The sequence below is a fragment of the Benincasa hispida genome, chromosome 4 (assembly GCF_027475165.1).
Source record: "Benincasa hispida cultivar pf3 chromosome 4, pf3_genome.v1.1, whole genome shotgun sequence".
NCBI lineage: Eukaryota > Viridiplantae > Streptophyta > Magnoliopsida > Cucurbitales > Cucurbitaceae > Benincasa > Benincasa hispida.
Genome location: NC_143481.1, coordinates 45,638,246 through 45,710,334, shown reverse-complemented (window position 1 = coordinate 45,710,334; position 72,089 = coordinate 45,638,246). Strand labels below are relative to the sequence as shown.

Genomic DNA, 72,089 nt, shown 5'->3' with positions numbered 1-72,089 from the left:
GATGCCCATCTACAAATTCAAAGGATTCATTGATGTTCCTTTATCTTTTTTAAGTTTACAAGTCAAGTGCGGCTTCACTTCATCTTCACAAGTCAAGTGCGGCTTCACTTCATCTTCACAAGTCAAGTGCGGCTTCACTTCATCTTCACAAGTCAAGTGCGGCTTCACTTCATCTTCACAAGTCAAGTGCGGCTTCACTTCATCTTCACAAGTCAAGTGCGGCTTCACTTCATCTTCACAAGTCAAGTGCGGCTTCACTTCATCTTCACAAGTCAAGTGCGGCTTCACTTCATCTTCACAAGTCAAGTGCGGCTTCACTTCATCTTCACAAGTCAAGTGCGGCTCCACTTCATCTTCACAAGTCAAGTGCGGCTCCACTTCATCTTCACAAGTCAAGTGCGGCTACTTCATCTTCACAAGTCAAGTGCGGCTCACTTCATCTTCACAAGTCAAGTGCGGCTTCATCACAGTCAGTCAAGTGCGGCTCCACTTCATCTTCACAAGTCAAGTGCGGCTCACTTCATCTTCACAAGTCAAGTGCGGCTCACTTCATCTTCACAAGTCAAGTGCGGCTCCACTTCATCTTCACAAGTCAAGTGCGGCTCACTTCATCTTCACAAGTCAAGTGCGGCTCCACTTCATCTTCACAAGTCAAGTGCGGCTCCACTTCATCTTCACAAGTCAAGTGCGGCTCCACTTCATCTTCACAAGTCAAGTGCGGCTCCACTTCATCTTCACAAGTCAAGTGCGGCTCCACTTCATCTTCACAAGTCAAGTGCGGCTCCACTTCATCTTCACAAGTCAAGTGCGGCTCCACTTCATCTTCACAAGTCAAGTGCGGCTCCACTTCATCTTCACAAGTCAAGTGCGGCTCCACTTCATCTTCACAAGTCAAGTGCGACTTCACTTCATCTTCACAAGTCAAGTGCGACTTCACTTCATCTTCACAAGTCAAGTGCGACTTCACTTCATCTTCACAAGTCAAGTGCGACTTCGATCAAGTTTGGTGCACTTCACGTCTCCAAAATTCAAGTGCCGCTTCGCTTCATCACCAAATTTCAAGTGCGACTTCGCTCAAGTTCGGTGCACTCCACCTCTAAAGTCTTGTGTAGTTGGTTTCGATTCATGCTCACAATAGCTCATCCTCAAACTTTGTTCGATGTTACCACTTCATTTACTTCACCACCCTAATACCTTAACTCCTATAAAAAAAAAAAAAAAAAAAAAAGTGAGGGCAAATTGTTAAAAAATGGTAAATTAAAAAAACTAAGCATAAAAAAGAAGTGGGCAAAATTGCAAAAAAAAAATGTTAGATCCATTTCATTGTCTAAATTTCACTTGTTTCTAAAGGAGAAGAAACAAAAAGTCGAAACAAATCGTTAAAATAAAAAAAGAAAAAAAAAACCCCAAAAAAATAAAAGAAACAAAAAAGTAAAACAAAAATAAAAGGGTAAAGAAAAAAAACATTTGAATGAAAAAAAGAAAATAAAAGAGGAAAACAAGAAGATAAAAGAAAAAAAGAATTTAAAAAATAAAGAAAAATAGGGGAAAGAAAAGAAAAAGAATAAAAAAGAATTTATTAAAAAAAAGAAATGAAAAGAGTAATATGAACAAAAAAAAAAAGTGAAACAAGAACAACAAAAAACACGTAAGAAAAAAAGTGTAAAAAGAAAATTCCGACTGAAAGGAACTTAAGAAGGAAAAGGAAACAAAAAAAAATACAAAAAACTTTGGTTAAAAGATAAAACCAAACTTTTATTTAAAAAAAAAAAAAAAAAAACCTAATTTTTTCTTTTCTTCTACACATCAGCCACTCCCTAAAATTTTTCTCACTTCCCATTAAATCTCCCTATACTATGTCACTCCCTCTCAAGCTCATGTCAGCCCTATCTTTTTCTTAAGTGAATCCACACGAATCAAATCGTCACTATCTGCGGCAGGTGGCTTCAATCTTCACCGTGCTAGACAATAGTGACGTTGCAAACAATGGTGGTAAAAGAATTTGCAAGAAAAAAATGTTGAAAGTGAAGGAAAACAAGGAAGAAGAATGAAAGATTAAGAAAAGAAAAAGGGTTTTCATAAAAGGACGAAATTAAAAAAGAAAAAAAAAGACTCTATTCTCTTCCTCTCTCACACATCATCTCAGCACCATGAGAAACTGACAGTAAAAAAATTCATTAGAAGCAAAAATCGATGTCGTCAGTGACCACACATCAAGTGTAACTTAATGCTGATGGGTCCCGAAGGAGATGATCAACCACAGAAGCCTTAAAAAATGTGAGAAAAAAGAAAGGTTGAAAGCATGCTAAAGAAATTAGAAAAAAAAAAAAAAAAAAAAGAAGATCGGTCAGAAGAGAGTGCTTTATTTCCATCGACTTGGCGAAGCAAAACAAAAAGCATAAAAAAAAAAGTTGAAATAATAAAAAGCTTTTAAAGAAGTTTTTAGATGCAATGGAGGTGATTCACTCAATGTGAATTCTACAAGGTTTCTAAGTTCAATTTATAGATGAATAATCAAAGGTGGTTAAGATTTAAAAGCCAAGTTTGGAAGAAATTTAGATTTTAGATTGGACTAAATACATAGCATTTGAGAAGATCTAACCAATTTTGAGTTAAATTGATTTTTTTGGGGGGATTTATCCAATTTAACAAGAAGAAGGTAGTTTTATTGTAGGCAAGTTTGAAGACTCATATTCAACTTCACTAAATAATAATAATAATAATAATTTAGGCCGTAATAAGATTCGAATCCTTATTTATCCAAATCTCAAGTTCAAAGTCTTAGATTATCCAAACTTCAAATCAAAATTAGTTTAAGATTGTAATTCTATCCCAATCAAATTTTAGATTTCTAAAATTTAAATTTGGGGATATTCCAAATTTTATTTCAATTTCTAGTTCTTATCCTTAGATCCAAATCAAATTGTGGATAAGATCTAAAACTTCTCTCAAATTAAAATTTTGTCATCTTCCAAATTTTATTCAAAGTCATTAACTTTAAGATTAAATTGTGGATAAAATCTCAAATTTGTACATCTTCCAAAATTTATATAAAACTCATCCAAATTTAGGTTCTTATCCCTATTTCCAAATCAAATTGTGGAAATATCTAAAATTCATCCCAAATTAAAATTTTGTCATATTCCAATTATTATTCCAAATTCAAGTAGTCCAAACTTGTGTTTTTATCTCCAATCAAAATAAATTATGGATAAGAAAAGAAATCTCAATTGATCTTTTATTAAAATTCGAGCATATCCCAAATTTGATCTCAAATCCAAATCAAATTAGAGTAAAATCTCAAATTAAATTTTGGCCATATTCTAAATTTTATCCCAAATTCAAGTTAAATTTATGTACTAAATTCATAGTTTGACTGACACATCAATTGAGGTCAAATTAAAAACAGATATATTTGGATTTCTATTCAAACTTTATATTTTTCAAGATTCATCCACCAATATATGTGCATAAGTCTCGAAAGCGGCATTTGTTGAATGAGAAATTTTGGACCAATCACAAACTGCCACGTCATTCATTAGATTAATGACGAAATTTCAAATCATCAAATTTGGGACCAATAGGAGGTGACATATGTCCCAATTTTAAGTTGAAGACAAATTTTGATGACGCTGCGTGGTTTTATCGTGACCGTTGAATTGGATAAAATTAACTTGGTCCAATTTAATATTATTATTATTTGGGTTAAAGGCTCTAAACCCAAAAATATATGTTGAACTTGACCCAGATGTCAAATCCAAATCCAACTAATTGGACTCAAGAGTCATACTCATGGATCAACCAAGCTTGAATCCGACTAATTGGATTCAAGAGCTAGGCCCATGGTTCAACCAAGCCCAAGCCCACGATGCCCACCTGAGAACTTTATAAATAGATAAGCTCTCTTTATTTGTAGGGGTCTGCAAATTCTACATCCAAAGAGCCTAAAGAGAATTCAACTCCTGAAGCTACACTCCTAGAAGACAGAAGACCCTTGAAGACACAAAGACTCTTCTAAGATTTCTACTTCAAGAATGTTTGGTGCCTTTCTTAGAGAATTAGAGAATCGAACCACATCATTATCAAGCCCAAAAGTCGATCGTCAAAAAAGATCAACAAGCTGAAGACTAATCGTCCAAGAAGATCAACAAGCCCAAAGGCTCATCTAAGAAGATCATCAAGTCCAAAGGTCGTCCAAGAAGATCAACAAGTTCAAAGGCCGATCGTACAAAAAGATTATCAAACCCAAAGACTGATCATATAAGAAGATCATCAGACCCAAAGGCTGATCATACAAGAAGATCATCAGACCCAAAGGCTGATCATACAAGAAGATCATCAGAACCAAAGGCTGATAATACAAGAAGATCATCAGAACCAAAGGCTGATCATACAAGAAGATCATCAGACCCAAAGGCTGATCATAGATCATCAGACCCAAAGGCTGATCATACAAGAAGATCATCAGACCCAAAGGCTGATCATACAAGAAGATCATCAAACCCAAAGGCTGATCATACAAGAAGATCATCAAACCCAAAGGCTAATCATACAAGAAGATCATCAAACCCAAAGATCATAGATCATCAAACCCAAAGGCTGATCATCCACAAACCCAAAGGCTGATCATCCAAGAAGATCAACAAGCTCGAAGGTCGATCATTCAAGAAGATCAAGCTATAGTGAAAGTATCAAAATATTATTTATTAGAGATTGCATTCACTTTCCACAAAATTAATATAAATACAAAGTTCAAGTTCCACAAAATAAATTTCTCTCGTGCGAACAATACCATTTTTTTTTAAATGACTTATTTTAAAATTAAATCCTTGAAAAGTTAAACCAAATACACCATTTTTCTCACTATCTATGATCCGTTTCAGAGTCACATCAACGGGGGAATCAATTTGTAGAATTTGTAAAATTATGTTTAATGATGATTGTACATTTTGTTAATTTTTATTTTTAAAAGTTCAAAATTATTGATTATTAAAAAATATTCATAGTCTTACAAAACTATCATGAAGGAAGAAATATTTTAACATTCTGAAGAAAAATTAGGACCTGAAATTATATGGTGGTAACCTAAAATTGAATCTGATTCTAGGTTACAATTTGTTGATTCAAGTCCAAATTTGTAAAAAATTTCCAAGAGTCAATTTTGAAATGTTTATTGTTTATTTAAAATCAGAATAATATTTCAAATTTGAAAAGTATAAGGACATTTTCTTTTTTTAAAAAAATGTTTTTATAAATTAGCGATGGTACTCTACAAAATGTTCACGTCCCAAACAATTTATATTAATGTGATAGTGATGCACTAGTAGTCTTATATTAGTAATGGAGGTGAGATGAGAAGAAGAGGGGTGCTCTTTGCATCCACCAAGATGATGTCAACAATTAATTAGTCATTTAAGACCTATTTGAATCATAAATATTATTTAATAGATATAAATATTAAATATATGAAATTTAAATACCTAAATTTTAAATGTAGATAATTAATGTCTGTGTTTGGAAGACAGAATAGTTAATGTCTTGAAATTAAAAATATATGTTTGATTTACCAATTTTGTTTATAGAAAACAAAATTAATCCATTACTAAATTAAAGGTAAGAAAACAATATTCATAAACTAAATTTAGCATGACTTAATATATTATTATATTAATTATTTATTTAGTCACTTAAAAATACAAATAAATGAATATTTTTATATTAACATTAATTAGACATTTATTTAATTAATTAATTTAATTAAATAAATATATTAATTAGAAAATTAAAAATTAATAATAACTTTTTATACTAAATAGCTAAGATAACATAAAATACTTTATAAATAATATAATTATATTTAACAATTAATTTTAAAAAATAATAATAAACTACTATTAATTTATTAATGAATCAGGCTATATTTTAACTGTTCATCTCCCATGTATAAAAATCCCACATGTATGGAGGGTATTAGAAAACCCATGTTAGGTGGGTTTTAAAGTTCTCTAATTAATAATATCCTAAAAGTGAAATCTTATGAAACAAATAAGAATATTTAATATCTGTTTGAAATCCATTAACAAAAACTGTAAAACAAACGGGCTCTTAAAAGAGAATTAATGTCATAGAATAAAGTATGTGTACGAGGTGTTGGGTGGGTAGACGAGCACACGCATAATCGAAAAGCTCCATTTAGGATTGCAATTATAAAAAATAATTGCAGGGAAATCTTAAACATAAGGAAAAGTATCTTTTTGGTCTTTAGATTTTGGTTCTAGTTTCTATTTAGTTCATAGGTTTCAAAATGTTATATATTAAGCCCCTAAGTTTTGAGTTTGACTTCAATTTAGTCCATAAGTTTAAAAATGCTACCATTTTACCCTTGACATTAGAGTTTTGCTCCAATTTAGTCCCTATATTTCAAGATTTACACTTTTGATGTCACACCTCATCCCGAGCTTACTTTTTCGCTCGAAAGGAGACATAAGAACTGCATATATTACCCTTTTGTGATATAATAACTTGTAGACATACAAGTTATTGTAGCATTTTACTTAAAATAATGAGGGTAGATAGGCAGATCATGCATCAATAATGCTAGGAATTCATGCTAAAAATACTACTTACGCTGAAGTGCACACAAAAACACTAATGACCGCATATCATGAGTTAATGTGTGTTAAAATGCATATTTTGAAGTTATCGCAGGAGTTGATCGCATGCGCTGATCATGATGAAGAAACGTTGATTGCATGCACTTATCATGATGAAGAAACGTTGATCGCATGCCTCAAGATCTCTGATCCTGTGCCAACGAATCTCCTGCTGCAACTTCAAAATGATGACCATGATAGCAGCGTTGACATTGAAGAAACTTGTTTTACAGAGAACCTTTGAGCGGAAGCGAATCGTCCAAATCTTATTTCGATTGAACATAAACATTTATAGTAAAACATACAGATTATGCACTTTAACATAAATTACAACATGCTTTCTAATAAAGAAAAAAGGTTCAAAGATTATATCTCTAAAGAACTCTTCTTCAAGTAAATCCCTCTTACTGTCACAAACACCACGGACTATCATGAACACTTCAAACAACAACAAGATCTCGAACCAAAGAGGATACAACCACTTGGTGACTTTGGTATTCTCGGGGTGAGAACCCAGGAATGATAGCCTTTGACTATTTTGGTTAGGAGGGAGTTTGTGGTTTGAGGAGGAAGACGATTGAAGGACGAACTTCTCTACCGCATAGTAAAGTGATTCAACCGTGTAGACTAAGACTCTATCGCATAGGCTCTCTAAGTTGATTGTGTAGTCTTTCAATCGTGTAACACCGATTAATGAAAAAAATAAAATCATATTTTATTTATCTCAAAAGCCACAAAACCACTTAACTTCCTACTAAGGTGGTTAGAGAGAAAAAATGGATAATTATAAAATATAATTAATAATATAAATAAATATGATAACCAACTTATCATATTATATTTATAATCTATAGTTTTAATATTGCATCATATACAATATATACACCATAGTTCTTTTTCTCTATTTTATGACATTTAATGTAAATCATATTTATATTAAATTTAACAACTATGAATCTTATTCATAGAAAAAATATTTGAATCATATTCAAATATTACTTCCTTCAATTATTCAATAATGTATCAAATACATTATGTCAATTATATCATATATAATTGAATCAATTTAATTATATCCCTCTTATTAATTTGAACATTTCAAACTAACCCAAATACTGATTCTCAACTAAATCCTTTTAAGCTACCAAGGGACCTTATTGACCTGTAGTTTGAAGCTTCAACGGTACGTGAATAATTAATTAAACTCTTTAATTATTGATCATTATAGGCCTTTTATTTAGAATTATGATGGCTGTTAAGTAGAATATGCGGCGATTATGTTAGGAATTCATGAGAAAACGAGTTTGCGTCAATCGGCATTAAGAATCTCGGCTAACCCACTATTATGCATTCAATTATCTATCTTTATAGCTAACGCAGGAATCGGACACATACGCAGAAGTCGGGCTATCGCAAAGATGACCGCATGCAGGGAATCTCTCCATCGCAAAGGCGAATGCATACGTTCAACGCATGTATGTTAAGGCCATCAACCGCATGTGTCCATCGCATAGAAGTTGCAGCTGTCAAGCAAATGCGGTCATCACAGAGAGATTGCGACCGCATAATGATAACCATAATAGAGGGATGAACGCAAGGTTGGTGGAATGCAGGCATGAATGCATACCTCGAGAGAATCAAAAGATGATGTTGACAATTCACCTACCACACCGTTAGCAGCAAAGATTCAGAAAAGAACCATCACACCACAAATGTCAGATTCAGAGCAGGTCCATTAATGCTATCGGTGATCGAGCTCTATAAATAGAAGCCGTTGAACAGAATTTCAGATCATCCAGGGTTTTCCGCCTGAGGCTTCCTGCCTTAGGGCAGATCCTTGTGATCCAGACTAAAGTGTGAGAAGATAGCTTGAGAGTTCTTCATCCCCTTCAATCATTCTGAGTGACGACCGGAGCCTTTGCCAGAGTTTGAGCTCGAGAGAGTCTGCTCCACTGCCCATCCATGGCACCACTGGCAGCCTTGACACACATCTGTTGGGTGCAAGACATTGCTTCCAGCTAGCCCCCCATTTCTCTTCTTTCCTTATATTGTATTACTTTTTGGCTTAAGGAATTAATACATTTTGTGATCAATGCATTTCTATATTTTCCTTCAATTCCATCTCCATCTTCATTTACTTAGCATCCTTAAATTTCATTGCATCACTAAGTGAGATTGCTAGAGTATCGCATACTTAATCATACGGATTAGGAATATGAAGCATGTAGCAAACCACCGGGAGGTGTGCGTTGTGCAAGTGTTGTGAGAAAACCTTATTTGCTTAGTGTCAAGTTGTAGCAACGCTTGTCTATAAACAGATGCAATTCTTGTCTATGAGTAGAATCAGCAGCAACTAACTGCCCGGGAGGATAAGTGGTTGGTCGCATTAAGCAATGTAAGCAAGTGTTCACTAGGGATAGGAATAATTTTACGTCAGCCAGGTTTATGCGATTACCTTGTCTTATGAGCGCATCATTCATCATTTAGGCATACTCGGGAGAGTAGTCTAAAAACCAAATCTAAGTCTTGGGAGAGCGGATTGGATCGCATAAGCAAGAATGGGAAACTTAGGAATAAGCTTCGTTTCCTACTACATAGCGTATGTACCCTTTAAGTAGGATATGGTGGTATGCGGTCATCTCGTTTAAGTGTGAGAGCACGTGGCGGGTTGTAGAGGCTTAGAAATAGGCTTCTCAACACGATCGCATATACATCACATGCGTCTATGTAAAGTGTGTATAGCATGATCGCATAGCTTGCGTTGGCTGGGGTTACCCTTGCGATCAAGCTTAGGGTTGCGATGAAGACATCCTTACCATTTTATCGATTTTTTCATACATTTTACTACACGTCAACAGTTGTCATGTCTCTACCTCTCAGTCATATTTCCACCGCTTAATCTGTTAGTTAGGAGTAGGAGTATTTTATAGCTTATAACCCCCTTCATTCTTTTATTTATCCGTCGCAAACATATTACTGCATAGCATTTTGCTACAAGTCCCTGAGTTCGACCTCGGATCACCCGAGAAACTTGCGTTCTCGTTATACTTGGCGAGAACGCAAGAAAACTTGTGACAGGAACGCATGGTCATTGCATATGAGATTAACGCATACATTTCATTCCAACGCATGACCACCTACGCATGAGATCCAACGCATAACCTAAGACATGCATCGCATAATTGTGTTACTTAATTTTAGTCGTCAAGTTTTTGGCGCCGTTGCCAGGGACTTGGCAGCTAATAGTTTGTTGAGTTTTGTGCTTTCGCAGGAAACCCTTTTACCTTGGGAAGTATTGTAGCTTGTGCGACCAAGTTACAAACAATATTGATGTGTAGGCGATGTACCGAAAACTAGTATTGACCCCAAGATAGAAGGGCAATCAGTCGCATGAGCTAAAGGTAGTTCCAAGCGCATGGTGAACAACCTATGCCCAACAATTGCCAGAAGTTCTCATGGTCAGGGCCAACCTCTTAACCTAAATACTTGAGAGAAATCTCTTGCATGGGAGACTCCTTGCGATGACATCACTCCAATTTCTCCAGGGACGTCTTCTACTCTATCTTTACCTTGCTTTTCTAGTTTAGTTTATTTTTATTGTTATTTTGGATATGCGGCTGCTTTCTTGGATGTGGTGCATTTACTCCTTGTAGGTGCAACAATAATTCTCCTCGGTGCGCAGTACAACGAAAGAATTCCCTCAATCCTTCAATGCATGGCTTCGATCGCATGAAGTTTAAAGCATGGTCGCAACTGTATTCTACTCAAGGTCCTTTTCTTGTTATCTTTTATGCATTATCCTTTTGAAATTCTTTGTGTCTGATTTCCTTCCTTTGCGATGCATCTATGATAGTACGTATAATTCACTACATCCGCTAACTAAGCATCACAAGGATCTCCTTACTTTTAATAGCTTCTTCAAATTTTGATAGTCTAAACTTTATTATGTGCAAACCTCTGTTTAAACATCTGTTACTGCATTCCTGTTGAGTTTGTCTTTAGCTTTGCGGCGAGAACGCTGCCAACCTCTAAGTTTGGGGGTGGCAGCGATCTCGGAGAATTGCGTTCACTACATTGCGATTATTTCCTTCAAAAACAAAAATTGAGAATAACAACTCCACTGTAAATGCAATGGGGAAACCCATGTTGACAAGATTTAAGTTGTGAAAGGCACTTACCCGTAGTTGCATGTCCGCATGACATCCGTGGAGGCAAGCCAAGACGAAAGTAAGTCATCAGGATCAACGCATAAGCGCAACTCTTCTGTCTGACGCAAGCTAAATTAAACAAGACAAGAGTTGAGTTGAATATGGCACGCAACCGAAGTTGGCTGTCCGCATGACACACGTGGGGGCAAGCCAAAATGAAGAGTGTAACCAGGTTCAACGCCGCATTCTAATAAGAAATCGCAAAGCTTTGAATTTTTTTGAACGAACACATTCTTAAAAGCTAAACAAAAAGTTGTGGGGAATGAATAAAAAGTTTTTTAGCAAAGGCTTGCCGGAATTAAGCTTAGAAAAGATCTCTTTGGAGAAGTAGCCGAAATGGAGGAGAGCATTGCTGCCATGATTAAAGGAATGAGTAAATTATATTCTGAGAGGTTGATCATCGCAAAAGAAAGTCAGAAAGTGAATATTGAATTTCTAGTAGTATAACGCATGCTTGAGGACAAGCATGATTCTAAGTTTGGGGGTGTGATGATGGGTAGAAATGGACGTCATTATAGGCCTTTTATTTAGAATTATGAAAGCTGTTAAGTAGAATATGCAGCGATTATGTTAGGAATTCATGAGAAAACGAGTTTGCGTCGATCGGTATTAAGAATCTCGACTAACCCACTATTATGCATTCAATTGTCTATCTTTGTAGCTAACGCAGGAAGCGGACGCAAACGCAGAAGCTGGGCTATCGCAAAGACGACCGCATGCGGGAAATCTCTCCATCATAGAGGCGAACACATATGTTCAGTGTATGGATAATGCGGCCATTAACCGCATGCGTCCATCGCATAGAAGTTGCGGCCATCAAGCGAATACGGTCTCACAGAGAAGTTGCAGCCGTCAAGCGAATGCGGTCATCGCAAAGAGATTGCGGCCGCATAATGATAACCATAATAGAGGGATGAACACAAGATTGGTGGAATGCAAGCATCTTGGGAGAATCAAAAGATGATTTTGACATTTCACCTACCACGTCGTTAGCAGCAGAGATTCAGAAAATGACCATCGCGTCGCGAATGTCAGATTCAGAGCAGGTCCATTAATGTTGTCGGCGTTCAAACTCTATAAATAGAAGTCGTTAAGCAGAATTTCAGATCATCCAGGGTCTTCCACCTGAGGCTTCCTATCTTAGGGTAGATCCCTATGATCCAAACAAAAGCGTGAGAAGATAGCTCGAGATTTCTTCATCCCCTTAAATCATTTCGAGTGACGACTGGAGCCTTCACCGGAGTTTGAGCTCGAGAGAGTCTGCTCCACCGCCCATCCATGGCACCACCGGCAGCCTTGACACACATCTGCTGGGAGTAAGACATTGCTCCCAACTGGCCCTCCATTTCTCTTATTTCCTTGTATTGTATTACTTTTTGGCTTAAGAAATTAATACATTTTGTGATCAATGCATTTCTATATTTTCCTTCGATTCCATCTCCATCTTCATTTACTTAGCATCCTTAACTTTCATTGCATCACTAAGTGAGATTGCTAGAGTATCGCATACTTAATCATGCGGATTAAGAATATGAAGCATGTACCAAACCACCAGGAGGTGTGCGTTGTGCGAGTGTTGTGAGAAAACCTTATTTGCTTAGTGTGAAGTTGTAGCAACATTTGTCTATAAGTGGACGCAATGCTTTTCTATGAATAGAATCAGCAACAAGTAACTACTCGGGAGGGTAAGTGGTTGGTCGCATTAAGCAATGTAAGCAAGTGTTCACTAGGGATAGGAATAATCTTAAGTCAGCCAGGTTTATGCGATTACCTTGTCTTATGAGCGCATCATTCATCATTTATGCATATTTGAAAGAGTAGTCTAAAATCCAAATCTAAGTCTCGGGAGAGCGGATTGGATCACATAAGCAAGAATGGGGAACTTAGGAATAAGCTCTGTTTGCTACTACACAACGTATGCACCCTTTAAGTAGGATATGGTGGTATGTGGTCATCTCATTATGTGTGAGAGCACGTGAACAAGTTATAGAGGCTTAGAAATAGGCTTCTCGACACTATTGCATATACATCGCATGCAACTACGTCAAGTGTGTATAGCATGATCGAATAGCTTGTGTTGGCTGGGGTTGCCCTTGCGATCAAGCTTAGGGTTGCGATGAATACATCCTCACCATTTTATCTATTTTTCCATGCATTTTACTATGCATCAACAGTTGTCGTGTCTCTACCTCTCAGTCATATCATCCTCACCATTTTATCTATTTTTCCATGCATTTTATTATGCGTCAACAGTTGCCATGTCTCTACCTCTCAGTCATATTTCCACCGCTTAATCTGTTAGTTAGGAGTAGGAGTAGTTTATAGCTCATAACCCCCTTCATTCTTTTATTTATCCGTCGTAAACACATTACCGCATAGCATTTAGCTACAAGTCCCTGAGTTCGACCTCGGATCATCCAAGAAATTTGCGTTCTCGTTATACTTTGCGAGAGCGCAAGAAAACTTGTGACAGAAACACATGGTCATTGCATATGAGATTAACGCATACATTTCATTCCAACGCATGACCACCGATGCATGAGAGCCAACGCATAACCTAAGACATGCATCACATAATTGCGTTACTTAATTTTAGTCATCAATTACACTATTCACCATCAATTAACTGTTATGCACTCCACTAAAAACCTATAGTTGCACTCTTCACATTACTGATATATTTATGTGTCCATTGGATATAACCAATCAACAGTATGATGACCCTTCACAAATTGCTCGTAAGTATAGTTAGACCAAATTACCATTTTACCCTTTATAGTTACATCTAACTCTATAATTACCACTGGTCCCTCTAATGAATAATAGATCATAGTCCCACTATGACTAAACCCCTCTCTGGCCAAGAGAGGGTATGGCACTAAATTGTTTAAGATCCGAAATCAGCATTTAAGAAAACAATTTATTTACTTACCCTTGCTTTGGGGAAGGAGTGAATTCCATCTTGTGTAGCTGAGTTCCCATCTCCCCAATTAGACGAATCTCCAAAATGGTAGGCATGTTGAGTCGGCAATCTGATCACTCTCACCCATACAAATCAGAGGACCGCCCTCTTAGGCAAGAGTTCACAAATCACTCAGAATTAAGGTCATGTTACCTAGGGTCATCCTAGTGAAATGAAAGTCTCTATTATGAATGACGTTATATAACGGGACTAAGCATTTCGTTATCCGGTCTTATATAAACTTCTTTATATAGAATATCCCGCTTGCATGTCTAATACATGAATGATTAGGATCAGATCATTTGTAGCATTTTACAACATTTGTAACACATACAAAGTGGGCCATACTCGTAGTGTCACTAGGATAAGGTACCCAGCCTTATCCATACACTATGGACCATTTTGGTTATCACTTAAACATGATCTACATGTATGTCTCCACATACATGTTTAAGTTACAACAATAACCTTGGATGTTAGTTTATTGGTTTGTGGTTAATGTAACTAAAATATCATATATCTCATAGACAACGTGAATAAAATATCAAATATCATTAATCACAGAAATGTTTGTTCATACAAAGTTTACAAACTATAGGACCCTACGAGATTTAAGGCATCAGCCCCAACAGACATCCTCACCTACCTTGTCACGTACGGTGACTATTCATTATGGGATCCTCGAGGTCATCAGAGGATGGCTTTATAAATAGAATCATGACATCAATAGGCAAAGTATCCAGGAACTCTACTTTAGGCAGAAACTTTTGATCACAGGCGAGGGCACATTCAAGAGTTCCTCTGAGAGTTCCCAACTTCCATAGATCACCTCCGATTGACGACTGGAACTATACCAGAGCAAGAGTCTGAGAGGGCCTTCTCCACTTCACGTTACCATTCCATCACCAGCAGCCTTGACACACATCTGTTGGAAGCAAGAGATCGCTGAAAACTAACCATCCATCTTTCTATCTTATCTATGCTATTGTATTACATTTTGGCTTAAGACATTAATATATCTTGTAATCAACGCATCCATCTCTATATCATCATGTCTACCTTCACTATCTTCCTTTCTTGACCATCACTTTCTCATTTACCGTGCGTTGCTAATCTTTAGAAGGTAAGGGGGATGGTTAATGCTTTGAACTAAGTTGAACCTTTAAAGGTAAATCTTGCTTGCTTAGTGTATAATTATTTGAATGCTTGCTGTTGATCACTCATTGAGTCAAGCAGCTATGACCAACTACCCGAAAGGGTAAGTAGTTGTGGAACTCACTAAGCAACGTAAAAAATGTTTCTAGAGAGAGATATAACCTTATGCTCAATGTATCATCGATCATGCATCATAGAGATATGACAAATGTGACTAACCACCGAGAGGGGTGCAACAAACGAATGATGCGAGCTAGGATTCTGCTTAAAGCTGTGACATTGTTTTTCCCTAAACCTTACTTTTTCCAAGCACTTTTATTACGCGTTAAAGTTGTTGTTTCACTAAAGACTCTCATAATTATTCTTCAAATGTTTACTGCCTATTTAGCCAGTTTAGTCGCATTAATTGGTCATCACATAGTAGGCCACATGTTTCATACTTTTTTTTTATTTTAATCATTTAGATTCTACCTCAAACACATTACTTTGCAAATGTCTTTAGTTGCAAGTCCCTATGTTCGACCTTGGATCATCTCGAGAAACTTGTGATGGCAAGAGAATAAGAAAACTTGTGATCGACGCATACTCACTGCATTTCGACGCAGAACGTTAATAACATAAATACACTTTAGTGTAGACCAAAATCAATGCATATCTTTCAACGCAACAAGTTTTTGGACAGGAGTGCATGATCAACTACATTAACACACATTCATATTAATGCATAACCATATTTAATGCATATCATATAATCTTTCAACATGATACCTACTGTCCATTTCAACCCGTATTACTTAACAACTTATAACCCAAGACAATTAACAACAACTCTTTAGCCTGATTTATTTTATTTCAAACTAGTATTATGTTTATACAATTCCAGATCTAACTTAGAAAAGTTAACTCTTAAGTTACAAAACTCATAATAGCAAACTTTAATCTAGGAGCGTGGTTGTAGTGTGGCAGACCTTGATCTTAAGCAGCATCCCGGAACTCCTTTCTTTTGCTACCTGTGGAGAGGGAGGGAAGGACAAAACATTTGGAAAGCATGAGCTAGGAAGCCCAATGAGTGGTATCCTTTATATGAACATAGGTTTTGCTTTTGAAATTCTTTTTCAAAACAATTTGATGAAAATCAAATCAGAATATCAAAATATTCAGTACACTATCAACACACGAGCATCAATCGAGAAAACATATCAAGTAGTGAGATGAAATGATCACAATAGAATCTGTAACAAAATCTAGAGAAAACCAGTTCCTAGTGTCCAAATCAATCCAAAGTCAAATTTCGAGTAAACAATACCAGTACCTAATACAACCCGTCTAATTTGCACATGTCGATAAAATCTTATTAGACGTGCTCGAGATACGCTATCATTTCCAGGGTACAATTACAGATTCTCGTGTTTGAAATCTCATTCCCTCGACCATATTTCAAACATGCATTTCCAATCAAATCTAAAGGTACACTCAACATAAAACATGCTTTTAAAGCAAATCATGGATAAAATATTTGGAAAACAAATCAACAGGAAGCCAATGATTTCTAAATTAAAGTCTGAGAAATCACATTTAAAGATCATGCCAAGTTTTCAAATCATACATATAAATAGTACCACATATGTACTTTAATTCAACCAAAACATTGAAAATAAAACTACTCACAGTTCGCCAACAGTGTTTTCCCCCATTTTGTTCAAGCTTTTGGTTTTCTGGTTCATTCTTGGATCCTTGACCAACTTCAAATGATATGAAACTTGGCCTTTGAACACTTTTGAACAGTTGTGGGCATAGGGGAGGGCTTCCTTAGGTAGTTTGGTGCATGACAGCTCTTCTAGACACCTTGACTGCTCTGCTCAATGCATGGACATCAAGTTCAGCGTATGGCCAGATGCTCAATGCATACACCTCCCTTCGAAACCCTAATCGTCTCAAACTCTCTCCTTTTTTAGTCATTTTTTAGGAATCTTCGAGTTGTGAGGTGAAATGAGACCTCCTTGGGGTATTTATAGGTAACCAAATCTGTCCTTCTCTTCCTTTGTATGCTCTCGACGCATGACACCTCATGTGCATGGGAAATCTAAGTGTCAACACCATACAAGGCCGAACACAACACTTCTTGACACCTCCTACATGCATGCAAGACTTAAGTGTCTTCACCATGCATAGGCCAATGCATAGCTCTCCTTTGAGGCGGCACTTCAACACTTTGCATGCTCCCCCATGTGTCCACCTCCTTCTTAGTTCAGCCAAGACTTCATTTGGGTGAGCCACATACCTCACCTTGCTGTCAATTCGACCTTGCTCCCCAAGTAACTCAAGTCAATGCATGGTACCTCACCAACAACCTTGTATGCATCCAACATCTCCCTCTTATGCGTCCACCAAGTGTTAATGCATGTTCCTCTTTTTGACTTGTGCTTCCCATTTTCTTGAGGTTATACTCTTAAAGTGACCCTTCAAATATACCTTATGTCCAACCCTACCCCCTTTCCACAAGTATGCGTTCACCATTCCTTTCTAAGGTTTCTTGGTGTAGCTTCTTCCTGAATGGTTGTCTCATGCTCTCATCTTGCTCTTCATAGGCCCTAAATGAAATCCACATGGTCCTCTTATGCATCTAACTCTTCCTCAACTCATTCTTCCTTGGTTTTCCTCTTCTTCTCTTAGCATAGCTTCCTCCTTTGAGTTTATAGTATAACTATGCGTCCAACTTTTCCTATCTTCACCTCAAGGTATGCATCTAACTATGTCTGTCTTCACCTCAAGGTATGCGTTTATCTATCTTCCCTTAGGGTTTCACAACTTGTGTCATACGCTGTCCAACACTTAGCTAAATTTTCACCTCGAACCTCCCTCATGCATTTACTATGCTTGTGCTATGCTTTCAATCACTCTTGGTTGTTCATAGTTTAACGCATGGTTCATTCAACACTTAACCAACTCTTCCTCTATGCTTTCACTTTGTCCCTCAACTCAATGCATGGCTCCTCATTCTCATAGCCTAGTGTTTTATGCTCGTAGCATAGCTTCTCGTGCTCATAGTAGAGTTACTCATGCTCATGGCATAACTTCTTCATCTCATATCATATTTTCTTCTTTCTCAAAGCATAGTTTCCAACGCCTCCTATGCATCCAAAATTTTCCAAAGTTTCCCTTAGGATGCATCTATCATGTGAGTATACTTAGGGTCTTTACTCAACTATGCTATGAGTTGTACTTCCTTAATGTAAACCAGGTACTCCAATGATCATGAGTATGCGTCAGTGCTGAATGCCTTAGGGCATCTAAGTCATATAAAGATAAGAATGTGCCTCAGAATATATGAATAGCACAGTACTGAAGGACTAGATCTGAAGGTACTGAAGCTAAATCCTAGATATGAGTTCTAATGATAGGATCCAGTCTATATGCATGTAGGAAAAGCAGTACTAAGAAAAAGGTGATGGACAGAGGCAACACTGAAGGAACTCGTATGAGGAGAACCTTGAACGGAAGAGGATCGTCTAAATTCCATTAATTATTGAATACAAAGTTTACAGTAAACAGACAATAAGATGTGCATTTAAAGTCTAAATTATAGCATGTTTTACAAGAAAAGGTTTCAAAAAACATCACCTTTGTAGAACCTTTTCTTCACAATTTTCCCTCGAACAATCACAAACAACTTGAAGACCTTCTTCAAGATTAATCTCGAACCAAAAACCTGGACACTACCACAATGAAACCTTGGTATTCTCAAGGTGAGAACCCATGAGTGGTGGGCTCTAACTATTTTGGTTAAGAGGGAAAGTTTAAGGTGGAGGAGGAAGAAGATTGAGAACTATATTAAGAACACAAAATACACAGAACGTTTCTGTAATTTCTTTCGCTCAATCGTTCAACAACAACAGTAGAAAAAAAAGAAGAAAACGATTTTCTTTTAATCTTCTTGCCATAAAGAATAACCACATCTACTAATGTGGGTGGAGAGAAAAGATTAACTCCCTTCCTTATTATCAAAATAATAATAATAATAATAATAATATAAATACGATAACTAACTTATCATATTATATATATATATATAATACTATATTATTATATGTTATATCAAATATACATATAACCTATAGTTTTAATATTACATCACATACAATATAAATTATAGTTTCTTTTCTTTTTTATATGGCATTTAATATAAATCATATTTATATTAAATTTAACAACTACGAATCCCATTCATTGAAAATATATTTGAATCTCATTCAAATATTTATTTCCTCTCATTAAGCTATAATGTATCAAATACATTATGACAATTATATCACATATAATTGAATCAATTTAATTATATCATATATAATTAAATCCCTCTATTAATTTGAACAATTCAAATTAATCCAAAAACTGATTCTCAACTAAATCCTATTGAGCTACCAAGGGGACCTCATGGACCTGTAGCTTGAAGCTCCAACAGTACATGAATAATTAATTAAACTCTTTAATTACATTATTCACCATCCGTTAATTGTCAGGCACTCCATTAAAGACTGATAGTTGCACTCTTCGCACTACATGTATATTTTTGTGTCAATTGGATATAACCAATCACTTGTACGATGACCCTTTACAAATTGCTCATAAGTACAGCTGGGCCAAATTACCGTTTTGTCCCTGTAGTTACATCTAACTCATTAAGTACCACTGATCCCTCTAATGAACAATATATCATAGTCCAACTATGGCTAAACCCCTCTCGGGCCAGGAGAGGGTGTGGCGCCACATTGTTCAAGACCCAGAATCAGTCTTTAAGGGAGCAATTTATCTACTTACCCCTGCCTCAGGGAAGAAGTGAATTCCATTTTGTGTAGCTGTGTTCTCAGCTCCACAATCAGACAAATCCCTAAAAGGGTAGATTTTTTGAGTCGGCGATCTGGCCACTCTCACCCATACAAATCAAAGGACCGCCCTCATAGGCAGGAGTTCACAACTTACTCAGGATTCAGGTCATGTTACCTATGGTCATCCTGGTGAAATGTAAGTCTCTATTACGAACGATGTTATATAATGAGACTAAACATTTCGTGATTCGGTCTTATACAAACACCTTTGTATAGAATATCCCCGCTCGCATGTCTAATATATGAATGATCAAGATCATATCATTTGTAGTACTTTACAACAATTGTAACACCTACAAAGTAGACCATACTTGTAGTGTCACCAGGATAAGGTACCCAATCTTATCCATCTACTACAGACCATTTAGGTTATCACCTAAACATGATCCACCCATATGTCTCTACATACATGTTTAAGTTATAAATATAACCTTGGATGTTAGTTTATTGGTTTGTGGTTAATGCAACTAAAATATCAAATATTTTATAGATAATGTGAATTAAAATATCATATATTTTATTAAATACAAAATGAATTTGTTCAACAATGTTTACAAACTATAGAACCGTACGAGATTTAGGGTTTCAACCCTAACAGACACACCTTATCCTAGGAAACCATGAGAAAGACTAGGTAAGGTGATGGACAAAGGTGACACACCTTAACCTAGTATAGTATGGGGAAAACTAGGTGGAAGGTAGTGGACAAAGGTGACACACCTCAACCTAGAGTAATACGGAGAGTTGGACAAGAGGACTCATTATAAAATCCGAACCCTAATTACTTCAAGTGAGAGTAAGTAATGTGATGTCTTCTAATGAGCTAAATGAAGCCATTGTAAGCAAGAAGAAATAGGCTCTTGGGTAGCTAAGTGTAAAAGTAGGTCAAAACTTGGCTAGGCTAAGGAAGGTCATGCTTGATGATGGAATGCATAATAAGCATATGAATGAGACCATGCCATCTAATGAGGTATGGTGCTGAAGTAATATTGTGAGTAAAGTTAGCAAAAGGAAATTTGCTAAATCCTAGCCCTTCATCACCAATAATGGGCCAGGTGGCACAAGAGGGTTCATGCTGGATTTTAGGCAGTAATATAAGTAGGAAGGTCGAGTTTATTACGTCGGTCTGGACAAACTGGCTATTTGTCTCATTTCAATGGCATTCGAAAGCTCTGTGTGTCTATTTTCTGTGGCTGGGCTGCTGGAAGGAAAACTCACCGAAATAAAGCTGGAGGGGCAAAATAAAGACAAAAGGTTCGTTTCTCGGGTGAATCTAGGCCATCAGTGAAGAATTGAAGCTCCAGGACGAATTACGAAGTGTTTTGAGCTAAACATTTGAGGAAATATTGTTAACTCAGTTATAAACAACCTTGTAGAATGAAACTTTTTAAGATGAAGCCTGAAAATCGAGTTATATAATTTTGAAGTTTGAACTGGAAATTGTTGAACAAGCAGGCAGCTGCTTGAATTGAGGCCAATGATGAATTTTTGAATCTCTAGATTAAACGAAGAGAAATTTTCAGCTGAAATTTTGAGGTAATATTGTTAACTCAATTCTAAACATGTTTATAGAAGGAAGTTTCTTCAAAAGAGGGCTGGATTTTGAGTTATGAATTTTTGAAGTTGTAACAGAGAAGTTGTGCATAAGCAGACAGCTACTTGGGAAGAACAAGCAAACAGCTCATATGGAGAAAGAGGATCTCACTCTAGAAAGGAATCTCGCTAGAAATTGGGTTGAATCTCGCTGGTAAGGTTAGTATTGCTAGGATGACAGTTTGCCAAGAAAAGCTTGATCTCGCTCATGAGGATCTCGCTGATCTCGTTCATGAGGAGGATCCCGCTAGTAAAGTTGTCTTTGTTGATGAAAGTTCCTTTAGTAAATGAACTATTTGAGGTATTTTGCTAAGAATTATGAGTAGTTTAACCGGGAATTATGTTTTTTCAGACCAAGAAGAGCTAGGAGAGGCGTATAACTCGTTAAGAAGCCAACGAACTATGAGTGACTATGTGATGACTTACTGTTTTAATGATTTAGAAACTATGATTTCTTGAAGATATTTCCCATGCTAAGTGTTTAAATGGATTGCCAAGCAACATATTTGTGAAACTGTTTCTCATGTTAAGTAAAGCATGTTTTCCATAGAATTGACATGATTTGGATATGTTATCTTGTCCAAATACTATCAGTATGTTTAAGTAACTCCATTTTTATGATGAACCAATATGATGGATGAACTAGTATGATGATTTGAGCACTAAGCTTTAGTGTTCAACTAAATGTTTATGACGAATATTGAAGGACAATGAGAAGGTATCCTTTCAACTAAATGTTTATGACTAGTTATATGATGGATACTGAAGGACAATGAGAAGGTATCCTTTCAACTAAATGTTTATGACTAGTTATATGACGGATACTAAAGGACAATGAGAAGGTATCCTTTCAACTAAATGTTTATGACTAGTTATATGACGAATACTGAAGGACAATGAGAAGGTATCCTAGTCAAGTACCTAAGATATGACGGTACTCAGTTATAACCATGTGCACGTAGGTAATATGACATCAAGGGATTGAGCAAAAGGGTTCTCCCCAACCAAGGTTGAGATTGAGGGTTAGATCTAATAGTTCACTCAAGGGCAGTCATATCTTCTCCTAGGCTAAAAGGATAGTTTGGAATTGCTAATGCTTATGAATGTTTATCAATGCATGATGTTACTAATGTATGAGTTTTCCAAGTATGTTTTCCATATCTAATGCACGCTAATAGTTTTTACAAGCTAGTTCAAGATGATTTAAGTCAACTTATTTTACAAAGTATGAAGCATGTGTTAGGGTTAAAGCTAAGGATGAATGAAGCTTGATGTACTATGTTTTAAATACCTAAGATTATCAAAGTACATGTGTTGGTATTCCTAAACATAATGAAAAGGGATACTGAAGGTAAGGAAGGTATTTGAATAAATGTACCTAAGGTGTTGACGGTACATAGAAAACTCCATGTGCCGTAGATAGTTCCGAATAAGAGGCCGAAGTATGGGTCTCCAAGGCTATATACTAGCAAAGGGGAGGCCGAAGTATGGGTCTCTTGGCCGGTAACAGACGTTGGGAGCTAGAGTGATGTATGCTCATTCTCAACTAAGGAATAATGATGTTTAATGGTGGTTTAAAGGTTTTATGTATACGTTTGCTTGGTATACTTTAGTTTCAGTATTATGGTTTCAAGCTTCCGGTTTTGAGCATGAGATTTATATTTTTATTAAGTCACTCACTGGGCTTCTAGCTCACGGTTTCAAATGTTTTCCTTTTCAGGTAGCGGTCAGTTCCCAAAAGACTTTTCTGTTGTTGCTCTGCCACTCAAAGAAACCAGTTGAAGAAGTGTAATTGAAAACCTGTATTAGTTAGTACACATGTGTCTATCTAGTGACTAGTATTAAAGATGGGGCTCACTAAGTTGTAATATTCATGTATGAACAATGCTGTGAAACCCTGCAATGTAAATGTGTTAAGTTCCGAGTTAATATGTTGGTATATTAAAGATATGTATGTATTCAGAGTTTGAGTAAAAGTTAACAGGTTTGTTAGGCAGTAAGTGCCAGCAAAAGGGTTGGTAACTGCTGCAGTCAACATTCCATCCAGATTAAGAGGGTAATCTGGAGTGGGGTGTGACACTCATTCTCTCAGTTAAGTAGTAATGCAGTTAAGTATAATGGAAAGTTGGACAAAAGGGTTCACTCTCAGGGAAGAGGCCAAGTATTGGGAGTTGAGCAAAAAGGACACTCTCAAACTGAGGAATACCAGCCATGTACATATATGATTTGTTATATTATAATGTTTAATGTGAATGTTGTTTACCTAAGTTTATGTTTCCAGTTAAAGCTTTTAGTTTTACTATTAGTTTTATGCATGATACTTATGTTTTAAAAGTTAGTCACTCACTATGCTTCTAGCTCACGTTTTCAAAATGTTCCCCCCTCCCCTCCTCCAGGTAGCGGTCACTCCTCAGAAGACATTTTTGCTGCTACTCTGCCACCCAAAGACACAGGTTGAAGGAAGCTTGATTGATGACTCTGTAATTGTTAGTACACATGTGTCTGTCATATGTGGACTAGTATGTATGTTGGGCTCACTAAGTTGTAATGTACATAAGTGTATGTATGAATAGTGTTATGAAACCCTGTAATGTAAATGTGTTAAGTTTCGAGTTGAGCTGTTCAGTATGTTGATTAAAATGTATGTATACCAGGATTTAAGACAATTTGAACAGGTTAGTTAGGCAGTAAGTGTCAGCAAAAGAGTTGGTAACTGCTACCGTCACATCTTCTTCCAGGTTAAGAGGGTAATTTGGGAGGGGTTGTGACACTTAACTATGCTATGACTTCACTTACTATGCTATGACTTTATCAACTTTGCTATAAACTATACTATGACTTATTCACCTATGCTATGACTTACTTCCTCAACTACGCTATGAGTTGAATCCTTCTATTAACACTTAGCCAAATTTCTCCATTCCTTTCTACACTATGAATTCAACTCTTATTCTCATAGTATAGTTTGGATACTTAACCAAAATTTTGACTCCAATCTACAATGCCTTTAACACTTAGAAATTTTCCTAAGTACTATTACTTCCTCCAAGGTATAGTTTAGATGCTTAGCCAAAATTTTTCCTTCCAAGGCTTCAAGTTTAAGTTCATCTCTTAACATAAAGAATTCTATTAGAGCTTAGGTGTTACAAATCCATCCCTCTAAAGAAATTTCGTCCTCGAAATTCCTTAAGACCTACTCCTGGTTAAGGTTTACAATAACCTCTTTTGCAAAACTTCATAACCTTCATTACCACTATTCACACACCTCCACGCTTCTGCTGCACCACTCTGTTATTAGCTTTCGTAACTTATCCATAATTGGACTTTAAGTTCTCTAATTTCTTTCTCCCTTTGATTGACCCACGCTTCAGTAACAGCTGGATCTTTAGTTCCTTTGGAAGTAGTAGCACCTAGAACTTCCAATTGCTCTACTTTTTACCTTTTTCCGAGTCTAATGGTACTCTTCCTAGCCTTTTTGACTAGTCGTTGAACCAAACTATCTACAAATTATTTTTCGAACTCAACCCCTAATCGAGAATGACTTTAACTCATTTTTACCTTCCTCGGTGGATCTCTAGGTACCGTTGTGAGTTCCAGCTCAGGTTGCCTATGCCTGCTAGGTTAGCCACTTCTACTGTTTGACTGATTTCTAGGTTTCTCTCAAACCTATGGACTCTACTTTCTACCTTATACTCCTCAGGTTTCCTTGAATCTTCTAAACTCTTGTCAAAATCCTCAGGTTCCTCAGAACCTTTTGCTCTAATACCAACTTGTCACGCCTCCTTTCGGGCGAAAGAGGTAAGCTCGGGAGGGGGTGTGACATTTGACATCATTTTCTTCACTAAATACTCACTTTCCATCTTGAAAGTTAATTTACGTTAACAAATTAAAAATAGTTAAAAAGAATTATTAAATAAATTTTACTATTTTATCACTTTTAAAATTTCACTTTATAATTATGTTTAATTAATCAATGGAAATTGACGTCAATGATTGAAATGATTATTTAATGAAAAATTGATGTGAAAAAATGCAAAATCTTGAAATCTAGGGACCAAATTGAAACAAAACTCAAATTTCAATGATAAAATTGTAATATTTTGAAACTTAAAGACTAAACTAAAACAAAACTCAAAAAAATGCAAAATCCTGAAATCCAGAGACCAAATTGAAACAAAACTCAAATTTCAAGGATAAAATTGTAACATTTTGAAACTTAAAGACGAAAGTAAACAAAACTCAAAACTTAAAGACTAAATGTATAATATTTTAAAACCTAGGGACCAAATAAAAACTAAAGCTAAAACCTAGCGAAAAAACTGATATTATTTCCAATTATTTATTAATCTACCATAATCACTTTTAAATTTTAACTAACTATAAAAGCTTATAAGACATGAGCTTTTAGATTAAGCTTTTCTGAAAATTTGCAACCTCCTTAATCGTTTAAATAAATATGTTGTAATAATATACTTCCACTAATATATTTTGTCACATTCATTTTCAAAATTTAAAACATCCTAACTAGTTTTTCTAATTTAAAATTAAAATTTACCAAAAACTATTTTACTTATTTCACAACTGGTTTTTCTAAAAGCACTACTGTCACCAATTATTTTAAAAGTATAACAATCCCAAACAAAGCCTAAATAGGCATACATGCTTGCAAAGTCGAGGTTATAATACAAATACTATGTTAGTTGAACTATGCTCATTTTAACGTTGGTTAATATAAGAATTGGTTTTTTTAGTATAATTAACTCTAAAACACGTGCGATACACGTGGATAAAAATTTTTAGAACATCAATTTTGTTCATGAAATGTCAAGAACAAATGAACTTAGATTTTATTAAGGTTAAATAAAATATCTAACATGAGAATTAAAATAAAATAATTAACTGCCAAAACTATATATGTCTTATTTTAGATTAATTCACAACAATATAAAATGAGTTGCATGTTTTTTTTTTCTGGATATTTGGAACACTTGAAATATAAATTTTGATGATTACTGGTTTTGCTAGTATGTTTGTGTGATTCAACCTAATTTATTTTCTTCCTACAAAAGTAGCACAACTCTTATTATTAGAGTAAATTTGAGAAAAAATTAAGATAAAATGTTAGAGATATGTATATACTAATACATTTATTTTAGATCTTTTGAATCTATCGAATTTGATTATGTTGTTCTCTATTGTTGTTATGGATAGTTCTCCTAACATAATGAATAAGAAGTGTTACATTCAAACATATGAAAACCAAATAAATATTTTGGCTCAAACATATAAATAAAATATTTAAGATTTTAATAAATTAAAAATCTAATAAAAAATCTAACTAAAAATAATAAAATAACAATAATATAAAATTTCACGAACTAACAAAGACTACATGCTCAACATTACCATTATAATTTTAAAATGTGACAAATTTATGAATCTTTCTTATAGTTGAAAAGGAAGATACTCATTAGAATTGTGCGTTTCCAAAAGGGAAAAAAAATAAAATAGACTAAATAATTTAAAAGACAAATTTATGAATCTTTCTTATGGTTGAAAAGGAAGATACTCATTATAATTGTGTGCTTTCAAAAGAAAAAAAAATTAAAATAGACTAAATAATTTGCCAATTAATAGAAGATCCATTTGTCAACTTGAAAATTAAAAAGTTTCTTATAATTTCTCATAAATAACGGAACATACATTAATGAATAAGATTATGGCATCTTTTACGTTGCATGTCTTCAACAGTGTTGTTGACCAATTCGTAACTGTTATATTTATGAATACAAAATAATCGTCATTGTTAATACTCCCACTTGAATCTTATTCTTTACTTTCACATCTCTTATTTGTCCTCTTTTCCTCATTCAAACTCATTTTCATTTCTTTTCAAAAGATTCAATTCTTGTTTATTTTTGCTTCTTTTTTTTTTCAAGTAAATTCTATTTCGTATATTAAATATTTGACTAATTTAGTGAAGACCCATTTAGCAAATTGAAAAAAAAAACTTATCGTAATTTCTCTCAATCGTCTTTTTAAAATTCATATAAAAATACAAAAAAAAAAAATTGTTGAAATTGGTCATTAGCTTGCTTGCAAAAGAGATGTTTTTTTTTTAGTACAAATTAGATTGGAGAATTTGAACCATGGGGATGAATGTTAGAGAAGAGATGTTTAATTTGCTGGAATTATTTGTTTTTATAAAGATGTAGTTTTTCCAAAAGTTTCAAAAAGAAGGAGATGGAAGAAATAGTAATCATTAACAAATTTCACATAAAAAATGAATGTAAAATTAAATGAAAAAATATTAATAAATTTATAAATAATACTTACCTAAAATTTGAAATTGCATCTCCTTCCCCTTCACATTAATTCATTTTGTAGAGACCAAATCAAATTCATAAATAATATTTTATTTTTCAGTCGGTTTTACTAAACATCCTCCTTGTGAGAGCCTTGGGTGTTAGTGACAATAGAAACCCATTGAAAAAAAAGCAACTAATGCAACCAAGATATGAAGGAGGATCAATACCAACATGAAAACTATTACATCGATTACAGTTGAACTAAGGGCAAAAATGAAAGATAAAAATTCTGCCTTTATTGACCATCTTAATATAGTATAGATATAAATATAGATAAGGGATGATGGAAGATTAAAAGCTTAGACCTGGAGAGAAAAATATTACATCGATTACAAGCTGATATGACATAATAGTTAGATCACAAAACCTAATAGAAAAATAACAAAAGAAAAAAAAAATCTAATTAAGGAATCAAAGTTTATTCCTGAGAATCAGTTTAGAAAAAGAAAAAGAGAATATATTATCTCACAACATAACTGCCAATAAGGGAAGAAGGAACAAACAGTGATGCGAAGAAAAACATAAAGAAATTGGGGCGTTTTAGAAGCGTCTGAATGGCCTCTAGCAATTCAAATGCACCAAATTCCTCGCAATTTTCTCTTTGGACGCCGACCCTTGCCCGCCATCTTCTACACTCACCAAGAATATCCCAAGCATATCTCCCTACAATTTCACGAATTATTATGTTAATCTCTTTCATTTCGTTTAATGAGAGCGAAACCCCCAAATTATCAAAAATTTCTAATGCTAGCTTCTCATTATTGGGCACAAATCCCCATCCTGTTACGGATTTCGATCTCTTCTTTTTCACGTATAAAACGGGAAGTCGATTTCTACAGCGATCCAGTTTTTGTCGTCGATTTAGTTTCTTCGGATTGTTTCTATGGAGACTCCTCTTACTTCGTCTCGTATTATCATTGCTTATGACGCTACCAAGGATCGCACTGAACACGAGCTTCAGCTTACTCTTAGGAACTTGTGGATGAGAGGCGACATTCTTCGTGGAGGCGATACGCTTATTGTGCTTGGAATTCTTCATAAAGTGCCTCATCCGAGTAAGTTTTAGCTCGATTTTTGAAGTTGTTGTTATCAGATTATACAGCTTTCTTCTGAGTTTTTTCTGCGTTTTTGTGATAGTGGGATACCAATTGAAAGCCTGTCCCGATTCCATTTTTGGAACGAGTGTTCGTGCAATGGAGGAAGAAGTTTCAAAGAAAGCTGATGCATATATCGCCATGCTTCAGAAAAGTGCAGAGACGTGTGAAGAAGGAGGGGTAATGCTTCCTCTAACTCCTCATCATCCTTCATATTTTTACCATCAAGGCCCTCTTTGTTTAAAAGATAGGTTATAACCGTTTGTATTTGATCTACATATTATCTTAGTCTGAAAATGTTAAACACGCAAACTAAGAGAGAAATAGCTTGACTAGGAAATAGTAAATACAATAACAAATTAAGAGAGATTTGAAATAATGATACTGTACTTAACTTAAATATGAGTTATAATAGTTGAAAATACCAAAAATATAGAGCAAACTATAATAATCATGCTCCACCAACTTAACACACCCTTTGTTTTTTTTTTTTTATTTTAATTGAGTTTCAACTTTTACGATCTGAGAAAATAATTAGGTTAAATTACACATTAAGTGTGTGGGGATCAAAACATAGATTTTTTTAAGTGGTTATTGATGTTTTAACGGTTGAATTGTGTTTGAATTCACACATTTAGTTATATATAGACTTTCACTATAGTATCCAAAGTATGTTATAAGTTCATTGATATGAACTCTCAATTTTACATCTAAAGTATTGAACTTTTAATTTTGTATGTCATAAATTTCTAATCTACTTCTAAAAAAAAAAAAAAAATAGTTTTGATATTTTTTAAAGTTTGAAGATGGACACAACAATAAAACTTTATGGATCTATTAAATACTTTTCTATGTAGATAGACCTACTAGGTTTACAATTTTCTAGTAACTAAACTTATAAGTTATAATGTAAGCAAATAAATATAAACATAGAAAATGGTCATTATAAATTTATAATATCAATCTCAATGTCAGAGGTTGGATCTACATCCCACATATTTGTCAAAAGAAAAATGGAAAAAAAAAAAAAAAAAAAAAGAGATTATCATAAACAACAAATAATTAGGACCTGTTTGGTAGGCAATTCGAGTTATGTTTTATGTTTTTAAATTCACTAAGTTCAACGAGTATGGGTTTGGTAGGCAATTTGAATTTTATTTTTAAAATTTATTTTCAGATTCTGTAATACAAATCGTGTAAATTCTGAAAATAATATTTTTATATTTTTAGTGAATTCGAATTTTGAATTTAAAATTTCAAAATGCAGAATTATATTAAAAAAGATAAAACAATAACAAATGAATTTTTAATTTAGTCTTTCTCTCTCTTTTTCTTTTTTTGAAAATGTAGTCATTTATTTTTAATTGATTAATAAAATATTAAATAACGTTTCGATTAATCATCAATGTAATACTTTTTGTTTATAGATAATGAATTGTTTGTATAAAAGAAATTTCCATGAATAAAGCTAGCAAAATGAACACAAATATTTAATTCCTAAAAATTCATTCCCTAGCTTCTAAATAACCAAAATATAATCTTGGTTAAAAATCATTTTTAATCCTTAAACTTTCGTAAAAGTAACAATTTAATCTTTAAACTTTGGTTTGTAACGTTTTAGTCTCTGAAATTTCAATTTTGTAACAATTTAATCCTTGAACTTATACTTTAAAATATTCAATTTTAAATTCAATTTTGTAACGATTTTAAAATATAACCAAATATTCAATTTTGTAACGATTTTAAATTCATAGTCCTTATACTTTAAAATTTGTAACAATTTTGTCTCTATTATAGCAATTAATGTTAAGATTTAATAATATTTCTTGCATAAATAAACCGATAAACTAATTGGAGACTCGATATTTATATAAAATACAAAGGCTACATCATAAAATAATAAATAAAAAAAATGACATCTAGTTTTGATAAATTTATTTACGTTAGAGGCTAAATTATTACAAATTTAAAACTACAAGGACTAAATTGTTATATATTAAAATTTAAGGATTAAATTTTTACAAACTTAAAAGTACAAGGACTAAATCGTTAAAAACAAAAATTTATGGACTAAATTGTTACTTTTATAAAAAGTAGGTATCAAAAATGTATTTTAACCTATAATCTTCTATACGTTGAAATTCTAGATATTTAATATTTATACCGACAATTAAGTCTCAACCCAAATGAGCCTTAGGTGTGTCTATACACTTTTCTTGAGAGAAAAAAAAAGTGTCAAATTAAAATTTTATTTATATATTAATTCCTAGTTTTCTATCCAGCCTTTTCTGATCTTAGAATTATTTTTTTCCAATTATTTCGTTTTATTTGTCCTTCACATGATCATGGTATCAGTTTTAAGTGTTAACAAAATCGCAGGTTTCAGAATAGAGAAAATGTTTTGATAGGAATTCTTATACTAATATTTGAATAAAAATCTCATTGGATAACTATTTTGATTTTTGATTTTTTGTTTTTGAAAAAAAATATTTTAAAAGACAGAACTGCTAAAAATATTTACAACTAATAGAAAAATATTAAAGTCTATCTGTGATAGACCGTGATAGACTATTATCCTATTGTCTAGTCTATCACGGTCTATCATGGATAGACTTTGATATTTTTCTATTATTTGTAAATATTTTGATTCATTTTCCTATATTTGAAAAACCGTCCATTTTGAAAATTATATTTGTTTCCTCACAATTTTTGCTCCTTTGGCTTATTTTAAAAATTGACAATAAAAAATGAAAATAATAGGTAAAAGTTGGGTTTATGAACTTAATCCTAAAAAATAGAAAATTAAAAATAAAATGCAAACAGAGCAATCAAGGCATTTACTTATTTCCTTAAGGTTGAAGGCTCAAACCATCAACCCCTAGTTGATCGGAGATTTTAGCAATTAAGGGTGGGTTTAAAATACATTTTCAAGTATTTAATTTAAAAAATATGTCATTTTGGAAGAAATTAGAGTATTTTACAACCACTCAAAATAATTTTTCAAGTATATTTTAATCCATTTTTATCAAAAGTGTTTTAACATACGTTTTTCGAAAAACACTTTTTTTCCTCATGTCAATTCAAACGGGCTCTAACTAGGGATTATTAATTATAGTTTATAGTGTGTCATAACTCTTAACCTTCTCCTTTTAAGTCCCAATTCCGAAGAAGTCTATCTAACACCATAGCATTCTTTCCTCGAACAAGTTCAGATAAGTCAAGAACTAAGTGCCATTGTCACATTGTGATAATAACTCCAATAGACTTCTAATTGAGTACGTTCATTAAGATCTAGAATTTACTGAGTCACCTAGAAGATCTAGAAACTAACCATTTCTCTTCAAGAGTTTAATAATTTTATCATCTTTTATTCTGCATGCTGAAAGGAAACAAAGAGAAAAGCCCTATAAATATGCAAAGAAATGATCCTCAGTTGCTTCAAATTTGATTTTCATACTATGGACTAACAATACAGGTCAGCATTGAAGTCAGAATTACTGCTGGTTTCCCCATTAAGAATGTTATTCTACAAGAAATTGTGATCTTTAGCGCGAGCTGGGTTATACTCGACAGGTTTGGCAGTTCCTCTATGTGTTTACTCATAGCTAGTGTTTCTGTTTTAATAGACGATGTCTGCTCTGCTAGATATTTTCGTCCTCTAACTCTTCTTTTATTTTTTTTGTTCCCATACCTTATCACTGATGTATGTGATTACTGTGAACGACCTAGTGTAAATAACAGACTATGTGGATTTGTTGTGAAATCGACGAATAAAGAATGCAGAAGAACATAACGTAAAATGGAAGAGAATCGACACATGAATTTATGTGGTTCACTAATAGTGTGTTAGCTATTTCCACGAGACAGAGGGAGAACAATTTTATTAGAAAATGTTACGGAATATAGAATAGTGGCGTCTTTAGGGTTAGAGAGTTTATGTAGTATGATCATTCAAAGCGTCAGATAATAGATTCAAGACATTCCAACAAAATTAACAGGAGATTTATGTCATTGAATAGTCTATCGAATCTCGAAAATAACACCATCAGTTGGCTTGGTGGTAGTTGGGGCTAGGCTAGTGAAAAAGCAAAGGCATTTTGAGGAAATGAGTTTAAACGTCATTTATAATCTTAATAATAAGGTAAGAAGAAAATATTAGAGAGTTGTCTGTTAGGATGGTAGCTACCTAACAAGAACACACACAAAAATCAAGAACACTAAAATATGGAAATATATTAAAATATGCTATAAGATTTTGCAGTAATTCTTTAGCTGCTACACTACTCGGATGAAAGTTTTATCTTTTATAGCTTTTTTTAAAGATATGGTATAACTGGCTTAATTGATCGAATTAGATTTTAAATCACAGGACGTTAATGTTTTCTATAGGCCAGCATCTAATAAAATTGTTATGAAGTCTCAAATGGAAAAATGACTTGGTCAAGATAATGATGATGGTTGCTCAAATTCATATGTCAAATGTTTTGATCTCATATGCATATAATGCAAGTGTTTCCGAATTTCTGTTTTGGGTTGTATGATAATTATCACTTTAACAGGCATCTTCGACGAGATGAGAGCTTTTACCTTAGACATTTATCTTCCAAGGTTGCTGTAATCCAAGATAACTTGTCTGTTAGAGTTTTGAGAAATAAGGCTACAACTGGGGCAAATGAACATAATTTGAGGGATAGTGAACAGTCTATTCTCTCTATCAAAAGCTTCTCGTTCCAAAGTAGTTCTCAGGATAGCTCATCTTCACAGGGCAACTGGACCAGTTCATCTAGTAGCATGTCTAGAGAGCACACATCAGATTCCGAGTCGTCTTCTCGGCAAGAAAAAATAGGTAAGTTGTTGCACATTTGCATATCTTGATATTTCATGCCCTAAATTGTGCCTAAGGGGGTGGCGCTTCACTAATATGTAATGTCTGATAGCATGTACTGATAATGCAACGTCATAAGAGATGTTTGAAAGTGCCTGAAACTGGTTATGGCAAAGTCATCAATGAAATGACAAACAAACAAAAAGCCAAAAACCTATTGCAGTCTCATTGTCATTGGTTGAACTTGTGTGGCACGCTGATATTTGGTGAAGGCTGAGAAAACAAAATTGTTCCAAACCAATATTGTTCTATTTTGTTTCCTAATATATAAGATTCAAGTACTTTTTATGATGGAAAAATTAATATTGTCTTATAGGTACAGATTCCAGAGAACAGAAAATTTATGCAACTGCCTCTCAGTCTGTTCTGCTTCCAAATAAGGACATCTTTCAACAGAAATCTTCAGAAGCACCAATTTTATGTTCTGTTTGTGGAATGAGGTCTGATCTGTATATGAAGGATACCATGAGGTTTAGCTATTCTGAGATTCAGCAAGCAACTTCCGATTTCTTAGCAGCAAACTTGTTAGGAGAGGGTGGTTATGGTCAAGTTTTTAAGGGTGAACTGAAAAATGGACAACTCATTGCTGCAAAAGTGCGTAAAGAAGAAAGTAGTCAAGGATTTATAGAATTTCATTCTGAGATACAAGTCTTGAGTTTTGCTCGTCACAAGAACATAGTGATGCTGTTGGGTTATAGTTGCAAGGAAAATTTGAATGTTCTGGTGTATGAATATATTTGCAACAGGTCTCTTGATTTTCACTTATTTGGTGAGTAGCTTGCAACTCACCAATCCAATTCATCTTCTTTTGATCTTTTCTTGGCTTTCTTTTAATGGGATTGACTGTAGTCCAAATTTTGTTTTTCCCTCTATTATTAACATCCTTTTTGGTAATTAAATAGGTAAGACAACAACAGTTCTTGAATTACATCAAAGATATGGCATTGCTGTTGGAATCGCCAAGGGACTGCGTTTTCTTCACGAAGAATGTCGTGGAGGTCCCATAATACATAGAGATGTTCGTCCAAGTAACATATTGCTTACACATGATTTTGTTCCTATGGTAAATAATTATTCGCATCCTTTTTCGTCTTACAATATAGTCCTTTCTTGTTCATCGAACTGGAGAGCTGAAATAATTTCAGCTTCCTAGAAAGAATGTTGTCTATTTTTGCATATTAGTCTTCTTGTCTTTGACATACTTTTAGATGGAACTTTGGTGATGGCATTTCTATGTATATTGAGATGGAACTGTTGCCATCCATTGAATTCTATGACTCTTTTCTTTTCTTTTTCCAGAAATGGAACATGGAAACTAATTGATTGTCACTTGTTGTCAACTCAGTTGGGTGATTTTGGGTTGGCCAAATGGAAGACAAAAGATGAAACATCCCATACAAGGATACTCGGCACATTTGGGTCAGCACTTATGTTTAATGGTGGACTTGTTTGATATATTTCTGGTGTTTCTAACGATTTGTTTGTTGATATGTAGATATGTTGCACCAGAATATGCAGAAAATGGTATTCTTTCAGTAAGAACAGATGTATATGCATTTGGAATTGTGTTACTACAATTGATATCAGGGTGCAAGGTGTTCGACGCAAAAGATGATATACAAGGACAATCTCTGCGAGAGTGGGTGAGTATTCTGTTGTAAGGATTTTTCAGTAGTTGGAGGATATAATTGACGATATTAACAGTCTCACTTTGGTTAGACATTTCAGAAGATCCTCTTCAGTTCTAACTTGTAGGGATAGTTTAATTCTAAAACAGACAATATCCTCACATTATCAAAAAAAATGAGAGGTTGTACTAAGAAGCACAGACACTAATGTAAATATAGGATATGGATAAAATACAATACGAAGATATGCTAATTTCTAAAAAATTAAGATAAGGATACATTGAAGATACGTTATATATATATATATATATATGATAATGTCCAATTAATTGTTATAATACTTATTTTATGTTAGATTAAAATAGATTCAAGAAGAGAGTGAAAACTTGAAAAAAAATCCAATAACGTCGAGTAGTGGTTGAGCGACTAGAGCAAACGGTTGAAAAGAAGTAGAAGATGAAGATTGAAGAGTGAACTTGAGAATGAAAGGGGGTGTGAATCATGATTTAGGTAGTGAGAGAGAAGAGAAGAATGAAGATTTAATTACGTTTCGGGTATTTTCTTCTAACTTTTTATGTCTTTTATCATTTTTAATCTATTTTGTTTTGGATTGCCCAATTTGAGTGGACTTTTATGTTTGGGAGTGATTTAAAAATGGTTAAAATCACTTTTATCATTTTCAAAATCACTGTGAAGCATGTTTAATCCTTCGAAACTAATTTTGATGATATGAAAATTGCACTTACAAGTGTAAAATTGAAAACTAAATTAATTTTGAGTAATTAAAAATGTGTTTGTGAGTGATTTTAAAAATGAAAACTATGATTTTAACGATTTTAAAATCACTACCAAACATGCAATAAATAAAATGGGTTGTGGGTTGGGTTTTTAAGTATTTTGGGCTTAAATTTAAAAAAAAATTGATCCAGTATATCCCTTCACGTATCTGAAAATAAAAAAAAATCAGATACTTCAGATCACGTATCTATCACGTATCTGGATGTATCTGTATCTGATACGTATCTGATTCTGATTCTCTCTACAATTAGAAGTATTAATGCTTCCTAGCTGAAAACCCGTGGATATTGTAGCATCTGATAGTACCCCTGTTTGGCTCAGTAAGTTGCATGAGTCCAAATTTTAAGTTCATTATTTAATGCATTTTGTAAATTAGAAGGAGTTGTAATTTGTGAAGGGTTTTTACATGATTAGTTGGACCCTCTTTATGAGTATTTGTGGGGGAGAGACCTCTAAAGCCTGAAATTTGTATGGTTTTCCTTCTTTTATGAATACAATGACATATCTAATACTATTAGGAGTGTGAGGTAAAAGTCTCACAGTGACTAGCTTAAGAGGAAAATATGTGGTATATAAGTAAGAACAACTGTCTCTAATAATATGAGACTTTTTAGATATTTGAAAGTTTGTTGTCCTTAATAAACACGATGAAAGTTGAAGAGAAATTAGAACCCAAAATTGTGGAGATAGCTAAAAAGTATATGAAAGTTGAAAGCGATCTAAATGTCTTGTACCAACAAAGAAGTTATCCTTACCACAAAGAACTAGGTTATTCACATAATCGACAAGTCTCTGTACTATTGTTCTTTTATTAGCAATGTTTAGGGCTTTGAACCCCAACTTGAAGTCGTTGGAGTGGACTATTATTTCCTGCTTGCATTTCAACACAGACTATTATAACTTACAGGATATTATAGTTCATAGACAATAATAACCAACTCAATGCCCCATTTTCTTATAGTTTTTCATAATTTTCAATTTCAAATTATGGTTCCTATCATTTTTTTCCATGAACACCTGTGTATGTTATGACAATATTCTACATGACTTATTTTCATTCAACTGACTCTTCCTTTTAATTTTCAGGCTGAACCATTAATTGAGAACTTAGCATTACATGAACTGATTGATGATCGAGTTGCAAAGACATATGACACATACGAATTATATCTCATGGCCAGAACTGCATACTTGTGCGTGCAAATAAGCCCTCAGAACCGTCCATCAATGGGAGAGGTAATTTGACTTTCATGATATCATAAGCTTACAACTGATGAACTTATTTATCTCAATCACTTAGGCCATTTACGGAAGGTGTATTGCAATAAATGAAATGTAATTTAGAAAGCAGGACCCATTTTTTTTTATTTGTTAGTGTTTGCTAGCATTTGAATGACGAGCTTGAAGTAATCAATTGAATTGAATCTGAAAATTACGTTGTATCGTTACCGTTATGGTTAGATTTACTATTATTGTTACTATTTCAAAGAAAAAACTATGAAATTTTACACATTTACTGTTATCGTTATTGGCTTTCAGAGGTAAAGGTAACTATAATAGTAACAGTAAATTTGACAAAAATCTTCATTTTAGGTAAATGCGATTAAAAGAGATCTAATTACATTAACGATTGAGACTCATTACGATTGATCTGTCAATGAAATTCGATTACAATTACATCAATTTTTATCACGACAACCACTCAAAATAGTTTTTAGAATACTTTAAGGTGTATTTTAAATCGTTTTAAGTACTCAATCCTTGAGGTTGTGGTTAGAATTGAGAAGTCCCATTGTTTTACATGTTTAACCGCATTGCTCTGCTAATATTGAACCAGGTTGTGCGCCTTCTTGAAGGGGAAAATGATCATTTTCACTATCTGGGGGAGAAGCTAGTACCTCGTTATAGCAAATAACTGATCAAGTGATTTCACTCAAACATGCTTTTTCTTGTATTAGGAGCACTAGTTTGTTTGGTTCATAATGAAGAATGTAGCCACAAAGAACATGAATTTATTATATAGTTGCAGTCTTTGTTGTGTATTCCTTCCTTCTATTGGTTCTTTTTTCATACAAAAAAAAAAGTAAAAGTAGGTAAAGTCGCTTGGTCTACTAATTTCTTAAGTTGAGGTAAACAACTCAACTTTAACAGTAAACACTACTGAAGTTTATAAATTTATCGATCACATTTATTGAGGATCTCTCTATCTTCTCTTCAATCTTTATTTTTCGCATTTATTGAGTAACTCCATTTTTTCATTGAATCTACTTTTCACATTTATTGAGGAACTTCATCTTACAAATTTATACTCCAAACACAAACTTACTAACTCCACTAAATGGGCCAAATGTCCCATCAGTTTTGAATTAGGATTCTATTTATGTCATTGATGTACTTAAATAAATGGTCATTAGAGTGACACTCGAATAACCCAACTTAGAGAAGGATCACTTTAAGTGAAACTCCCTCTCGATAAAACTTAGGTTTCTCCTAAGTGTGAGATTCCCTTACCTTCAACGTATTTAGGCTCCCCTAAGTATAAGAATATTAGTGAATGATCACTTCGGCTCTCTCAAGTGTGAGATTCATTTCCCCTAAATGTGAGACTCATTCTCAAATGTAATCTTTCACCTTCTTGTGAAAAGCACCAGTTTTAAAATTTGACAATTTTGTCCCTCAAACATAAATTAACATGAATTGAAGTGAAGACTTTTAACAAAAATAAATAAATAAAAGAGAAAAAAAGAAAAGAAAGGAGTTAACTTGTTGATTAGATTGTACCTTTTAAGCGAAGTGAACAATTATATTAAGTTTATATTCATTTAGGGGTATTTAATAGGTTTAACAAATATATATTGATTTTTCACTAAGAATTAACAACTTAAAAACCATGATCATTTAATTTGTTTGACAAATATTTATGGAAAGTTAATTTTCTTACCCCTCTTTTGGTATCCATTTGGTTATTGATTTTTATTTTTGAAAATTAAGTCTATAAACACTATTTCTACCTTCAAATTTTTTTCTTTATTATCTACTTTTTATCAATAGTTTAAAAAACCAAGCTGGATTTTGAAAACTAAAAAAAATAGTTTTTAAAAATTTTATTTTTATTTTTTAAATTTGGCTAAGAATTTAAACATTGTACTTAAGAAATATGTCAATCATTATAAGAAATAGAAAGAAAGAAGGCTTATTCTTTAAAAACCAAAAACAAAAAATGAAATGATTATTAAATAGGCCTTTAACTCTTCTACTGCAAGGCTAATTACAGAACTTCTATTTTTATTTTCTATTTTTTTCTTTTACAATGAAAGACGAAACAAAGAAGATATCAGTCTAATCTAGGATGTGATCACTAGACCGTCGTTAAGAATATCAGTCTTTGATGAGTTTGCTTCTTGTCGATGCCCATTTTGTCTTGCCGAGATGGTCCATCGTTAGGGGCGTTATGAGAGTTGGCTTGTGGTTGTTGATTGCCTCCCCATGAGAAGTGTTGGGGTTGATGCCTTAAATCTCGTAAGGTCCCATAGTTTGTAATTGTTTTGTACAAACATTTTATTTATGTAATAAAATATACGATGTTTTACTTCAAAATTAGTTGCATTAACCATAAACCAATAAACTAACATCCAAGATTATCTTGTAGCTTAAATATGTAGTAGAGACATACGGGTGGATCATATTTAAGTGATAGCCTAAATGGTCTGTAGTAGATGAATAAGGTTGGATACATTACCCTGGTGTCACTACGAGTATGACCCGTATTATAGATGTTACAATTGTTGTAAAGTACTACAAATGATCTGATCCTGATCATTCATGAAATATTTAGTCTTATTATATAATATCGTTCATAGTAGAGACTTATATTTCACTAGGATGACCATAGGTAACATTACCTGAATCCTGAGTGAGTTGTGAACTCCTGCCTATGAAGGTGGTCCTTTGATTTATATGGGTGAGTGTGGTCAGATCGCCTACTCAACAAGCCTACCATTTTGGGGATTCATCTGATTGGGAGCTAGGAACACAACTACATAAGAAGGAATTCACTCCTTTCCCAATGTCGGGGTAAGTAGATAAATTGCTCCCTTAAGGATTGATTCTGAGGCTTGAATGGTTGGGGTTAATGCCCTAAACTCTCGTAAGATCATGTAGTTTGTACAATACCTGTATGAACAAACGTTTGTGATGTAATAATATGAGATTTTTTCTTCACCGTTGTCTATGAAACATGAGATGTTTTATTTGCATTTACCACAAACCAATAAACTAAGATCCCTCATTGTCGTTGTAAATAAGCATGTATGTGGAGACATACAAGTGGATCATGCCTTAAGTGATAACCAAAATGGTCTGTAGTATATGAATATAAGAGGGAAACCTTATCCTGGTGACGCTACGGATACAGTCCACTTTGTAGATAGTTATAAGTGTTGTAACGTGCTATAGATGGTCTGATCCTAATCATTCATGTGAAGACATGCGAGCGGGGGTGTCCTATACAAAGGAGTTTGTATAAGACCAACCACAAAGTGTATAGTTTTGTTATATAACATCGTGCTTGATAGAGACTTCACTTCACTAAGATGACCATAGGTAACATGACCTTAATCCTGAGTGAGTTGGGAACTTCTGCCTTTGAAGATGGTTCTTTGATTTGCATGAGTGCGAGTGGCAAGATTGCCGACTCAAACCTACCACTTTGAGGATTCGTCTGATTAGAGAGCTTGGAACTCAGCTACATAAGATGGAATTCACTCCTTCCCCAAAGTAGAGATAAGTAGATAGATTGCTCCCTTAAAGGTTGATTCTGAGGCTTGAACGATGTGGTGCCACACACCCTCTCAAGGCCCGAGAGGTGTCCACTTATAGTAGAACTATGATGTATTATTCATTAGAGGGATCAGTGGTACTTAAGGAGTTAGATGTAACTACAGGGATAAAACGATAAATTGGCCTAGTTGTACTTACAAGCACCTGTGAAGGGTTATCGTACTGTTGACTGGTTATATCCGATGGACACATAAATATATCTGTAGCGAGAAGAGTGTAGTTATCGATCTTTAGTGGAGTGCCGACAGTTAACGGATGGTGGATCTTGTGAATAAAGAGTTTAGTCAGCTATTCACGTACCATTGGAGCTTCAAGCTACAAGTTCATAAGGTCCCCTTGGTAGCTCAATGGATTCAAGTTGAGAATCAATTTTTGGGTTAGTTTGAAGTGTTCAAATTGATAAGAGGGAGTTTGATTATATATGATATGATTAAACTGATTCAGTTATATATGATATAATTGATATGATGTATGAGATACATTAATTGGAGAAATTTGATATAAATATGATTTATATCAAGTGAAGGAGAAAAGGACTATGGTTTAAATGTTACATATGATGTGATATTAAAACTATAGGTTATAAATATAATATGATAAGTTAGTTATTATATTTATTTATAATTAAAAAAATTATGAGATAATTGTGGGTGGTTTCTCCTTTAACCGCGCGTGAAAGTGGGAGGTTGTATTCAATCTTAATAACTGAAGGATAAAATGAAAAATACTTTCATTTTATAAGAATCTCTTCATTAAGTACACTGCCTATCGTTTAGCTCACGAGAGATTACACGACAACCTTCAAGTATTTGTCTAAACGATTGTGTACACGTGTCATTCTCTAAACGACCGTGTAGCATTTTACTAAACGATCGCGTGGCAAGCGAGATTCTTTAAACGATCGCGTGGCAAGAGAGATTCTTTAAACAATCGTGTAAACAATCAAGCTGCTTTTTCCTAAACGATCATGTACCTGTTGACTTTTACTAAATGATCAAGCACCACAGTCTATACGATAGACAGTATCCTTCTCCCACTTGCTTGGTCGTATAGTGCGATCGTAGTTTCTTCCTTCCCTCTACCAAATCCAACAGAGCCCACACCTCTTAGATTCTCACTTCGAGAATACCAAAGTTACTGAGTGGTGGTGTCCAAGAGGTTACTTGTTCGTGGAGAAGTTTGTTCGTGACTACTGGACGATTGGGTAGACGATCTGGGCGAGAGTGAGATTTTGCTGTCCAAGTTCTTCACGAGAGCGAGAGACCTATGAAAGAAGAATTCTTCAAAGGTAAGTCTCTCACTCCTTTTGTATTTAATTTCTAAAGCATGTTGTAATTTGTTAGAGAATACATAACTAGTTTGTATGTTTGTAATTCTATCACAATAAATTTGGATCGATCGTGCTTCCGCTCATGGGTTCTATTTGATAAAAGTTCCTTCATGAACAATGTGACGTCACACCCTCTCCTGGCCCGAGAGGAGTTTGGTCATAGTTGAATTATGATTTATTATTCATTAGAGGGATCAGTGGTACTTAAGGAGTTAGATGTAACTATAGGGGCAAAACCGTAATTTTTCCAACTGTATTTATGAGCAATTTGTGAAGGGTCATTGTACTGTTGATTGGTTATATCCAATGGACACAAAAATAAATCTGCAGTGCGAATAGTGCAGTTGTCGATCTTTAGTGGGATGTCTGACAGTTAACAGATAGTGAATAATTTTATTGAAGAGTTTAATTAATTATTCACGTACCGTTGGAACTTCAAGCTACAAGTCCATGAAGTCCCCTCAGTAGCTCAACGGGATTTAATGAGAATCTATTTTTGGATTAATTTGAATTGTTCAAAGTAATTGAGGGAATTAATTATATATGATATAATTACTATAATGTATTTGATACATAATAATTAATGAAAGGAAATAAATATTTGAATATGATTCAAATATTAATTATATGGATTGGATTCATATTGTTAAATTTAATGTAAATGTGATTTACATTAAGTGTCATTAGTGAGAGAAAGAAAATTATAGGTTATATGTTATATTTGATATAACATATAGTTTAATATATATATATATTATTAAATGTTTTATTAATTATTTTTTAAATTTTTAGAAAAACTAATCATGGGAGGGAGTTGTAACTCCATTCCCACCTGTGCAGTTTTGTGAAAACTGGATACAGAGTTTTTCTCTCAACATAAAAACATTCTGTAAAAGAAGCCAATCCTCCCTCATCCTCCTTTCTCAATCCCTTCCCTCTAAAAAACCAAAATAGCCAGAGCACCACTCCTTCTGGATTCTCATTCAGAGACTATTGAGGTTGCGTTTGTGGTTGTGCCCAATTGGTGTTCGAAGGAATTCACATGAAGGTTGGTTTCTTCAAAGGTAAAGGTTATGAACCCTATTTTAATTCTTAATTGCATGTTGTATTATTTTTGTTAAATGCATAACTTTTGATATGTTCTCTGTAAATTTTTTGTTTTGTAAAATTTTGAAAATTTTGGGATGATCCATATTTTCTGCTTAACAAGGTTTAATTCTTAATGGACCTATAGATCAGGATTAAAATACAACATGCAATTAAGAATTAAAATACGCTATAAGATTAAATTTAAATGCTTAGTTGTTAGATAATCGTCCCCAAAACAATTGATGTTATTTTATTGCTAAGATTAATTTAATAATGGATGCGATGAGATTTACAATCTAAGTGAAACAGTGTATGCGATGAGTGTGAAATTCAAATGAGAGATGGTGTGGTCGAGAAGTGAATGTTAAAGGGTATATGGATGCCCTAGTTTATTGTATATTCTCTCTATTTTTTTCAACATTGTAAAACATTATACGTTTGTCTCGTTGGAGTATTAGTCCAAGTGTGAGATTGTTGTGAATGTCCTAAATTCGCAGTTTGAAAATATTGTTAACATATTCTATTTATCAATAAAATTATTATTGAGTATTTTATTCGATAAATTTTTATTGATATTGCATTCTGTTATAAAAATCCAATAAACGAATCCATGGCTATATAGCCAAAATGGTTTATAAGTATATGGATGAGATTGGGTACCTCATCCTGGTTACACTATTGGATATGACCCATACTGATACAAATGATGTGATCCCAAAATCATTCATATGGAGACATGTGAGTGGAGGCATCCTATGCAATGAGTTTGCATAAGACAAGACCTCGAAATAGTCATTTTTCTTTATAATGATCGTTTACTGCTAAAACTGACTATTTCAAATTCAATGACCTAAGGTAACTCGATCTTAATCCTGAACTAACTATGAACACCTATTTATTCGGGATTATCCTTTGATCTAGATAAGTGAGAGTAGTCCAACAGCATTGCTCAATAAGCCTCCCATTTTGGGAATAAGACTGGATAGATAGTTGAGGACATAGTTCTGCAAGATGGAATTCACTCCTACTCGACCTAGGATTAGCAGATAGGTTGTTCTCTTAAACCCTGATTCCTAGTCTTAAACAATAAGGCCCTGTCCTCTCATGATAGAGAGAGTCATGATTTATAAGTTGGACTATAAACCAATTGTTCAATGGATGATTAGTGGGAGCTTAAGGAGCAAGATGTATTCATAGAGGTAAAATGGTTATTTTGACCTAGCTGTGAATACAAACAACCTGTGAAGGTCGACTTACTAATCATGGTTAAAGTGGACATAGATATATATGCAGTAAGAAGAGTGCAATTATCGAGTTATAGTGATGTGTCTTGGTAGTTAATGAATATTGATTTAATTTGGTCTAAAGAGTTTAGCCAATTAATCTCAAATCATTGGAACTCATGATCTATAGGTTCATAAGATCCCTCTACTAGCTCATAAAATAATCTTGGATTAGTGAATTGAGTAGATTTGAAATATTCAAATTCGAAATTAGGATCTTAATTTGAAGTATTTAAATTCAATTTAGGGTTTGATTAATTATATTTGATATAATTAAAAAGTATAATTCTATTTAAATTAAACGAAATTGGGAAGATTAAAATATTTAAATACTGATTTAAATATTGGTTTAAATAAATAGGATTCATGTATAAACTAGGTGTTTAATTAACTTAATATTTGATATTAAATTATTATTTAATTATTTAATTAAAATTATTTAATTATTTATTTAAATAAAACATTTTTCAATTTTTAAAAATCAAAATTCAGTTTTAATTTTATTTTTAAATTTGAGTGAAAATAAGAATTAAAATCAAAATTGAATTTTAAATGGAAAATTCCACCTTGAGTGAAACTTTTTCCTTTCTAATTGGGGTGGTTTCACCCATTTGAAATACCTAGCCCACTCATAATTAGCTTCTTGAGGTGTCATTAAGCTAAAATTAAAATACTTGCATGATTAGTTTTCTTAAATACATCTGATTTGATCAGAATCAGAGGATTATGCAAGTTGAAATTGTTTTTTCCAGAACTTCTCTCCAAACCCTTATCTTCTCTAATACAATTAACCTCAATTCTGAGATTCCACCTCTCATTCCAAGTTAGAGGATAGTAAAGAAGATTCTTGTGGTGATCCATTAGTGTTTTGGAGATCAAATTCGTAGAGGAGAAGAAGAATTTCAGTTGTTCATCAAAGTTATTCTAACATGAAACCCTCTTTTTCTGCAAAATTGTTTTAACATGCTTTATAAACTCAAATTAAGTGCTATTGTAGTGCTTATTGATTCTGATTTCTTCCGCTACATGTTAGTTTTATCTATCAAGAAGAATATTCACTAACACTCCAACGAATATATAACTCATGCGTTCAAGCAGTACACTTGATATTATAATATATATATATATATATATATATATTATATATATAATATTATGAGAACATGAAAAAAATATAATTATTTTAAAAAATAGGAATTTAGTAGAATAAATGTACAAATGTCACAATTTGATGGACAAATGTGAGAAATAGGAGGATTTAGTAACAATTTTGGGAACAAAAGAGAAGAAAACTTGTGAAGAGAGAGTAATCTTTGGGTTTGGATGTGAAGAAAAAATCAAAAGGGTTTGTGAGAAGTTTAAAAAGGCGTAGGTCAAGGGTTGAAGTCTCGACCCACTGCGTTCTTGATGTGACCAGGTTGATGGCAGTGGCACAGCAGGCTTCGGACGACGTGATCAAGAGCAAATCGAGACTTCAACTTTCGAGATGGTAGGAGCAGGTCGAGACTCACGCAGATGGATGCAGATGGTCGAGACTTCAACGCTTGAGATGGCAGGAGCATATTGAGACTTACACAGGTAGATGCAGATGGTCAAGACTTCAATTCTCGACCTCTCTTGCTCATTTTCAATATGTATTGATCAAGAATATAAACCTCGACCTTTTACGCTACCAAAACTACCATATTTTTCTAAATAGTTTCAAATTCACAGTATTTTCCTAAATAAAAGATCAAGTCTCATTTTCATCCACGGGGGAATCCGTACAACTCCCACCACTTATTTCCCGAAAGAATCTGAGCGCCAGAACCAACCCACAGCCGCCAAATCTGCCACCACTTCAATCCTCAAACACTTGAAAGAGGGTCGCTTCCGAAAAGCTATCTCCATCCTGTCTGTACTCTCGACTCTTCCAAGTTTGCTCTTCCACTCGCGCACCAGTCAAGAGTCGCCATATCCTACTATTTTTCTGACCCAAGTTCCGTTCTTCATAGCACAACCGTATTTATATGCACCTCCTGCTAAATAAACTTCGTGGTGCACCCAAAGCTTCGCTTGCTCATTACTCTTGTCTGATCGACCAGTGTTTAGCACTTGGATCCGTTCATAATGCCAAAACAATCCACGCTCAGTTGCTAAAGCTTGGCCTTGACAGCAATACTTTTCTGGGCAATCGCTGTCTTCAGCTATACGCGCAATTTGGTCCTGTCAATGACGTATTGAAAGTATTTGATGGCATTAAAGACAAGAATATTATATCCTGGAACATATGCTTGAAGGGTCTGTTTAGATTTGGCAATGTTGAAGGTGCCCGCCATCTGTTCGATGTAATGCCTGACAGGGATATTGTTTCTTGGAACACTATGATTTCTGGCTACGTTTCATCTGGATTTGCTAATAATGCTATGAGCGTTTCTCTGGAAATGCGAAATGCTGGTTTTAGACCAAGTGATTATACCTTCTCCATTTTGCTTTCACTTGTGTCGTCTGCTTTTCATGGTAAGCAAGTTCATGGCAGTATGATTCGAAGTGGTGTGGATGTATCATGTGTGGTCCTTGGGAATTCATTGATTGATATGTATGGAAAAGTTGGCCTTGTTGATTATATGTTTGCCATATTTTATGGTATGGAAAAGGTAGATGTTATCTCTTGGAATTCTTTGATTTTAGGCTGCCATAGATCAGGCTTTAGAGTATTGGCACTCAATCAGTTCTTTCTAATGAGAACCACTGAGCACTCTCCTGATCAGTTCACTATATCCATGGTGATCAGTATCTGTTGTTGCCTCCGAGAGTTGGAACTGGGTAAGCAAATTTTTGCTTTCTGTTTCAAGATGGGATTTACTTCTAACAGCATTGTACTTAGTGCTACAATTGACTTGTTTTCCAAATGCGACAGCTTGAAGGTTGCAGTGCAGCTTTTTGAAGAAATCAATCAATGGGATCGAGCTCTTTGTAATGTCATGATCTCAAGCTTTGCATGGCATGGTCGATGGAGGGATTCCATGTGGCTTTTTGTGTATGCCTTAAGGGACAACCTCGGACCAATTGAGATTACACTGAGCAGTGTGCTGAGCTCCATTTCAGTTTTCACACCTGTGGAGTTGGGCAGTCAAATTCATAATTTGGTTCTTAAGTTGGGTTTTGAGTCTGATGCCATTGTCACTAGTTCGCTGGTAGACATGTATGCTAAAGTTGGATCAATTGATAGTGCCATGAAAGTCTTTGTCGATATGCCCGTTAGAGATTTAATATCTTGGAACACTATGATTATGGGTCTGGTTAACAATGGTAAATACTTTGATGCCCTACACACTTTTAATAAATTGGTCAAGGAAGGTGTACTTGCAGATAGGATAACACTAGCTGGAGTCTTATTAGCTTGCAGTTATGCTGGTTTTGTCGAGGAAGGGCTAGTCATCTTCTCTACAATGACATATGAACATGGAATTGTGCCAAGGAATGAACATTATTCTTGCGTGGTGAACTTGCTGAGTTGGGCTGGTAAATTTGAAGAAGCAGTGAATATTATTAAAACAACACCATGCCAACCTACTTCTACATTTTGGACATCACTTCTTGGTGTCTGTGCAATTCATGGAGACCTGAAAGTCATTGAAAGAGTTGCAGAGAGGGTGATGAAGCTGGAACCGCAATCATCCCTACCGTATTCGGTGCTGGCTCAAGCGTATGCAATGAGAGGTCGATGGGAAAGCACCGTTCGTGTCAGGAAGACCTGGGAGAATATAGCTGCACAAAAGGTGAAGGGTTGCAGCTGGATTGTGACAAAAGATTATGCATATGCCTTTGAGGATGACCAATTACAACATCTGTGGAGAGAAATTTCAGTGTTGGAATTAATTATCTGGGAGGTCGAATATGGAATTGTCTATGATCAACGTATTTAAGGAAACAATACAACGAAAATATTTTGTGATATTGATGATATGAACCATAAACCTCAAATTTATCGAGTTCTTAATAGCCAAGGGCCAACATCTGAAGCTTTGAGGTTGTGGATTCTCCAAGGATCACACTGAGCATGAGCTCCAGACTATCCTTAGCAACCTGTGGATAAGAGGTGATACACGTATTGTTCTAGGAATCCTTCATTGAATGCCTCATCCAAATAAGTTCTTGCTGGATTTGAAGATATTGTTTCATTTTTTGCAGCAAATCTGATGTTCTGTTAACAGACTGCAGCTTTGTTCTGATGTTTACCATCTATTCTCTCTGCATTTGTGTGGGTTTGCAATGGTGCGATACCAATTGAAAGTATTCCCGGGGATGTTTTCTGGAACTAACCTTTGTGCAATGGAGGATGAAGTTTGGAAGAAAACTGATGCATACATATTAATGCTTCAGGAGACTGTGGAGAGATGTGAAGAAGAAGGCGTAATGCCTCCCTCCAACTCCTTATTGTCCATTTTTATCACTATGGGCACCTGCTACTTTAAAAAATTACATCATCCATGATTCTTTTTTGAGTTTTAATTTTTCAAGCTTGCTCACCTTAACCCTATCTTAACTTTTATCTCATTGAAAAATCTAAGTTTTATGTTGAATTAACGATGGAAGTTATTTCCCATTACAGTATCCAATTTTTTCTGTTGGCCATTCAAGAGCAATTCATGTTCAAGAGCTTATTGTGAAGAAAATAGGGTATTGAGCTATCCAGCCTATTGAATCTTATAACCCTCATCAAGTCAAGTCACTCACTAACTAAGCTGCAAATACGCGCTAAACAGTGAAATTATAGAGCGAGTTTGTCGAGGTACTATAATGGGTTCGAAGCATGCTACTAGGAGAAAGATAAGCTATGTTCTGTAATTCCAACGCTACAACAAACTCAGTGATACCTTGCATTTCTGCTTGAAGGGTGAGCAGTATTAGTTTTAGTTGCCTTTGTTGATATATAGTAAAACCCACCGATTATTTATTCTTTGACATAAACATTTTTCAGATGCATAATTATGTGTTCTGATCGAAAATTCGAGGAGAACTGATCATAACAATTGACAAATTCTTTGCTGATTGAAAGGTCACTTTGATGCTAATAAACTTTGTAGTTTGTAGTTTATTTTGGCTTTTAGCTTACTCCTGTTGGCGAGGGATAGGATAATTATAGAATTTGTAGAAAGGGATAGGATAAATTACTAGAATTTGTAGAACTGATACTATTGTATGGGAAAGATCGTATTGTATTCAGAAAATCTTATGGAAGTGCATCTATATCCCTCCTCCATTCCATGCAGTTTAGGTAAGATAATTGGTTGATTTTTCTAAATGTTTTATTTATTCTAGGGTCTTTGTAAGCTCTTGTTCCTCTCATAGGTTTAATTACTAATAGTAGAAAAGACCTAATCGGTTTTTGTGTTACTGGGGCAGAAAAACTAGAGCATTAATTGAGGGATGGTGAGCACCGAGCTGACTGTTCTCTCCATCAAAAGCTTCTTGTTCCAGAGTAGCTCTTAGGATAGCTCATCTGCACAAAGCAACGCAACTGGTTTGTCTAGTAGCATTTCTACAGATCAAGCATTGGATGCTGAGTCATCTTCTTGGGATGAAAAAATAGGTTAGGAAGCTGTTGCATATTTGCATATATTTATATTGTGTGCCCAAACCACCGTTCAGGAAAAAGTGGGGTTCTGGAGAGGGGGGGAGGTGTCTAAGAGCATATGCTGATAGTTATCACATCATTCAACCTCGTAAGATATATTTTTTTATTCATTTTTTGAAAAAGATACTCAAACAATGATACACTAAAATGGAATTCTTTTCTCATCGAGACTACTCTACTGTCTAACACTGGAAAATCATCCAAAATTTATGCTATCTATTGTAGATCTGGAGAATTTTGTTTGGTCGTTTGCCATTTTTATTTCTCTACTGTGAGATGGACATGAGCTTCCACCTGCTATTCAATATGTCAAAAATGCTGTAATGCATTTCCTTCTCAATTCAGTTGACCTGTTAGAAGTAAAAAGCCAGGCAATAAAAAGCAAAGACTGAGAGAATAAGAAAGTGCCTGACACTGGTTTGTCAAAGAAATGAATGACAAAGAACATGGATGCTTAAGTTTTAACACACAATAAGCGTTAGCTCTCTTTTTTTTCTCTTCATTTCCATGATGACACCATGCTGTGCTGTCTGCGGCCTGTGACTGTGAGTTAGGCGACCAGATTATCTGACTTGGAAGAGTAACTGAGGTGCATACTACATGGATGTCAGGATGATGAGAAAGTAGCTTGCACCAGCTCGGAGGACTTTGCAAGTTTCCACCACCTTGATTGGAGGTTCCACCGTTTTTTGTTTATTTTTTGGGTGCTGATGAAGGGGGGATTAACTACTGAAATGGATTAGCCTCCACCTTTCACGGCTGAAGTTGATAATTAATTACTGTAAAGACATTGAGTATTCTGTTTAAGTGTCCATTTCAAAGATGGGGCAAAATGTTTCCCTGTCGTTATTTTACAGTTAAAGATATGTATTATGCTTCTTTTCAGGCCAATTTGTCATCCTAGGAACATTTTTCTCTACAGGTGACTTATTTCCTAATGAACAATTTATTTTTCGAGATTGGCTTCCAAGAGTTCGGTTTCTTCTTTCCTCTAGTTTCTTTTCTAAACCAAAAAAGAAAAAAAAAATGTCGACAGATGTTACCTTATATTTATTCGACTAGTATTGTTGACTCGAATTGCATCTTCAGACTCATTTCAATATGTGATGACACTCGCTTTTAGATGTTACCCATTTTTATTCAGTTGACTGATAAACTTCCTGTTGCTTGGCCATTTCTTGTGAATCATGTGATAGTGTTTGTTTCATCATGAACTTCTGTAAAACTCGATTGAATAATTCTATCAATTTAGAATTCATTGATGCTTCCTATAAAAAGTACAGAATGATTGAAAAAGGAATATGAATTAGTAGGAGTAGCATATTCATTACGTGGATTACTGCATTCTTGATCCTTGATGTTAAGCTGAGATACAATATTTATCGAATGACTTCAGGCTGGCAATTTGGTGAAGAAAAGTGAGTGGGGCGAGTTTCAAAATTCGACAACTGCTCAAGTATTATTCCCTGGCTTAGAAATATACTGTATAATATAGGCATTTTGAGGCATTCAATTTCCAAACCTTTCAAGTAAATGTAGATTCCCTTTTGATATACAGCCATTTTCTTCAGTTCATTAATGATGTTGGTATCTATCATAGAAGTCCAAAGTGTGGTGGCAGCAACAACTAAAGGAATAAAGTATCCTGTCCTGCATGGCTGCATCAGCAGTCATTTTTTAAATGTAGCTTGGTGGCATCTTCCGTTTCCTTTATTGTCCTCTGCAAAGGCTTATTTTATTCAGGTCTGGAAGACTAATTTTGTATTCTCACTCTACTTTCTTTGAAGCTTTACTCAAGTCCTCAATAAAGTGATAGTTTAAAAAGGTTCAAATCCTCCTCACTTCTCAGTAATCTTTACAAGGAAAAAGTAGATACAGTAACAACGATTTGCCTAAAAAAGAAACTTCTCTGCATGCATTAAGCCCAGTTAGAACAATGTTTATTAGGTTGCATAAGATTAAAAGTAGGTTACTGGCCTCTTAAATCATTTAGATTGCTCAGTCCCTCTTATATTCTGTTTTTATTACCTAATGATAGGATAGGAAAATGCTGTCCTTCTTCGCCGACTTGGTGGAAAGGTTCTTGTTTAAAACAAAGTTCATATGACTATGGCATAATCTTTGAATTTTATAGAATAAAAATACTCTGTTATTGAAAGATTATGGGCAGGAGTTGCTTCAGACTTGAGGAATGTTTCTCAAACGTAAGCAAGCTTTTCTTCGCTGACCAGAAAAGGGTTTTAGTTTCTTCACATCAACATTACTGCATTTCTGTAATCTACTGGCCACATGAAATGAGGGCTGGCTTTACTTCTTTTTTTTAATCAAAAGCACTTGCAAACCCAAGTTTTCTTATGATTTTTTTCTCTGTTGCTGCTAATTTCAGGATCCCAAGAATGGATTATGTCTGAAAACAATATCAAATCAACCTGCTGATCGTAATTTCAGAAAATCCAACCTTTACAGGTAAACTGAATGATATATTTTGCAAGAAAGGACACTAACATGCAAATTGAAGAATTGACTCATTTATTTCACTTTACCAATTTCTAATTTTCTATAATGACTAATGGATTTACGTGTAGAATTGAAACATCTCTGATTATGAATGTTTACCTAAATAACAAACAAACACACATCAACAAAGTGGCTGGTCCAGTCAGATATCTGAGGTTTAATAATTTACATGCCGCCACAAATTATACGACCATAAACAAAAATTGAAAAAAAAAACAAAAAACAAAAAAAACAAAAGCAACACTGAGTACTAACTTGGTCAAATCTAGCAAAGGCTACAATACTTGAGCCACAGTATTTTTTTAATAAGAAAATTGGACAAAAGTTAAGTTTATTGAATTTATTAGTGCCTTTAGGCCTTAGATACCTAAAAGCCATAACCTACTCAATAATTGCCTACCGGAGATTAGACAAAAGGGGGGGAAAAAAAGAGAAGAAAAGAAAAAACCCATCAAGGATATCAATCATTGAACCTGAGAGGGGATTAAGAGAATGAATGGAGACCAAAATGAGTGCAGAATTCAATCATTCAATGAAGATGCAGAGTTTCAGACAATATCTTTTTTAATGGGTTAAAGGGAAGATGTTTGGCAGAAGATCAAGACAAATTTTGCAAGGATATGATTGAAGTTGAAGGTACCCTCTGATTTAAAAAATAAAGTTGATGTCTAAAAGTATCGATAGAAAGAAATGAATGGCTGTAGTAAAAAGATGACTCTAATTCCCACCTAAGTAATCTAAATATCTTAGCCAATTTGGATGTTCCATTACTTAGGATAAAGCCTACTACTCCACTTAATGGAATGGACTAAAGTTTACATCCTGATATGATGGTTTTGCTTTCTGAGCATCAACTGGTTTCAACAGTTTCTACTACTTGATTGATGATAATAATAATGCATAGGGCTTCCAAATTATCCTATTGTATTTCAATTTGTTTATTTGTTTATAATAAAATCTTGTTAAATAATTTAGGCCGTTTTGTAACCATTTTGTTTTTTATTTTTGGTTTTTAAAAATTAAATCTATATTCTCTAAATTTCTTATCATGATTTCTCACATCAGATATTTTAACCAATATCTTACGATTTGAATTGATGTATAATGAAATAGGATAACAACTTTATTAGAAAGAGTGAGTTACCTCTTGAATTTTAATGACTGTAGTTGAGATCCTCACAACACGTTTTTCTCCTTAAATTTTCTTGATTCCGTGATATAATGTGTTATTTAGGGCCATGCACATAAACTTCAGGTTACCGTGAAGACTCTAGAAAGAGACCCTTAAATTCTTTCATAGAGGGTGGCCACACCTTCACAATCATGTCAATTGCTTCATCAAGTCTGTCAGAGACAAACCACTCAAAAAGTGAGCTAAGACTTCACATCTAGTCCATACCAAACTAAGTTCATCAAGTCTGTCAGAGAGAAACTACTCAAAAACTAAGCTATGAGGATTTCACAATTATGCATCAAGTTTGTACTAGGATCACCTAAAGAAAGGGCTATGGACTTTTCATGGGTTGTAAGTCACATGCACATAGAGGACTCTAGAATTATCCTCTTTGTTAGGCCTTGGGTGAGAGGATCCGCCAAGTTCCTCTCAGATCTCACATACTCCAAGGATATAATTCTTCCATTTAACAATTGTTTCACAACTCCATGCTTGAGGTATATATGTTTCATTTTGCCGTTATATATACTATTCTTGGCAATTCCAATGACAACTTGTGAGTCACAATGCAAAGAGACTGTACCGATGCCCTCACAGTGGTACAACTCCCAATAGACTTCTAAGCCATTCAGCCTCTTGTTCTGTTAGCTCGAGAGCTATAAATTCAGACACCATTGTGGATCTTGCTATGCATGTCTGATTTGTAGACTTCCATGAAATAGTTCCCTTGCCTAGTAAGAACACATATACACTAGTAGAGCTTACTTCATCGTTGTCAGCTACCCAGTTTGCATCACAATACCCTTTTAATACGGCAAAAAATTTATTTAAAAGCAAACAATTGTCTATTATATCCTTAAGATATCTTAATGAACGATGAAGAGCAATCCAATGATCTTGATCAGGATTATGTGTATATCTACCCAATTTACTCACATCATATACAATATCAAGACTAGTATAGTTCATCATAAACATAACAATTCCTATAACTTTTGCATATTCAGATTGAGATACACTATCTCCTTTATTTTTCCTTAAAACTCATACTAGATTGTAAGGTGTTCTTACAGAAATGTCATCAAAACTATCAAATCTCTTTAACAATTTTCAAAGTAGAGCGATTGACATGAAGAAACCCATTTTCAGTTTTCCTTATCTTAACACCAAGCACTACATCAACTTTGCCTAAATCTCTCCTTTCAAAATGTAATGATAATAACAACTTGATTTTTTTTATTACATCTATGTTTGTACCAAAGATAAGTATATCATCACATACAAACATATAATCACACACACAACTTCAAACAATTTTGAATATACACACGTATGTATTGCTCAAAGTCATTCCCAATAATCAGAATCATAAGCCTCTTGATCACTAACATATCATTGTACTTATTGAACTAGGCTCGTTTTTAAGAAATGGCTTGATTTTGACAACAGATCATGATTAAAATTATCATAATTTATTATATTTACCGGTGGCCGAGTATGTTTTCAATTCAATTTTGTACAACGCTGGTGTTTTGTTCATTTTTGGGATAGTTAATGTGTTAAGCATGTTAATATCCAACTAACCCAATAAATTATTATAAGAAATTCTTCCTTATCTTCACCAGTATTTGTTAAAAGCTTAAACCTACAAGTTTTACTTTTAGACTCCACCCTCATGTCTTTATTTAATAAACTTTTGGTGTTCATATTTCAATGTGTGATTTTTAGTCACAATGGAGATTAAAAATTAGGTTTTTACATTTTTTTTTTCTCTCTTTCTTCCTTCCTTTCTTTCTTTCTTTCTTTAACCCCTATATGTTGATTGTCTAGATTTGTCATGCCTTAAATTGGAGAAGGATGAGTCATCTTCTTTATCTATCTTCTTTTATAAGGTAATTATAATGGGTAATATTTTTACGGATAATAACCAAATGTATAACAACATTTTTAAAAAATTCAAATATAAAAGTCTATCGCTGATAGAGTCCTACTAGTGATATGGATAGAGTCCTACTAGTGATATGGTTTATCACTAATAAACTCTAAATTTTGTCATATTTGTAATTTTTTTTTACATTATGCTATATTTGTTAATATTTTGAGCTTGATTGTTATATTTGCAATTGTCCCTTGAGCCTGTTTGAAATGACTTTTTTAAGTGTTTGAATTTTTTTAAAACTTACAAACACTATTAAGCATTCAAAAAAAAAAAAAAAAGAAAAAAGAAAACCAAAATTCTGGTTTATATGGTGAATTACAAAGTTTTGTGCACCTTCTATATTCTTACCCATACTTGTTATACTACTACATGTTATATGGTTGCATCGTTTTATTATTATTTTTAAAAACCTGTTCTAGCAATTTTCTTTCATGTTTATTATTATTATTTTGGAGAAAATTTCTGTTTAGGATTGAAAATTTTGGTTTTTATAGTTTTATTTATTTTTAATACATATTAATTTAGAGAAAATTATTTTAAATGATAAAATTACTTAAAATAATTACAAATAATAACAAGATATTACCGTCTATCTATGATAGACCGCAATAGATACAGATAATTACTCTATCAAATAAAACTTTATTGTATTTATAAATATTTTAATTTATTTTCTTATGTTTGAAAATAGTTTTGAATTTAAAATACATAAATTTTGTCTATTTCAATCATGATTTTTAAATATTATATTTGGAAAAAAAAAAAAAGTAAAAGAACAAATATCTCTATTATATTAAAAGGAAGTTGGAGAATTTTTACTTCCTTGAGTTTCCCTCCGTTTTTAAGCAAATGACTATAATATCCTCTAGATTTTGTGGTTAGTTATTAAAGATTTTATTATTAGTTTTCACCATTTTTTTGATTGCGTGTGATTCTTATGTGACGATTCAATATATGTTAACTCCTTCAAATTTACTATGACTCTTCACAATCATAAAGGGAACAAATAATTTTTAGATCATCGACAACAATTGCAACTAAATTTTCATAACGTAAAAAGTTGCTTATCAAATTTTTCAGATAGGTGATTATCTAAACTCATACATTTGAGACTTGAGAGTGTAAAATTGATTCATGCTCATGTATTCTCTTAGTAATCAACTTTCAATTTAATTAGAATAAATAATCTCCGTTTTAAAAGCAAACTTTGCTACTTTTTTTTTAATAAAAAAATGCATTTAAAATTTGTCTGAATTGGGGATTTTCGTAGATTTGATGCCCGAAAAGTATTTGATAAAATGTCCATCAAAAGTGTAGTTAGTTGGAATACTATGATTTCTGGTTGTGCTTAAAACTTTGATGTTAATAGATTTGCTTTTTATGGTGTTATCTATTTGTGTTTGTGTTACTTGGGAAAGCAATGTTTGCTAGTTCCTTTTCTTTTCAATTGATTACGTAATCTTCGTGGATTTGATCAACTAATATAATCTAAATATTGATTTTTTTTTATTTTCTAGATTAAATTTTGATATTTTATTTAAATATTTAATATTCATAAGTGGTTATGTTACAAAATCTCTAGATTTTCTCTTTATACCTTTTGTTTCTTTTTATTTTTTTTTCATAATAATGAGTTTAAGGTTTCTATTTTGTATCTTCATTGTAGATGTAGGTTAGTCCTCATGTTTATGTCATCCCAAAATTCTCGCTCTAATGCCTCAAAAGGTACATATACATAAAAATATTTTCATTACTATTTAACAGATTATTTGATAGAAACTAATGCGTTCAATTAATTAACATATTCTTTTCCATATATCGAATTAGTGTGAAGAGAGACTAGAGATTTAAAAGGCAATTCATTAGTATCTGAGAAGATAAGTGAACAAAGAGATATACATATAGTTGAGAAAATTAGGGAGATAATTGGTACAAATGGATTTAATCTTCTTAATTTTAATTTCAATCTTAATTTTAAAAGCATACTAAGTATTCATCTTCCACGTTTTTTAGAATTTCGTTCTTAGAACTATTATGTACATAAATGAACTCTTTTTAAATTTTCGCTGAACTTACAAAATAGATAATCTAGTCTCATTGTTTTATTAACCTCTAAGTGTGTTGTGTTAATGAGATTTATAACTTATATTAAAAAAAACTGTTGTTATTCTCTTAAGTCAAATAAAAGTAAAGACACTTTGAGGGAAGTTCTACGAGAAATTCTAAAGTAGCAAACAAACACTCTTTTTTAATAAGATAAGAAAGAATATTCATCATTTAAAAAAATTAAAATATAATTTTTTTTTCAGACAATAGATATTTTACATAGATGTCAAAATTAGAATTTTATAAATAAAAAAAAAAATTGATTTGATATTTTACTTTACAAAAGATATAGATTACGGAAATTAAAATAAAATTATATAATACTTATTTGTCACATGTTAAAACTTACTATCTTTTACAACGTAAAGTTATAAGATTCACGTGTATTACATGTATTTTTTGATTAATATATATAAAGAAAAGTCTGCAAAAACACCGTCGACCCTTTCAAATAGTGTCATTTTATTTGATAGTCTAAAATAGTAATTTTATTTTTTATTTCTAAAAGATGAAAATGACATAAATCACCAACTCTTCTTTTTCTTATTTTAAGATCTTTCATCCGTTGAGAATTATTATTTCTTTTTTTAAAGAAAGAATTATTGTTTATTTTTAAAAAGGATAATAATGATATCCAATTTTGTCAAATAGTCTCTTCTCACCTCGTAATGTTCCTTTTTAAAAAAAAATAAATAAATTAGACTAACAAAATTTTAATATAAAAAATGTTAGATAGGATGACTTTTTAAAACACACAAGTAAAAAATTAAAAAAAAAAAACAAAAACAAAAAAAAAACAATATTTTAGTTGCTCCGGCGTGTTGTCTTTATATTTAGTTAATCGATTCTATTTCAATTTATTTAGATACACCCACAAATTTAGTATAAACTCAAGACTCGAGCTCCCCTCAACTTTATACTCTTTATATAATATACAAATATATATAAACTAATACTTTATTATATCATTAGTTAGTTCAGTGTAAATTTACTTTCTTGTCTCTTTCAAATCTAAATTTAAGGATTTTCTTTCCTTAACTGTCTTTCGATTTTAAAAAAAAAATAATACTTATACACCAATCCCCACCAAATACAACTAGAAATTAATAAGAAAATCATCTATATATGACTATTCAACTTCATTTTTAAATTTTTTTTTGTTTATTTTTATAAAGCTTCAACTTTAATAAATCTTTAGTTTTTTAATTTCTTCTCCAATTTCTTCTTGGCTTCTTCTTCAACCTTTTCTCCTAGCTTGTAAGCAAGAACGAATCTATGAAGAAACCAGGAGGCATGTGCCCCTTATATCATGCCGTATTACATATATATTATATATATATATATATATATATATATATATATATATATATATATATATATATATATATATTATATATATACTGTTTTTTTATTAAATATAAAAAAATATTTCTGTATATGTTGAACATATATTTGCATGTGCCCACCAAAACATGAAATGGTGCTTTGCCTCATTGTGGTGGAGGCTCTAAGTTGGCAACCAAACTTTGATTCCACTTTGAGATGATTTTTTTTTTAATTTTTTGTTTTTATTTTAGCCAATTTTTTATGCGGAAAGTTTTTTTTATATATACAAATATTTTATAAATTTTAGACTCATTCGATAACTATTTAATAGTTTACTTTTAGCTTTTGAAAATTAGGACATATAAACACCAGTTTCATATATAATTTTTTTTCTTTTTTATTTACTTTACCATTAATTTAAAATCACATTAAAGCCGGTCCAAGTTTAATTTTTAGTGTTTAAAGTTATGACTAGGAAGTAACTAATTTTTAATTTTAATTTTAATAAGTCCCTTAAACATGTCTAATAGATATATAAACTTTAAATTTATTGTATACAAATATCATAAATAAACTATTATATGCACTTATCCAGATGTTAGTCATCTAGTATATAATTTTTAGAGTTAAGGAGCTATATATGACACAAATTTACACGTTAATGAACTAAAATTTTAATCTTATATAAAGTTATGCCCTCTAACATATAATTTTGGATCTACCATTGTCCATATATTAGTTAGTTATAATCGTTTTAAAGATATTATATAAATTAAATATTAGGTCAATGCATCTAAATTATATTTAGCTGAACTTGTGCCCCTTATATAATATCCTAGTTCCGTCACTGTTTGTGAGGTAAGTCTTTTTTTAATTTATTTTTTCTTCTATTGTCATTAAATGTAGTTTCAATTTGAAATCTAAATGGAGAAATATTATAAGAGAAAATCAACTAAACCATCTTATTCACTAAAGAAAAGTAATAACAGTTATGAGAGAGATTAAAAAAGTAAATTTAGAAATCGTCAACAAAATTTCTGAATTCACCATTGTTTAGATACCTCTTCAAATAGTTTTGAAAATGGAAAAATTTCTAACGAACAAGGAAAATTATTTTAAATAAAAAAATCGTTAAAAATATTTTTAAATATAGCAAAATTTCATAGTCTATAAGTGATAGACACTTATAGACATTTAGTGATAGACAATAGTAATCTATCCGTGCGTATCACAAATAGGCAGTGACATTTTGTTATATTTATAAATATTTTGGTCCATCTACTATATTTAAAAACAACCCGATGAATAAAGTAAGTAAATATTTTAGTGAGAATAAATGGTAAATATTAAAAAAAAAACCACCATGTTGTGTAGGTCTTTCTATTTTGTAAGTCTTTATTATCTTATAAATAAATTTATCGTTGATGTCACGTGAAGGGCAAAATTGAATTTTGGGATCAACGCTAATCAATAAAGTAAAAAGAATATTTGGACAAGAATTAGGTAAATAAAAAGTAGGACAGAAATTCACAAAATTTAAACATGGAAGGAATTTGGAATAATAGACCTCTTTGTAAATAAAGGGAAAAAGTGGTTTTAAAGAAAAAAGGTGCATTTTGGTTAGTGGATGAGATGGAAAAGGAATAGCTTTCGAGTGCGGCTTCGGTTTTGAACACATCGAACCTTCTACACACACAAACAATACGCAAACTCTGTTTCTCAAATTAAGTTAATTTTAAAAAATAAAAAAGAAAAAAGAAAAAATCGATTTTGGTATTTACTTAAAATTTAATTATAGATCCTTTTCTTTCTAGTCCCTAAGCAAAAATATAATAATAAAAAAAGAGGAAGTGGGTCCCAGTGAAACTCCCGAAGCCCATCCTCACACGCACGCATGATGCTTTCCACGTGGCGCAATCTCCGTTGCTCTTTCTTTGCCACCGGACGTTTTCTTTTCTGACTCTTTCTCTCTCTTTTGCGTGTCTTCTATTTTATAGACCACCTTCGCCTCTCTGTCTGTTTCAGCCTCTTGCTTACTGGAATTTCTTTGTATTCATCTTCAAGCGGTCCGAGGTATTCACTTGTAATCCTGTTTTTGATTTTTTTACTTCTTCTTCACCTCTGATCATGTTGTTTTTCTCTGATTCTACTCTTTTTCTTTCCTGGGTTTTCCTTTTTACTATGTATTCTTTTGATTTCTCCTGAAAATTGAGGTCTTTGTGTAATTTTTGTGGCTTTGTTGTTTGATTTCAACCATTGAGTTATTGAACTGTAATTTTTTTGAACTGGGTCACTCTGTTTTCTGCTTTTCCTTGAAAGGGGAAGAGTGTAGGATCAGGGTTGCAATATAGTGAGACTGTTGTGTTTCTTTATACTGGTTACTGGGTTCTGCCTTTTTTTATCTTGTGTTTCTTTGTGTCAGGCTGTAGAAGCGAGGGAATTTTGATATTTTCAGGCTGGTGATATAAGTTTTAGGTAAGGGGGGCTCTGGGGATTTGAGTGAAATGGTTGGTAAAGAGAACTTGAGGACTGAAGACTTGAATTTATGCTTTGAGAAACTAATGATGGTTGTTGGTGGTGGTGATGGAATGGATGTTGGTGCCAAAGGAGTTAAAATGGATGGTGGGCTGATAGCAGGATGGAAGGACATTCCTATGGAGCTTCTCTTGCAAATTGTATCCCTTGTTGATGATCGAACTGTTATTGTAGCTTCAGGCGTGTGTCGTGGATGGCGGGATGCTATTTGCTTTGGCCTCGTCCATCTTTCCCTCTCATGGTATGGTACTTCCTCTGACTTGCTTTGGCTGCCTTTCTTTTTATTGATCATTTAGGCTCCGTTTTATACTATTTGGTTTGTTTTTACGTGTTTTCTCACAATTTCTTACCATGGCTTTGCCTTTGAATTCTTAGCCAAATTTCTAAAACTAAAAGGTAGTTTTAAAAAACTATTCTTTTACTTTGGATTTTGAGAACATTTATGAAAAGTAGACAATAGAACAAAAGAATTCATAGGTGAAAGGAGTGTTTAGAAGTTTAGTTTGTTATCCAACCAGGCCTTAACCTCTGATATGTGACTATAATCATATTGATTTGGATTGTTATTAGTGGGTTCAGAGAGAGATTTTCAAACATTTGTAGTTTCGTCCAGGTTTCTCAGTTGTTGGGCGTCTGGTTTATATTGATTTTCTCCTTCTGTCATTGGTTCATATTATATGATGAATTGGACTCCTTTCTGCTGGTTTTATTAGTACTTTATTTTTTAGTGCTTATATTACTTATTTCCTCGGGTAATCACAATTTCTACGAGGGCTTGGTTGAATTGGAAGGGAGATAGTTGATGTGTTGATTCATATGTTCCTCTCTCATTATTGTATCTCTGGTCATTGGCCTCTTTTCAATTTTCAATGAAAAGTTTTATTTCCTTTTCGATTTGTATGATTCTGATTTTACATGTTTAAAAATAAATCGCCCTTATTGTTACAAACGGGAAAACTTGGATTTTGATATTGTTCCCAATCATAAACTTTGCCCAACATATTAAGTAAATCAGGTTTGTGTATGATTGCGTCCTAGTCCCTCTAAAGTTGATAGGACAAACCAGCAAACCAGCAAGTATTTGTTAAAAACTTCTCTAGAAAGTACCTAGTTGTATTTCAGATTGAGGTCATCCTGTTTCTCTGCTACGTTTTTGAGACACTGAATGAGCAGTAGAGCATTGATTATTACTCGAGTCTATTACGATGGTAAAACCAAATCTTTTCCAACTACTTTTGTGTATAATATATCTTTGCATGACTCTTTATTAGTGAAGATTGTGAACTTTCCATAATTATCAAATACTAATTTTAAGTTATCTCATTGCTATGTGATAACTCTGTTTTGGAGGTTAACTTATAAGTCAAACATATCAGGAACGGTGCAAGCTTGATTTTTCTAGCTACAAACTTATGACTGTTATTTTGTAAGTATAGCTTCAACATTTACTTTTAGACATTTATTTAATGAATAACCTTCTGCTTGTACCAAAAAGAAAAAAATCTTTTATTTTTAGACATTTGTACGTCTAATGAATGACATCTATTTTGATGTTATGTAGGCCACATAACATTAAGGTCTTGTACCCTTGACTGGTGTCATGCTAACTCAAGCACATCATTAATAATATGTACATTTAAATGATCAGCTTAAAACGTGTTGGAAGTATTTTAATAATGAATTTGTTTTATAAAGATATATGCTTGACAAGGAAAGTTGTTTAAGTAGGCTTTGCTTTAATTGAAACGGAGCATAAAGATATACAGATGGGACACTTTCATGACATGAAATGAAAAGACCCTTAGTTAATTGCTTGTTGGTGTCCCCTTTTTATTCAGGTGCAAAAAGAACATGAACAACTTGGTCCTATCCCTTGCTCCTAAATTTGCAAAACTGCAAACTCTAATCTTGCGCCAGGATAAACCCCAGCTTGCCGACGATGCTGTTGAGACCATTGCTAGTTACTGTCATGATCTGCAGGCCCTGGACCTGAGCAAAAGTTTCAAGCTCAGCGATCTTTCCCTATATGCTCTGGCTCATGGTTGTCACGACCTTAAAAGACTTAACGTTAGTGGTTGTACTGCATTCAGTGACACTGCACTGGCTTATCTGGCCAGTTATTGCAGAAAGCTAAAAGTTCTTAATCTATGTGGATGTGTCAAGGCTGCATCTGACACTGCATTGCAGGTAAAAACTACAGATTAAGCAATTTATAGCTTTGTTCAAAGTTGATTGACGTAACCAAATTGCATTTATGTGCAGGCTATCGGACAATACTGTAATCATTTGCAGTCAGTAAATCTTGGATGGTGTGAAAATGTGAGTGATGTGGGTGTGATGAGTTTGGCATATGGATGTCCTGATCTTCGAACCCTAGACTTGTGTGGCTGTGTCCTAATTACAGGTACATCTCTTAACACGATCAAGTAATTTATATTTAGTAACTAAAAGATCATTGATGCTTCTTATTTGGTTGAGTGCAGCTAACTGATTCATGAAATTCTTCCGGAGCCACTATTAATTATTAGTGAACTTTTAGGGCATGTTTGGTCCAAGGAGTTGGGGAAGTAGAAGTTGAGGGAAGTATAGTTGTGAACTCCACTCTTTGTTTGGCCCAAGGAGTTTGTGAATCCATTATTAAAAAAAAAAAAATCAATTTTATAACTTATTAACGAATTTATGGCTTATTAACTCTTTTACACGGTGGGCCTTAGAGTTCACTCTTCCTCGGATTTTATATTTCTTTAAAGTTCACAACTGTACTTCTTGCCTCAAATGCCCCTTAAGCTTTTAACACTTATTCATGATTGTTAAACTCAAATATCCTTCGCTCACTTCCTATCCTTCCATCTTGGTTGCTATTAAATATATGGTCCTTGGTTTACACCAACAATGCTGATTGTTATTGCCAAGCAAAGCCCTTTACTCCATGAAGTTGATGGATTGCAACAAAATCATGATTGTCTTCAATGGACCCAAGAAAGGAAACCAAATAGCATCTTCTCATGGGTTCAAATTCAATGTTACTACTTAATTGTATGTGATGAGAGGGTAATGGCATTCTATATGAGTGGCAGCCTAGGAGATCCTTGGATAGAATCTCGTTTAAGAATCAAAATCATCACTTGTTTCAAAACCCTTAACCCCCACCTCTTTTAAGAGAACTACCCAGTTTCCAGGGAGAAGCCTTTTTCCAGAGCTGAGCTATTCTTCTGTCTTTAGATATGAGAAAGATCCGTTGAACTATGGGAAGTCCCTGAGATCCAAACTTCCATCTTTTGAGAGTTTCCTCTTGCATAGGTGAGAGCAAATGAAAGGTTTTCCATAGAAGATCTGTTTGTGTGGTAAGAAGAGCCATCTCGACTCATTAGAAAATTCTTTTGGGTGTACATTGCGCCGGTGTTCTTCTTCTCTCAAATTGTTGTTAAGCTTTCCTATGACTGATGGAAGGATGATTCTATATTTTTAGAACAATGGTTAGTTTATAATAGTGTAGCTGAATGGTTTGATCCTTTTGCCTTATATGCAGATGATAGTGTGATTGCTTTGGCAAATATGTGCCCTCATCTGAGGTCCCTTGGCCTCTACTATTGTCAAAACATAACAGACAGAGCAATGTATTCTTTGGCACATAGCTGTAGAAAGAACAAACCTACAAAATGGGGAACAGGGAAAGGCAAGAATGATGATGATGGACTTCGGACTCTTAACATAAGCCAATGCACGGCTCTTACTCCCCCGGCTGTACAGGCAGTTTGCGATTCGTTTCCGGCTCTCCACACGTGCTCAGGTCGCCATTCTCTCATCATGAGTGGCTGTCTAAATTTGATGTCTGTGCATTGTGCTTGTGCAATCCAAGCTCACCGTGCTCCAACTGCTTTTCCTCATTCAGCTCATTGAACACGAGAGTGAGTTTAGATGATTGTTTATCCTCGAACACGATGCCTTTCCAGAAAATCATGATGGTTGTATATGTACATGTTCCTTGGAAGAACGGAAATCTGAACATATGAGGACTTCGTTCTCTCGGTTGGTTTATCTCTTTTCATGTGTAAATATGTAGCTTGCGGACATGAAGATGCCAAGCCTATATTTGTTTGGAACCACATGCTTGGTTACTTATGGAAATGCCTTCAATTTCATAAGACCTCTCCATTGGAAGAGCGAAAAATGCTGTCTTCTCTCTCACACAAAAATAGTTTAGAAATGAAAATAGGAAAATAGTTCAGACTAGGATGATAAGCAATTTAGATGGTCGGGGTTACAAGTTATGATTAGCAATATGATGGATTAAAGAAACTATAGAATCATTGTTTCCAATGTGCAAAGCCTCGATTAGAAAGTTAAGCCTTATATATGCAAGCATTTGGAGAAAAATAATATATATGTGGTCTGTTGATAGCGAGAACTATTAACAGAACGAGTAAAGTCGATTCTACGTGATGCCAACTTGTGGCAAAATGGAAGATCGCGGACTTTAGTTCAGCCACATCATTTGTCAACACAATTGAAGGCTTTTAGCCTTCTATGCGTGTTGAAAGATGAGAGAGAAACCTTGTTTGCATGAACAGGTATTCATCATTTGCTTTTATACACAATTTCATCATCGTCCACATCAAATGCTGGGTTACAGAGGCATCTGAAGAGTCTACCGATACCCTGCACCACATGAACAAATGATATAGAACTTCAACCGTGACCTAAACTTCAAGGATTAAAATGTAATTTTTGTTATTTAAATCATTGAAACTATGCCCAATAATTTTATAGTTGAAGTACAAGTTTAAATTTTGGACTGAAGTTTGTAGTTAGTGTTCAATTTTATGTCTTTTAATATTGAATTTAACAAATTTTCAAAATATTTGAGAAGTTCAAAAATTAATAAATTAAACATAATAGTGAATAACATGTTCAATATGAGATCTTAAATTTGTGAGTTTATGTTTAGTAGACCCTAAGTTTTAAAAGAATATCATAAGATCTAGAAACAAAACAAGTGACACTTTTCAAATTGAAAATTAAAGAGTTTATTATAAATTTTAAGAAAATATTAAATTGAACTAAATTTGTAACTCAACATGACTACAATGATTAAAAGTCATTTTTATAGAATAATAATTTTTAAATGTAGGTATATACAGAGCGTTAGCGTTTGTTTTAAGATAAATTTATTTTTGAACATCTCATTCTATTATAAAATAATAAAATAAAAAGTAAAAAATGTTCGTAAATTATGATTAGTTAATTTAAAGGTTCGTCTCTTTTCCTTAGTTTCAATGAAATGAGGTTGATCACTCTTTCAGTACTGAATGAATCGATTACGGTAAGTTGTTTGTATTTCTTTATGTCTCGTATGAGTTCAGAACAAAACCTAGAGTTCGAACTACCATAATTATTGTAGTTTAGAGGAGCAGCAAATAGAGTCAAGTTATTGCTCGATTCTGACCTATGCATTACTAGCCGGTTACCAGTCTATCCTTTTCGCAACGTTTCAACATATATGAGATAAGTGGATCCTCTTTTATGTGGAAAAAGAAAAGATATACTTGCCTGAGTAAGAAAAGGAGTTCGATATGATAGTGGTCTACGGGGATCATCCTCGTCATCGCTGCTCTCTGAACTCGTTCCATCGTCATCTACTGTAGCTGCACCTTTCTTTCTTGACGTTCCATCATTTTGTGCCTGCTTCTCCTGCTAATAAAGATATGAAGTAGTTTTAAAAACAAGAAGTTAAAAATCGGAACATTATCACCCTTATTCTTTAAAATACATCAAAAAATGAACAATATTCCGGCATCTTATAGTGGTGTGACTTTGACATCAGAGAGGAGCCATTATATCCAGGTAAAACCATCATCACTAGATCCTTATATGAAAACAGCCAGAGCTTGTGGGGCAACAATGAACTTTTGGTAAAACTAAGAAAAACTTTAATAATGGAGAAAAAGTGTTTCTTGGCCTCTGGCAAACAATAAAAACGAGTAAGTGTGAATATGTCTCAGATCTCAATCTTATATCGAACCTGAAATATCTTTCCAAGAAGCTTCAGAGCCAGAGCACGAGCTTTTAGTTCTTCCTTTCTGACAGTATTATCGCGTAGCACCTGGGGAACAGATAGGATCACAAAACATTTCATTATCTATGGCCAGTAACTAATATGATTGTATCTTTTTCAATATATCAAAGTATCAATTCAGCTAATACTTATTGCTGAATCTTAATTGCCTGGGAATCATATAACTAAGTGCAACTAATTTCCCTGGATACTTTGATAAGTTCCCAAATATTCACTTTTAGAAAGAGAGAGAAAGAGAGCTCACTATCTGGCACACATTTATAAGTGTCAGTTCTATGTCAACTACATTAAGCTTCCACAAAGAATTGAGGAATGTGTCTTTATTCGCTTGAATATGTGATTCAATATCGTTTCCAGGGCCACTACCATCCATTTTAAACTGCCGGCAAATATCATCTTGAAGTTGTAACAACTGAAAAGCACCTGGATACATATAAATAGTTGATATGATTAAGTAGCAAAATATCAAAGCAGAATACTCAATCATCGATGAGGGAAAGAAGACGATATGTAAGCTTGAGATCCTCATGCCTTTTGCAGCTGTTATCTGTGACTTCCAAAAATGTCCCTTGTTGCGAAACCATTCAGCCACAAATGGCACACCGAGATAAATAGCTCTCTTTCCAAGCTCTTGTGCTGCTTGTCTTGAATAAATGTAGCCTATAGTGTGTAATATATTAACGCCAAATGCTGCATGTCCAAGATGGGGAAAACTAGCATCATCAATATAAATACAAGAAGGCTCCTGCATCAATAAGCTTTCAAGAAAGTGCCGAACTTATTAAGGTGTCTTTTCCACATGGCTAAACACATAACATTCTTGCATAGAATAACACAAGAATTGCAACAGGAGACAGGTCGACGTTGATAATTAAATGAAATCTGGTAGGAAAAGGGCGGGAAAAGGAGTAATCGCCATATCATATTCGTGGTTGTTCTTACCCGCATTAGAAAGTCTTTTGGCTTCAGATTCAGCATGCCGTAAGAATCCGTCTTTGTCACCTTGAACATATTGATTAAGAAAACCCTCAAGTATACGTGCAAGTCTTTCTTCTCTTTCTTTCTGGACAGCCTACATTAGATAAGTTGCATATCAGGGATGTGGAGTTGGCTTAGAGAAAGTGAATCTTGTGCAAAAGAACATATTATGTTTATAAGTAACATCCCTTGTTGGAGCATGGAAGAGTTAATGTTATGTGCTAACTTTGTGGGAAGCTAAAAACCACAGCTTCTGAAAGATGTTGGAATCTTTTCAAATTTAAGAGAAACATGTGTAGATTGATAAACAAATAAGAAGATAGATTTATGTTCCTGAGAATTTTGACAAGAAAAAGGAATAAAAAAGTAAAGAGAATGTTGGAGGGAAGGGGAAGGAACAGAGTTCCTTCTAATTTAAGATTGCTTATAGATATAAAAGTTGTTTAGAGAAGGATTGGCTACCAAATAAACTGTTGAAGCAAGCATATTATAAGCAAGCATTGCTTAGTAGATAAGAGACCTATTACCATTCTAAAAATCTATAATTTGATCTGCCACTCTGCAAGTGTTAAAAATATAAAACAAATTTATATTATAAGGATATTCACTTATTGAAATATGCAAACACAATACGGCATACTTACCTTCAACTTATCATGTAATCTCTCCGGATTGCCAGTTTCACTCTCTAATTCAGATGAGGCCATTGATGCTACAGCTAAATGTCCAATGTAGTCCTCAAATAATTCACTTCCAAATAGAAGAGCAAAAACAGCAGTAGGGTCAAGCATGGATTCCCTAAACATAACAAATCCAATAATGTCAGAAGAAAGAACAGCAAAATATATAACAGAACAGCACAAAACAGTAGAGAAAAAAAAAATAATTAATGAACTAAAAAGAATGACATCAGCGTGGAGCTTGACGAGTCTCTACCAAGAGATCTAACCTAGCAATACTATGCTTCCCATTCCTATCATATGCATCTCTTTGGACTGCATCACTCAACACTTGATAAGCTTCACCTAACGCCTGCGGAAAGTAATTAATAAACAGCATACACTTTGAGCAGCTACGGAAAAGTTGCACATTATGCAAAACAAGAACCAGAGATTATATATACTTGCCTGAAACCTTTCAGCAGCTTGAGGATCATTCAAATTCTTATCCGGATGGACTTGTTTCGCCTGTACCAGAACAATTAACTCAAACACAAAACTAATCATGTAACTCCTAATCGATTACCATTCAATTACAACTTCCATCAACTAATTAACAGAACAAAACTGAAAATCGTATCAGTCAAACTTTCAATCTGAGAAAACTAACCTTAAGATAATAGGCCTTACGAATCTCCTCCTCAGAAGCAGAAGGTCGAACACCGAGAATGTCGTAATACTCAGTATCGTTCACCATTTTCGTCGAGACCTAGATCAGGGATCTGCAGCAGAGCAAGCTCTCCCAGGAGTGGAATAAGTGGGAGAGGGAGAGCAGAGAAAATGGGATAAAGTAAGAGAGAGAGAAATAAGGCCATTTCTGATGGAAGGGCCTTTGTTTTGCTTCGCCCACCCCACCGCCCACTAGCTTCTCGTGCCTTTCCAGTTCTTCACAAATAAACTAATACAAGAAACTGCTTTTTCGCGGGAGCAAACAGTATTCTTTTTTAACTGTCAACATGGTGCCGCTTATGATGAAGCGGCAAAGTACTCTATCTTTTTCCCTTTTGCTTTTTGCGACCTCCTCAGACTCAGAGCCCTCTTGTATTCCCGCCACGTGTACTCTATCGCTTTGTCGGCTACCTATTTTGGGCCCTGGAATGGGCTTCTTTTCATTTCGTGGGCCCAAACACCTTTTCTTATTGGGCTTTCAGATTGACCCACCGCGATGCCCTTTTCATGGGGATAAAAATATTATTAATAAAAAAGGTCCTACCGGGAGTCGAACCCAGGTCGCTGGATTCAAAGTCCAGAGTGCTAACCACTACACCATAGAACCAGTTGATGAGAAAATTGCTTACATTTTTATAAATTGTCAAAATATTATGATTTGCCCAATTTAGTCCCTGTAATTTCTATAAATCTTACATCTTGTCTATGAAAGTTGTTTTTTTTTTATTGAAATTAGTTAATAATAATAAAGAGAGCGTATAGTATCCTATCCAAACTTTTCTTTTGCTATTTTCAGGCAACAAATACAATATTTAAATATATTTTCAAAATTTATAGTGAAAATACTAATAGATAAAACAAATAAATAAATTGTAAAAACGACCCTAAAGTATGATGATAGTTAAAATTACATCCTCAAACTTTGAATAAATTGAGCCATCTAACTTATGCAAGTCTTAAAATTGGACTCTCAAATTTACAATAATTGTAGAAACTAAAACCTCATGTGATAAAAATTGATCTCTCAAACTTATACAATCGTTACAATTTCTATAATTATGTAAGTTAGGACCCAATTTTAATATTTGTATAAATTTGAGAGTTTAAATTTTCACAATTGAAAGTTTGAGAGTATAATTACAACTATTACCATATTTTAGCCCAAAAGTTTTTTTAGAAACAAAATCAAAATAAATTAGTAGCAATAAAGACTAAATCTAGAAACACAAAAAGCAAAATGAAATTGAACAAACTCTAAAATATAAAAATCAAACCGATAAGGTCTCGTTTGGTAACTATTTGATTCTTTCTTTTTTTGAAAACTAAGTTTAGTCCATCCACATTTCTTAGAATAATTTGTATTTTTCTTAAATATAATGGATAAATTCTTAGCAAAATTCAAAAAACAAGAACAATTTTTTGAAAGTTACTTTTTTTAATTCTCAAAATTTGACTTGATTTTTTAAACCATTGATAAAAAGTAGGTAAGAAATGAAGAAATTTAGATGTGAAAGTAGTGTTGATAGATTTAATTTTAAAAAACAAAAATAATTAACAAACGAGACATAAGTTATCTATAAATATAAAAGAATGGTTTTTTAAAACACGAGAAGAAGCTTAGGATGGTCCCACTAGAGTGTACAGCCTCGTATGGGGCAA

At 33.6% G+C, this 72,089-nt stretch overlaps 5 protein-coding genes and 1 non-coding gene across 15 annotated transcripts; 4 read left to right on the top strand and 2 right to left on the bottom strand.

Annotated features, from left to right (window-relative positions):
• Positions 1-28,273: 28,273 nt before the first annotated feature.
• Positions 28,274-38,430, top strand: LOC120076219 (putative serine/threonine-protein kinase PBL8). The gene is made up of 10 exons (XM_090312586.1): positions 28,274-28,880; positions 28,963-29,099; positions 32,395-32,492; positions 33,479-33,765; positions 34,121-34,573; positions 34,707-34,867; positions 35,150-35,223; positions 35,300-35,447; positions 37,317-37,466; positions 38,068-38,430. The coding sequence occupies exons 1-10, from the start codon at positions 28,709-28,711 to the stop codon at positions 38,143-38,145; spliced, it is 1,758 nt and encodes a 585-aa protein (XP_090168712.1). The 5' UTR covers positions 28,274-28,708; the 3' UTR covers positions 38,146-38,430.
• Positions 38,431-46,516: 8,086 nt separating this feature from the next.
• Positions 46,517-51,348, top strand: LOC120075435 (pentatricopeptide repeat-containing protein At1g43980, mitochondrial-like). 7 transcript variants are annotated; one of them, XR_016529156.1, is made up of 7 exons: positions 46,517-47,576; positions 47,671-48,852; positions 48,945-49,166; positions 49,366-49,433; positions 49,520-49,650; positions 50,160-50,479; positions 50,617-51,348. XR_016529156.1 is itself a non-coding variant. In XM_039028824.2 (2 exons), the coding sequence occupies exons 1-2, from the start codon at positions 46,781-46,783 to the stop codon at positions 47,673-47,675; spliced, it is 801 nt and encodes a 266-aa protein (XP_038884752.1). In that variant the 5' UTR covers positions 46,517-46,780; the 3' UTR covers positions 47,676-51,348. The 7 variants fall into 7 exon arrangements, 1 of the variants encoding a protein (XP_038884752.1); XR_016529157.1 differs by lacking the exon at positions 50,160-50,479 and having other exon boundaries at positions 47,671-49,166; positions 51,003-51,348; XR_016529155.1 differs by having other exon boundaries at positions 47,671-49,433.
• On the top strand, positions 47,735-49,440 carry LOC120075434 (pentatricopeptide repeat-containing protein At1g43980, mitochondrial-like). Its single transcript, XM_090313227.1, has 3 exons — positions 47,735-48,621; positions 48,968-49,166; positions 49,366-49,440. The coding sequence occupies exons 1-3, from the start codon at positions 47,735-47,737 to the stop codon at positions 49,438-49,440; spliced, it is 1,161 nt and encodes a 386-aa protein (XP_090169353.1).
• Positions 51,349-60,891: 9,543 nt separating the features above from the next.
• LOC120075437 (F-box protein SKP2A) lies at positions 60,892-66,159 on the top strand. Of its 3 annotated transcripts, none has more exons than XM_090312807.1 (6): positions 60,892-61,526; positions 61,876-62,229; positions 63,365-63,414; positions 63,827-64,175; positions 64,251-64,392; positions 65,518-66,159. In XM_090312807.1, exons 2-6 carry the CDS (start codon positions 62,182-62,184, stop codon positions 65,886-65,888), a joined length of 960 nt encoding a protein of 319 aa, XP_090168933.1. In that variant the 5' UTR covers positions 60,892-61,526; positions 61,876-62,181; the 3' UTR covers positions 65,889-66,159. The 3 variants fall into 3 exon arrangements, with proteins under 3 accessions (XP_090168933.1, XP_090168934.1, XP_038884756.1); XM_090312808.1 differs by having other exon boundaries at positions 63,339-63,414; XM_039028828.2 differs by lacking the exon at positions 63,365-63,414.
• On the bottom strand, positions 65,650-70,774 carry LOC120075436 (DNAJ heat shock N-terminal domain-containing protein). 2 transcript variants are annotated; one of them, XM_039028825.2, is made up of 10 exons: positions 70,372-70,774; positions 70,170-70,229; positions 69,992-70,074; positions 69,687-69,840; positions 69,007-69,136; positions 68,596-68,754; positions 68,309-68,487; positions 68,011-68,091; positions 67,539-67,682; positions 65,650-66,647 (listed from the first exon to the last, which is right to left on the bottom strand). In XM_039028825.2, exons 1-10 carry the CDS (start codon positions 70,456-70,458, stop codon positions 66,567-66,569), a joined length of 1,158 nt encoding a protein of 385 aa, XP_038884753.1. In that variant the 5' UTR covers positions 70,459-70,774; the 3' UTR covers positions 65,650-66,566. The 2 variants fall into 2 exon arrangements, with proteins under 2 accessions (XP_038884753.1, XP_038884754.1); XM_039028826.2 differs by having other exon boundaries at positions 67,539-67,679.
• Positions 70,775-70,965: 191 nt separating this feature from the next.
• Positions 70,966-71,037, bottom strand: TRNAQ-UUG (transfer RNA glutamine (anticodon UUG)). The gene has a single exon. It is a non-coding gene; the product is annotated as a tRNA-Gln (tRNA).
• Positions 71,038-72,089: the final 1,052 nt, after the last annotated feature.

Coding starts and splice junctions, on each gene's coding strand:
- LOC120076219 (XM_090312586.1), top strand. CDS start 28,709: ATGGAGACTCCTCTTACTTCGTCTCGTATTATCATTGCTTATGACGCT. Junction 34,574..34,706: donor TCTTGATTTTCACTTATTTG/GTGAGTAGCTTG, acceptor GTAATTAAATAG/GTAAGACAACAACAGTTCTT. Junction 34,868..35,149: donor CACATGATTTTGTTCCTATG/GTAAATAATTAT, acceptor TTGTCAACTCAG/TTGGGTGATTTTGGGTTGGC.
- LOC120075436 (XM_039028825.2), bottom strand. CDS start 70,458: ATGGTGAACGATACTGAGTATTACGACATTCTCGGTGTTCGACCTTCT. Junction 68,755..69,006: donor CAAAAGACTTTCTAATGCGG/GTAAGAACAACC, acceptor TTGGACATGCAG/CATTTGGCGTTAATATATTA. Junction 66,648..67,538: donor GAACTCCTTTTCTTACTCAG/GCAAGTATATCT, acceptor CATGTGGTGCAG/GGTATCGGTAGACTCTTCAG.
- LOC120075434 (XM_090313227.1), top strand. CDS start 47,735: ATGATCTCAAGCTTTGCATGGCATGGTCGATGGAGGGATTCCATGTGG. Junction 48,622..48,967: donor CTGTGGAGAGAAATTTCAGT/GTTGGAATTAAT, acceptor TTCTGTTAACAG/ACTGCAGCTTTGTTCTGATG. Junction 49,167..49,365: donor AGAGATGTGAAGAAGAAGGC/GTAATGCCTCCC, acceptor TTCCCATTACAG/TATCCAATTTTTTCTGTTGG.
- LOC120075435 (XM_039028824.2), top strand. CDS start 46,781: ATGCACCTCCTGCTAAATAAACTTCGTGGTGCACCCAAAGCTTCGCTT.
- LOC120075437 (XM_039028828.2), top strand. CDS start 61,958: ATGGTTGGTAAAGAGAACTTGAGGACTGAAGACTTGAATTTATGCTTT. Junction 64,176..64,250: donor CATCTGACACTGCATTGCAG/GTAAAAACTACA, acceptor ATTTATGTGCAG/GCTATCGGACAATACTGTAA. Junction 64,393..65,517: donor TGGCTGTGTCCTAATTACAG/GTACATCTCTTA, acceptor CCTTATATGCAG/ATGATAGTGTGATTGCTTTG.